Raw genomic sequence first — 62,346 nt, 5'->3', positions numbered from 1 at the left:
CAGTTCCCTCAATGTTACATCAACTACTGTGGTTCCTAACAGAACATGGGATTGAAGAAGTCAGAGAGGATCAACTGCAGGCGGAGAATTGCTCCATGGCAGCAATAAAATCCACCTGCAGCATTCGAGAACCAGAGAAGGCAGAGATTGAAAACGAGGACATAGAGGTCCTAGATGATGTCGGCAAGGAGCTAGCTGAGAAGAGTGAAAAGGCACTGAGAAAAATCCTCGTCCAGGAGGGGGATGAAGAACGTTTCTTTCTTCTCGGCTCAGGCTTAGCCGAAGAAGAAGAAAGAGAATTAGAAGCTTTTTTTTAGAGCAAACATTGAGGTATTTGCTTGGACACCTTACGAAATACCTGGCATTGACCCCGAGGTCACTTGCCACCAACTGAACGTCGACAGGTCGGCCAAACCTGTAAATCCAACGAGCAAGATGACCGACGTTGATGCACGTCAAAGCAGTAGAGGAAGAAGTAAACAGACTGCTGGAGACCCGGGCCATTCGAGAAAGTCAAATTACCCGACATGGCTATCAAATACAGTGGAAGAAGGAATAATAATCAAGGAGCAAGGAATGTTAACATCAGCCAACAACAGACATTTTTTAGAAGCAAAAAAGGTGACAAATGCAAAGAAAACAAAAATACAAAGATGAAGACCCTAAGAACTAGGGACTAAGGCAAGGATGTCGGACTAATCTACTTCAAACGGTTAACGATGGATCAGCATTGGCAGTCAGCTGGAAGAGCTTCTCTACCATTATCTCGGCAACAATTTCAAGAATAGACGTGGTTCTAAAACTATGCAGAAAACAGAAACGAAGGCAAGAATCTGGAAATACAACAAGAAAAACAAGAAAAGAAAAAACAGAGTCAAGAAGATGACAAAGTTCAAAGAATAAAGCCAAGTACACAGGCACTAAGTAAGTATGAGAAGAACAAGAAAGTAATGAACTAGACATGATGCTAGCAACAGAAAGCGGATATGACAAGAATAGTTCCAGGCATTTTTAGCAATAAGAAATCAAAAACTTGAAGACAGACGAGAACAGAAGGCCACAGATGGCAAATAAACAGATTCAAAGTAAATCAGAAGAGTTATGAAAGATTGAGCTTAATAAAAAAGTGAGAATTTATGAACCTACCAAATGAACGCCGATATAAAGATCGCCGAAGTCAAATAGGTGACTGGAAATCAGGAAACCCACCGGAGAGTGTGAACGGAGCAGTTGCAGAAAGCTTGAAAAGAGATCGATGAAGGATTGGGGATATTTTTTGAAAAGAGAAAAGTTTTAGCACAGAAAGCACATGAAAGAATACAAAATGAGAAGACAAAGGAAAAGAGAGAAAACTTTCTTGAAAACTCAAAAAAGGCGACAAAGGAATTGTACCTTGGGTGACGTACCTGTCAGGCAGCGTACGCAGAAACGACGCAAACCTGATAAGCGCGTACAAGCCAGTAAGGGATGAACGCATGAACCATAAACCTCGGCTATGAGATGTGATCTCAAGTAGCCTGGAAGGCATGAATCTTGATACTTGACACAAGTGGACAGTAAGGTCCAGGGAACTTTGAGGTTGGCGAGTTTGATCTCGGACAGAGGGGCACAGATGAACGAACAGTGTAGGTTCCATCACCTCAGAATGCCGAGGTAATAGAACCTAGGGGGCAGTTGTGGGGATGTATTTTTTGAGTACCAACACGTGGCAAGGTGACGCCGACGTGTCAGCCGAGGTGCCATGTGTCCTAGTCGTGACGCCAAGGTGATCTCGGCAAGGCCGAGGTTATCTCTGAAGATATTGGAATCCGAGATAAGCGGATAAAGGACAAGAGTCCTAGAATGAAGAGGGAACTCAACCTGGATATGGACAAGAGTCCTAGATTGGGAGAAGACTTCAGTTTGGGTAAAGATGAGACTCTTAGAGAGTTTATCCTAATCCCACTAGGAGTCCCAGATTAGTAGCCTCCGTTTGGGAAGTGGGTTGGCTTTTTGGCTTTTTAGTTTTTTTGATTATTTGAGCCTGGGCTCAAAAGCTTGGTTTGGGAATGACTTTTTAGCTTTTTGGCTTTTTTGACTTTTTTTGTGAGAGAAGAGTGTAATGATTATGGATTGGATGTGATGTTCTGTCTTTTGTGGCTCAAAGAGCTAAAAGAGCCCAAATGAGCCCTTCCCAAACGAAGTCCATTAGGGCCAAGCTCCTATTGGGACTAGGATTGTATTGACTATAAAAGAGAGGCACCCCCATGGGTCTAAGGTATGTTTTTGATACTCAAGCTTGTGAGTTTAGCACTTGATTATCTTTGAGAAATATACTGACTTGATCGTCGGAGTGCCCCCGGATGGACGAACCACCGCCAGAGTCTTCTCTTTCTGTTGTAGGTCAGCCAAGTGCCATCTATTCTACCGGTGCTCTCTAGCTGGTTACTAAGCGGGTAGTGTGGTCAGAAAATCACCCACACAATAAGTATAACATTATTCAAGAAAAAAAATGTATCAACTATAAAATCTGAAAATTAAAAGCAAATCTTATAGAAATTTTGAAATATGAAATCATAGAAATTACAAAACATAAATGCATAAGTAATATTATAACCATATATATCCTCTAGAAGAAGAAGAAACTTATAATGAAAAATTGTTATTGGCTATATTGCGAATAAATATGCATATTTTCTCAATGGTCTCTATTCTCTATATTTATGCACTTGATAAATATATATTTTATACCATTGAACCGCGACCGAAGAGATTGGAGATTTATTTTATAAAAACACACTTAGATTAAATAAGAATGCAATAAATTTTTAGAAATTAACATAATAGTTAGATGTAACAACCCAAATTTTTAATTATTCTTTAAAATTTACACTAATATTATTTTATCACAGTTGAAAAAATATACGATTTATTTTATATTATTATGTGTAATTGTGTAAAGTAATATAATTATCATTGTGTAAAGTAACATAATTACCAAGAAATTTAGAAGTCAAAGTGTAATTATGAGAAGTGAATTTGCCACCTCTAATTTGGAGAAGACATCTGGCCAGCCAAATGTCTCTCCAGCGTTAGTTATTCACCTATATATAGATGTGGTGTTGATTCATAAAGAATAAACAAAAATAAATAAATGAATGAAACAGAATTCGAGTGGAGTTGAGAAGAAAGAGAGAGGGAGTCAGCGGGAGAGGGAGGGTTGGGTGGATGGTCGGGTGGAGGTCTGAGGGAATGACAAAGAGATTTATAAATTATATTAATATTTTGATTATGTTGATTATTTTCTAAGCTCTCTTCATTTAAATTGAAATTCATGGATATATTTTTAATAATTATTTGACAATGATTTTATAAATAATTATTTTCAGTAAGTACCACTACGGGAGTCCCATACTTTGGGGACTTAAATAATCATTGGTCCCTATTTGGCCACTTTATGGTCCTCTATTTGTCATGGATCCATTGACTCATGTTCTAGGTCTCGTTTGGGAACAGGCTAACTTTTTGGCTATTTGGCTAAAATATGAGCTAAAAAAATAGTATATTTGGGATGCCTTTTTGGCTTCTTATAAAAAGATATGTAAAAAGTAAAGAGAAAATAGAATCTTTGACTTTTTAGTATGGATTGTTGGCTTTTTGGCTAAACCGGTCGCTGCCCAAACAAGGCCTAATTGTCACTCCAGTGACCCGTGCTCTGTTATGTTCTGTACCGTGGTTATGATTATTTTGTATTATATGTCAAATAATTTCCGTATTATATATTCTGTATTTTAATATCAAGCCTTGTTTAGCCAATAATTATCCATGGTGATTTTTGTACCCTTATGCATTTAGTATAATATTTATCACTCTGTTATGTGCTTATAGTTGTTTATCACTTTCAGGTGACATGCCAGGGTCATCGCGTGAGGTATGCACAAAGTATCTTGTAGACATAATTCAGCTCTAACAATTTAATAAAATAGAAACTCCAATGGTTATTTTGGTACTCTCACATAAACAATTTTTTTCGCTCACGTTTAGTAATTTGTTTAAGAATTAGCCGGAGATAACTTCAGTTACTGGCTATCACGATGCTTAACCCTTGGGTATGAGGAGCGGGTCGTGACAAGTGGTATCAGAGTCAGGTTTTTAAAATTATTTTTACCAAAGCATTGGAGCATAAGACACATGAACAAATAGGATGAGGGAAACGTTGAGCTAGATTACAGGTTGTATTTAAATTAAATATTTGTGTAGCAACAATCATTGTATATATAATTATGGTATTTCAGTAAATTTTGTAATTAATATGAGTTATTTGTTACTCTATATATAATTGTATATATCTTTCATGTATATGTTGAATAATTTGAAGAAAAAAAAATACAAAAAGGTATATTAAATCTTTAAATTGAAAAAAAAAATCATTTAACTTTTTGGAAGTGTGTTCAAATCTCTAAACTTTCAAAATTTATATATATATATATAAAATAAAATAAAATAAAATAAAAACTTTATAAAAATACTGATTTTGAAACTATTTCCCATCAATGAAAAGTTCATCTCAAATTTCTTCAACTCTTGCATATGATTTTATCATTGTGTTCTCATTTTATTTTTATTTATTTATTTATTTATCAAAAATAAAACTAATGAAAAGTTTTTAAAATCACCAATTGCTTCTCATTTTGATCCAAAAAAAAGTTTTGACAAATAAACAGTGATTTGTTTTGATAAAGTTTTTTTTTGAGATAATATTTTATATCAGATTAATCATCAAAGATATATTTATCAGAGTGTGCAACAAATAACTTACACATATGAAAAATTTCGAGAACGAAATTTTTTAAAGGAGGAAAGATTGTAACAATCTAAATTTTTAATTATTCTTTAAAATTTATACTAATATTATTTAATCACAGTTAAAAAAATATACTATTTATTTTATATTGTTATGTGTAATTGTGTAAAATAATATAATTATCATTATGTAGAGTAATATAATTATCAAGAAATTTAAGAATCAAAGTATAATTATGGGAAGTGGATTTGCCACCTCTAATTTGGAGAAGACGGCGAGCCAAATGTTCTCATGCGTTAGTTATCCACCTATATATATAGGTGTGGTGTTGATTCATGAAGAATAAACAAAAATAAATAAATGAATGAAACAGAAAACGAGTGGAAAGGAGAAGAAAGAGAGAGTGAGTGAGCAGGAGAGCGAGGGTTGAGTGGATGGTCAGGTAGAGGTACGAGGGAATGATCAAGAGGCCAATACGTCGAATAAAGTGAGTTATATTATACTTTGAATTATTAATTTAATGTTATTTTTTTTTAAAAGTCATAAATTATAAAAAAATTAGATTTTTTTTTTTTAATGTGTAGATGGCACACTTTTGAATTTTGAAATGGGTTAATGTATTTTTCTTTTAAATTTTATAAATCATTAGATAGTTATATTTTTATTGTTGAAAAAGTGTTACCCAATAACATTTTTATTAATTTTTAATAATAAATAAAAATTAATCAAGAAATTTAGTACGTGGGTTTGGAAATAAATACAAATAAAAATAATTTTAATTTTTTTAAATATAATTTTAAAAGCTTACTATATTGAATTTTGAAAGAAGCATTATTATAAATTTTAAAAAAGATTTCTATATTAGTTGTAGCATAAATAATGTGACAATTTGAAAGGTTTTATAAATTTTAAATTCTATTGAATTGTTTATCATATTTAAGACACAAAATTTTAAATTTTGAAATAAAAAATATATTTATTTTTAAAAATTATAAATTATGGAATAATTATTATTATTTTTTATGATTATAATTAGATTTTAGTGAATTACTTTCATATTAATGGTATACAAATTTAAATTTTGAAATAATTAAACATATGTTCCTTAGAAGTTATAATTTATAGAATAACTAAAATTTAATTGTTATGATCAAATTAGAGTTAACCAATAAACTTTTTTTAAAAATAAAAATAATTAGATTTTAGCAAATTCCTTCCATGTAATGGCACATAAATTTAAATTTTGAAATAATTGAACATACTTTCCTTTCAAAAATCGTAATTTATAGTATAATTAGAGTTTTATTATTATAATTAAATGAAAGTTTAACCACTAGAATGTTTTTTATTATTTAAAAATCAAAAAATTATAAAATTTAGTTTGAAATTTTAGAATTCCCATAAGCCTTGTTATTAAAAACACCATTTTATTTATATAATATATAATATGTATATAGATAGATAGATGCGGGCATGGAGACCAAAGCCAAAAAAAAAAAAAAAAAGAATAGTACGCAAGCACTTAATAAATGAAGGGTTTCAAAATGCTAGAAGACTGTTTAAAAAAAAAAATGCTAGAAGACGCAACAAGACGGACAAGGGAAAAAAAAATAAACGAAATGAAAACTAGACAATATAAAAGATCACTTTCCAACACTAGAAGCCCAAATCATTCCTTGACAGCATACATTCAATTAAAAAAAAAAAAAAAATACTACTGAAAATGAACCTAAAGAGATGGCAAATGAAAATGCAATTTAGAAGTGCTCAATAAAATACTACACTTCAAGGAAAATATATGCTTTGCCCCTTGCGCATGAAAACCACACATTCTGCTTCCAAATTACCTGCATGTGAAATGTCAAGCCTAAATAATCAGGTATTAGTTTGAACTGATCAAACATTCTTGTATAAAATATGGAAGCGAAGAAACGAAGAGAGTACTGAAACAAAAGACAATTGAATACAAGCAAATTTGCTTAACGCTGTGTTTGGTTGGAGATTTGGAAAAAAAAAAAAAAAAAAAATATGTAAAACTAAATAAAATATAAACATATTTTATTCACATTTTATATATATTTTCTTTTTCTATTTTCAAATCCACTAACCAAACACAACGTTAAAAGAACAAATATGAGTACCCAATTAATCAATAGAAATTTGCCAAACAAAGAATGGTCAAGGTTCACTCTATAATCTTTCCCAACCAAAAATAAAATAAAATATATGGAATCAATTTAGACCATTTTTCACTTAATCGTTTTCTTCGATAAGCCATGGTTAATGTGATACTTGAACAACTGAACCGCCATTTTGCCCTAGCAAAGATAATAAGTTTGCCAAGTTTGCCTCATCCCCCGCCAAACTCATGAAGCAAACATGGACTATAAGATTTTAGACACGACTACTTCTTGTAATTAAAGATGATCATCAGAGCACCTTGTGGAAGTAAACCTAATTTTATATATTTTTAAAATGTACGCATGCAAGAAACCAAATGAATTGTCTTAGGCTATGTTTGGTATATGGATTTGGGAAGGAATTTGAAAAAGAAAAAAAAGAGAGTGAAACTAAGTGAAATATAAATATATTTTATTTACATTTCACTATATTTTTCCTTTTCCCTTTCCCTTTCCAATTTCAAATCCCTCCTCATATCCTTGAACCAAAAGTAGCCGTCCTTTTTCCTTTCTTTTTCTAAATCCCTCCCCACATCCATGAATCAAACACAACCTTAGGGAATCAAAAGAAAAGACATCATCAAATAATGAATAAAGATAAACATATCCTTGGTAGAATGCACAATTGTCAACCTACTAAAAGGAATAATTATATGGCAGATTGCACAATAAAACTGCATCTCACCCCTTTTGTCTTCCCCCAATTCTCCCCTAGTAAAGCTCCTTCACAATTCTTTTATTTGAGGGAAGTGTTAAAAAGATTATCAGAGTGGCCCTCAATGTTAAACCGTACTTCCCCCAATTGGAAAATTATACTCTTTAAGAACTTGGAACATTTTGGCACATGGAATTGGAACGAGACTGGGAACGTAGTACACCACATTCTCTAAAATGTGATACGGTAGGGTATACTTGTTTAGATTATACTATTCAGCTTGCTTATTTTTGGTTTTCTAAAAACACTTTTTAAAAAATTCTACTTTCTTATTTTTCATTTTTTTTTTGTTTTTACTGATTTTTTTAATATTTTAAGTAATTTTTTTAAAAAAAATTTTAGACACACCTAATATAAATACACATAAAAAGTATAATTTTTGTGAAAAAAAATCTTTTAAAAATTCACTAAATACAAAATATATATATATATATATATATACGAAAATTCAGTATATTTTTCGTATTTTTATATATTTATTAATTTTTTAAAATATTTGTTTACTAATTTTTTACTTTTTAGATACATCTAAATAAGGTGCATCTAAAAAAGTAAAAAAAAAAATGCTTAAAATTTTAAAAATATTCACTAAAAACAAAAAAATAAGAAAAACAAAAAACTTATTTTTCAAAAAACTCAAACCAAACACACACATTAGAATTTGACGTGTATAAGCCCATAAAGGCCATGAATCACTATGAACAACCCAAGCCCATCACTTAGAGCCCAATACATAACCCAGCTGGGGAGGTCCAGGACAGCTGGAATCCAACATGGCATAAAGAGCCAATGACATTTAGACACATGGCAGGTGAAGGACGAGCCACATCAACAGACAAAGATCTGCAAAGTTATTGCCACTGCACATCACCATTAATGCAGCCCATCACAGCATTTATTACGACAACACCTTTCCGTCGGAACAGGACCCCCTTACCCTGAACAAGGTAAGTTACAGCATAGACTTTCGGCGAGGAAGTCAGGTCGGAAGAGACAGCGAAATGATTACCAAAGGATATAAGCAAACGTTGAAGACAAGAAGAAGATTAAGCTTTTCTATCTCTAATCTCTCCCTCTACACTCAACTTCTCTTCCTGACTTGCTCGTCGGAGGGTTCACTGGGGGATTACCCCGTTTCCCGTTGAACTTGTTTGCAGGTAATCCGGTGGGCTTGATCATTTGGACCTGGGCTTGAGGAGCTTGGACCAGTCCGATCCATTCACTGGAACAAACTGTATCATCAGTTGGCGCCGTCTGTGGGAATTGATTCTTATCCGGACGCCAGTTGTGCTCATTGTTGCCGGAGACCCTGTCCTAACAACATTTTCCTCAAACCCATCCAAGTGTATGGTCACGACTAGATCCATGGCTTCTCACCATAATGTTGCTGACCATCAAATCGACCCTCCCAATCCAAACAACCCACCACAGTATATCATTAAGCTTACCAACAGCATTAAACGTATGGCCGAACAAAACCAGGCCCTGATAAATGTTTTACTCCAAAGAAACATTCCGATGCCTCCTCCACCACCTCCAAATATTCCACCCCACCAAGAAAGAGCCCCGAGCCATACTGTTCCGCAACCCTATCCACCCAACTTGGAAGGTTTGCAACCTCCTCCCCCGCATATAAATCTACCACCTCCACCCCCACACCCTTCGGTCGTGGCACCAGCCCCTGAAGGAGAAGCCAGCAACGTCCAGCCCCCATTGACTGACCATGGTGACCACATTCCCCTCTAGGATGCTGAACTCCGAGCAATGAAGCTCCAACTCCAAGGGGTCATGCAGAACATTCAGCATGAACCCTCTACCACGGCAAGCTTACCCTTTGTTGCCTCCATCCGGGACAAACCTCTGCCTGCCAAGTTCAAGATGCCCACCATTGACTCTTTTGACGATACGACGGACCCAATCAACCATCTAGAGACTTACCGTACCCTCATGATCATCCATGCCTTCCCTGACGAGATCATGTGTCGGGCTTTCCTCGTGACACTGAAGGGGTCAGCTCGATTGTGGTTCAGCCAGTTACCAACAGACTCTGTCTCCACTTTTCAACATCTCAGCGACTCCTTCATTAGCCATTTCATTGGAGCCCAGCGCTAACGCCGCCCTGCAACCCAACTCCTCAACATCCGTCAGACCGAAGGGGAGTCGCTGCGCAGTTTCGTTACCCGCTTCAACACCGAAGCCCTGTAAGTAGCGAAAAACGATGACAAGGTCATCCTCACGGCTTTCATGGCCGGGCTACGATCGTCCGATTTCCTCTTCTCCCTCTCCAAAAACCCCCCGACCTCCATGGCAGCCCTACTCTCCAAAGCCCAGAAATACATGAATACTGAAGATTCACTAGCCGCTCGGCAGGATCCAATACCTAAAAACCCGACCCCAGAGAAAAGAGAAAAGACTCAGAACCCAGAAACACCTAGTATAACAGCCAAACACCCCACTGTACCGACCGACCTCCTCACGCTGACCGGTTGGCACTAGCCCGACCGCCCGGTCGGTTCGAGCGGTACACGCCCCTTAATTCTCCCATGGAACAAGTCCTCCACCAGATCCAACGGGATTAGTCCCTCAAATGGCCCCTACCCTAACGGACCCCTTATAATTGAACAGACCAGTCTAAATATTGTCGTTTCCACCAAGACCATGGCCATAACACTGATGACTGCATCAACCTCAAGGATCAGGTCGAGACCATAATTCGTCAAGGGCGTCTCAGCTGGTCCACAGACACCCGCCTACAGCAGAGGCAAAGAACCGAGCCCCTCAAAAACAATTGCCGGCGTACCCCACCCCAGCAGCTAGTCCAACCTAACCAAGGCCATGATCGCCCCCCACAATAGCCTCGGCCGCCAGGTAATCCCCCTCTGCCAGTTGGTGAAATCTGAGTCATTTCAGGTGGCCTTGCTTGTGACGGACCATCTTGCTCCGCTCAGAGGGCAGAACTCAGGAAGATAAGGCAAGGCTCGGACAAAGCAGTTGCCACGGTAGACCGACCCTCCAAACAGCCCAAGCAATGGACAGAGCCCATCACCTTCACGGACGCCAACTGTACAGGCATCCGTTATCCTCATGATGACCCTCTCGTCATTTCTGCCCTCCTCTCCAACTATAAGGTCAAACGGGTTCTCATCGACAACAGCAGTTCTTCAGACATCATATTCCTCAACTGCTTCCGCCAGCTCAAGATTAGAGAGGAAAGTTTTCCTCCAAACCCCTTTGGTCGGTTTCACTAGTGACCGGGTGACCTCCATCGGCTTCATCGATCTCCCCCTCACCATTGGCGAATACCCACGGCAGACTACCAAGTTGCTCACTTTCCTTGTGGTCGACTGTCCCTCTGCCTACAACATCATCCTTGGTCACACCGCCCTCAACGCTCTCCAAGCTATCACTTCAACCTACCACCTCGCCATAAAGTTCTCTACCGACCTGGGCGTCGGGACAGTAAAGGGAGAGCAGACCGTAGCTAGGGAATGTTATGTCATCTCACTTAAGGAAGTCAAGCTGAAGGAGGCCATGATCATTGAAGGACTTGACGTCCGAGATGAGGACGAGCTGGTTAGAGGAGAACCGGTTGTGGAGCTCGTTGAGGTTCCCATCGATCACACCAACCCAATGAAAACTGCCAAGATCGGCAGCCAACTATCCCTCCAAGCCAAGGCCGACCTTACCGCATTTCTGATCGAGCATAATGATGTATTTGCCTGGACCCATTCAGACATGCCGGGCATTAACCCCTTTTTCATAACTCACTGCCTCAGCATCGAACCCCATTTTCGACCTTACCGCCAGAAGCAGCGCATCTTCCATCTAGAGCGCAATACACTTATAGCCGCAGAGGTTGACAAGCTCCTTGAGGCCCAATTCATCAAAAATGTGGATTACCCTAAATGGTTGTCAAACGTGGTCCTAGTCCGCAAGAACAATGGCAAATGACGACTCTGTGTCGATTACTCTGACCTAAATCGAGCTTGCCCCAAAGACAGCTATCCTCTTCCTTGCATAGATCTGCTGGTCGACGCCACGGCCGGTCATCAAATGCTCAGCTTCATGGATGCTTTCTCTGGATACAACCAAATCCTGATGCACCCGTCCGATCGGGAACATACATCCTTCATTACCGACCGAGGTACCTACCACTACCGCGTGATGCCATTCAGACTGAAGAATGCTAGGGCCACCTACCAACGGTTGGTCAATGCCGCTTTCCATCATCAGATAGGTCACAATATGGAAGTATATGTCGACGACATGCTAGTCAAAAGCAAACTCTATTGATTATCTGTCCGACCTGCGAGAGACCTTCGCCACCCTACGCAAGTACCAAATGAAGCTCAACCCAGAGAAGTGCGCCTTCGGCGTAGGATCTGGAAAGTTTCTGGGTTTTATGGTCAGTCAGCGGGGCATTGAAGCTAACCCTGAAAGGATCAAGGCCTTGATTGAGATGCAGTCACCCAGAACGGTTAAGGAGGTTCAAAGGCTCACTGGCCGAGTTGCGGCCCTCAACCGCTTTATTTCCCCCGCAACAGATAAGTGCCTACCATTCTTCAAAGTTCTTCGGCAAACTTTTGAATGGACAACTGAATCTAAAGAGGCTTTTCAGCAGTTGAAACAGTTCATGGCCAATCCCCCCTCATTTCACAAGCAACTACAGACGAGCCCCTCTTCCTCTATTTAGCCGTCTCAAGCACCGCAGTTAGTGCAGCTCTTATCAGGGAAGACGACTCTGTCCAACGACCGGTCTACTACATCAGTCGGGCTCTTAGGGGAGCAGAGCAGAATTACCTGCTGTTAGAAAATTGTCCTTGGCCTTGGTCACTGCCTTCAGACGGCTCCGTCCTTACTTCCAGGCCCATTCCATAGTGGTTCTCACCGACCAACTCTTGAAGAAGGTCATGTAACAACCAGAACTTTCCGGCAGACTCATGTAGTGGTCAGTGGAACTGAGTCAGTTTGACATCTCCTACCGGCCTCGAACAACAATTAAGGGACATGCTGTCACGGATTTCATCATGGAATTCACTAATCCTACCTCAACCGCTGCGCCTCCACCCCCACCAACCCCTACCGAGCCAGAAGACCCACATTCATGGACTCTCAACGTCGACGGATCATCCCGCAGGGAAGGTAGTGGGGTTGGCCTCATTCTCACCGCCCCTGAGGGTGGCTATTTCAAATGTGCTCTCCGTTTATTGTTTAATGCCAGTAACAATGAGACCGAATATGAGGCATTGATAACAGGACTCCGCCTTGCCAAGGACATTGGAGTCAGCCACATCCGGGTGTTCAGCGACTCCCAGCTCATTGTCGGCCAAATTACGGGAGAATTCGATGCCAAGGACGACACAATGCGGGCTTACAGGGATATGGCCCTCCCTCTTGTTCGCCTCTTCAATACCTTCCACATCAAGCACATACCTTGGGCGAAAAACTCCAAGGCAGATGGCTCAGTTGGCCTCTGCAGACCAGTCCGACCTCAGCCACGGTGTCCGCCTCGAATACCTAGCCCACCCGGCCATCTCACCCGACCTACAAGAAGTGCAGTTCCTCCAAAACGAACCTATCCCTTGGGCGTCCGACATCTTCCTATTTTTGACAATGGGAGAACTCCCAGATGACCAACAGCAGGCCGCAAAAGTCAGGGCCCGGTCGTCCAATTACATCCTGGTCAGTGGCGTCTTGTACAAACATGATTTTTCACGCCCATACCTGCAATGCCTCAATTCGGCTCAAGCAACTTATGTAATGCGGGAAATCTATGAGGAAATTTGTGGTAATCATTCGGGCAGTAAGTCTCTAGCCTACAAAATACTCCGTACTGGTTATTTCTGGCCAACTCTCAATCAAGATGCGACTGATTTCGTGCTCAAATGTGATAAGTGTCAGCGTTTTGCCAACATCTCTCATGCTCCTCCTATAGAGTTGATCACACTTTGCAGCCCTTATCCGTTCGCCAAATGGGGGATTGACTTGGTAGGTCCACTGCCCACCGGCCGAGGCCAGACCAAGTTCGCGATTATCGCCATTGATTACTTCACCAAGTGGGTAGAGGCAGAACCCCTTGCCACCATCACCGAGCGGAACACAACCAAGTTCATCTGGCAGTCGATCGTTTGTAGGTTTGGCATCCCTCAGGCCATCGTCTCCGACAACGGCAAACAATTTGACAACGCCAAGTACAGGAAGTTCTGTGCCGACCTCTAGATTCAACTATGTTTCTCTTCCCCAGTCATCCCCAGGCCAATGGCCAAGTCGAGGTCACCAACTGTTCTCTCTTAAAGATTATCAAAACTAAGCTAGAAGCTGCTAAGGGACTTTGGGCTGAGGAACTACCGAATGTATTATGGCCTTACCGAACTACAGCTCAGACCCCCACTAGAGAAACCCCTTTCCGCTTAACATACGGCGCTGAGGATGTTATTCCAGTAGAAATCGGTCTGCCTACTCCCAGAGTTTTACATCCGGATCCAGCACTAACCGAAGAGCTCCGTCGGGCAGACCTGGACCTAATTAAAGAACTCAGAGAGACCACCGCTGTCAGACTGGCCTCATACCAACAGAAAATGAGAACACACTACAACCGCAAAGTCCGACCAATGGAGTTCGCTGTAGGGGACCTTGTCTTGAGAAAAGCAACTTTTGCCACCAAAAATTCAACTAAGGGTAAACTGGCAACCAAATGGGAGGGACCTTACATTGTGAAAGCCCGACTACGTCTGGGCACCTACCGACTTCAGGAAATGGAAGGTCGAGACCTCCCCCACCCATGGAACGCCGAACACCTGAAACGTTACTTTCAATAAGCTCCTACTTTTGTATTGCTCAGTTATTGTATTTTCTTTTCGACAAATTTACACATTCTTGATATCCCCTCACGCAATGTAACTTTTTGATTAACTGGGTTACATTTTCCCTGCCAACAATTATATATCTCAGTTATCTATATGGTGTCTTAATGACGTTTTGATTGCAGCACTCCTAAAAAGCCTCGTCCAGACTGAGCACTAAAAGCCTCAGCCAAACCGAGCACAAAAAGCCTCAGCTAGACTGAGCACTAAAACGCTTCGTCCAGACCGAGCATCAAAAAGCCTCAGCCAGACTGAGCACTAAAAGCCTCAACCAGATTGAACACGAAAAGTTTCAGCCAGACTGAGCACTAAAAGCCTCATCTAGACTGAGCATAAGCACTCGGCCAGACCAAGCCTCAGCCAGCCTAAGCATAACAAGTCTCAGCCGGACCGAGCGCCACAATTTCAGGTTCAGACTGAGTTCCTTACAACGTCAGTGAATCATAGCTTAGCCCAAATTAAGCACGCATGCAAGGCTCGGTCAAAGCCATCTATGCAAACTTCATGCTTGTGGAATTAGTAGACACACTTAGTCACAATTCCAGGTCCAAGTCTTTGCACCACTCTTTGCTTAGTCAAATTCTAAAGACGTTCTTACACGTTTTCTTTACAAATCAGGTTATTTTCTTCTCAATCAAACTCTTACAAGTTAGCCTGTTTCCTTACAAGCCAAGCCTCACTCCAATAAACCACTAATCTACTTCAGCAGTGTGGCAAACACAAACTTATAATTTTATTACATTTTAAATTTCACTCTGCATTGAGGAGTTCCTAACTTTACCCTGCATCGAGTTTTTATTACAACTTCAATTTCACTCTACACTGAGGAGTTCTTAAATTTAGTTCTTATTACAAGTTTAACTCCACTTTGCACTTCACAATGAGTTATACACACGCCTCGCCCACGCCTCAATCATTTTAGTTGCACAAGCACAGACAATCAAATGAAAACATAATCGCAATTTTATTTATTCAGAAATTTTTACATGAGTTCATTACAGCCATTCAAAACAAAAAACAAAACAAACACAAACACACAAGGTCAGTGCAAGGCTTTCTTCTTCTTCTTCTTCAAACTACTCCTCTTCACTGGACACAAGGTCTTCTTCTTCAATACCCTCATCAAGGGGGGTCTGGGCCACATCGCCGTCATCGATTTTCACACTACTCAGGTCCAAGTCTGGGAACAGCTCCTCAGCTTTACGCTTGAACATTTTCCAACCACTGTCCCAGAACTCAGCCATTTCATGCTTATAAAAGTCTGACCGCTGGAAGCTCTCAATCACTTCTGCCTCAGTCCTTCCTCCAGCAGTCGTCCTCGATGAACCCGCCCCTCCAAACTCCTCCCTCGCCAAGCTACTGGCGACTGCGGCATCCACTGCCATCTGAAATTCAGCAGACCCCTTGAACTGGTCCACTGCTGCCACATACAGATCGGGGTAAGCCGCCCTTTTAGAGGCTGCCTTAGCCCTCTCTTCCGCCAACTCCTTATCTAGGGTCGCCCTTTCAGCAGTTGCCTTGGCTTTTTGTGCCTCCAACTCCTTCTGAAGGCTCTCCTTTTCAACAGTTGCCTTGGCTTTCTCTGCCTCCAACTCCTTCTGAAAGCTCTCATTTTCAGCACCCGCCTTGGCTCTCTCTGCTTCCAACTCCTTCTGAAGGCTCTCCTTCTCCTCCACTACCTTAGCACGCTCGCCCTCCAGCTCCTTCTGCAGACCGTCAATCTTCAGGTCTGCCTCATCCTTCTACTTGACCAGCTCTTCATTACTGCTCATCGCCTCATCATGTCGTTCGACAACGACCGCGCAGGCTTTTTGGGCCTCATCCAACCTCTTCTGCTCGCCAGCCAGTTAGAACTCGAGCGACACAACCTGGCGGCGTGTGTTCTCCAGCTCCACCTTGACCGTTTGCAGACCAGCGTGGGCACTCTCCCAACTTGCACTCTCCTTCTTCAACTTTGTAAGTTGAGCCCTGGCCTCATCTGTCTTGAGTTTTGCACCCCCCGCCTTTCTCAGCAGAGCCACTGCTAAGGTGGTTACCTCCATTTGAGCGGAGCATAACCCCCTCAGCAGCTCAGCCTCATTGAATCTGGTTGTTGAGCGCAAGGCTGCCTCTTCTACAATCCCCACAAGGCGGTCTGCCCCTGTCCTAGCTGGGCCTTCTTCTCCCTCCAGCCGCCCAGCCACTGCACGAGCGTGGTAGATCGCAGTAGTCAGACTGACTCCCCCTCCTTGGGGTGCAGGACCCCCCTGGGGCTGTTCTCCCCTCCTTAGCTCAGGGCCAGTCGCCCCACCTTCTACTTGCACTCCGGGGGTGGCCCCCGCTACCTCTGTGGCGATCCCCACCACTACTGGGACGACCTCCATCCCCTCTGAAGCGATGTCCACCACTTCTGGGACGACCACCCTTCTTGGGATCTCCTCCACTACCCCCATCTCTGCCTCCTTGGCCACACTGGTCTCTTCTGCCATCACTTCCCTCCTTCTCTTCAGGGCAGGCTCTTCTTCACTCCTCCTCACTCTCCTCTTCTTCTTCACTACGCCCCTCACCTCCATCTCCTTCAAAGCCCTCTCCTTCAAGGGATCTGTTGGGGGCTGTCGTGGCACAAATTCACTTAAGTTTTTTCCCCCCAAGGGTTTGGGGCGAGGTCGGATCCTCTCCCTCGCAACCGGTTGTGGCGATCGATCTGCCTGTGACTCTTTGAATTTTTAGGCTTTGGCCAAGATGGTCTGGTCCTCTACCTCTTGAGCCTTCCTCCTTGCCTCCAACTCCATTCGGTCGAGGTCCCCACTACTCGGTTGTGGACCCAACCCTGCCTCAAACAAAGTCGACGGCTGAACGAGCTCGTCCCATCTGGCCCCTTCCTTCTACCTCCATTCCTTTACCCTCTTTACCCTCTCATCTGCTGCTGCTCCCAGCTTTGCCTCCACAGACTTGGTGGGCACTTTCCAAATGGTGCGCACTCCAACCCCTCCACTGGCAGACACATAGACCCACCGTGGTCTCCACCCCTTGATCGACGACGGCAGCCCCGCCACCAGCCCTTTCCCTGCTGCAGCCTGCAGAGTGACCTAAGTCTCTTGCTACCCTGAGGCCTTGTAACATGCGAAGAATTCGTCTATTGTCATGGCCGCCCCTTCGTTCGCCTTCGGCCACGCATTTGCACAGGCCAGTAAGATCTTCCACGGATTGGGCATTAGTTGGCCCGGTGCTACCTCCAAACGATTCAGGACATCTACCACCACTTGCGGCAGGGGCAGCCTCAGTCCTCCCTTCAATGCTTCCTCATAAAGGGCAAACTCCCCTGGCCTGGCGTCGGATGGCCTCTCCGTCGACATTGGCAACAATAACTCTATTTCAGCAGGCACCTGGTATTTTTCACAAATAGCCTCCAAATCCACTACAGTAACCGTTGATCTATCTGCCTTTGTATGCCAATGATCTGGTTCTGCCTGGCTGATTGGCTTTGGAGCTGCCACCATAGTGGAACCATGGGATCGTACCACCGACTCCCCCACCCTCTCCATCCTATATTGTTGTGCTAACTCCACTGCATCATCATCACCAAGTGGATCCACCCTGACATTCGCAGCTCCTTCTTGGGCCATTTCTATGATATGTCTGCGAATCGCTTCGGATGTAGGTGCAAGGAAATTGAAAAAGTGTTGCAGAGGTGTATCGTGAGCAACAAAGGAATTCACACTTGGAATATTTTGATTTTTCGTAAACAAGTAGGTGAATTGAATAATGCCAAAAGCCCACGGTTTGCCTATATTCCAAGGATCCCAATTAATTTTCGTCAGTTTGAAACTTTTCAAATCATCTGCCAAAACTGTCTTTTCAACACCCATAATGACCTATTGTTTCATTTCTGATCTAACGCCTAATCTCCCCCCCTCGGGATGTTGCCACGTGTACGACCACGACCCACTGTCTCCTCCCCTTATCTTGTCTTTTCCACTTCAAATCACCACGTGACACGCAGCCTCTCGAGCCCTACGCCCCTCCACCTCACCCTTCGCGGTCGACCCTCCTCGTGGTTGACCCTCCCACTCGGTCACCCTTCGTGGTCGACCCTCCTCGTGGTCGACCCTCCCACTCGGTCAACCTCCACGATTGGCCCCCCTTCGCGGTCGACCCTCCTAGACCAACCTTTGCGGTCGGCCCTCCTCGTGGTCGACCTTTCCACTCGGTCACCCTGCACAGTCAGATCACCTCCCGGTCGGTTCACCCTCTCGGTCACCCCTGCCAATCGACCTCCATCCTGCCAATCCCTAACACCCTCATCTTCTTCATTAGTATTCCCTTTGTTGGACTAAAGCTGCACTTGGGAATGGGAGACTACTGATGTGTATAAGCCCATAAAGGCCATGAATCACTATGAACAACCCAAGCCCATCACTTGGAGCCCAATACATAACCCAACTGGTGAGGTACAGGACAGCTGGAATCCAATATGGCATAAAGAGCCAATGACATTCAGACACATGGCAGGTGAAGGACGAGCCACATCAGCAGACAAAGACCTACAAAGTTATTACCACGGCACATCACCATTAATACAGCCCATCACAGTATTTATTACGACAACACCTCTCTGTCGGAACAGGACCCCTTACCCGGAACAAGGTAAGCTACAGCATAGACTTTCGATGAGGAGGTCAGGTCGGAAGGGATAGCGAAATGATTACCAAAGGATATAAGCAAAAGTTGAAGACAAGAAGAAGGTTAAGCTTTTCTATCTCTAATCTCTCCCTCTACACTCTACTTCTCTTCCTAACTTGCTCGTCGAAGGGTTCACTGGGGCACTACCCCGTTCCCCGTTGAACTTGTTTGCAGGTTATCCGGTGAGCTTGATCATTTGGACCTAAGCTTGAGGAGCTTGGACCAGTCCGATCCATTCACTGAAACAAACTGTATCATCAGAATTTAAGATACTTTTAGAGCAATTTTCTTTTAAAAATTAGACATCTTTCAAGATGCACCTTTTCTTTTTGCAATTAATCATGTTATGACACATTACTATAAATATTATGACTCATTTTTTTTCATGTTTTGTAACACCAAAACTCTAGTCTCCGTAGATTTCAATTTATTACATTTGATTTCTTTCCCTCCTATGAAAACTTTTCACTTTGGATCACCTAATTCACCATTTTGGAACAAACGTGTATCATGTTTCAAAATGTGCATTCCAAAACGTAAATCAATAGGGTATTAGTGTTTTACGGTAACACTAGCTCTACCTTCCATATGTAACAGTCTAAATGGTTATCAGACATGTAATCATGCAAGTTATGTAAACAAGGATAAAACAAAATACTTACAATATATGAATAATCCAAGTTATCACATATAGAATAGTTTGCCCCAAATTTACGGGGAGGAAAAAAATTTGTCAACATCCAAGGGCCACATTTTCTGTTCTAAATTGCTAGTCATACTTCTCTCACTGCTTCAAACTAAATACTTTTGACATTCTTTTCTTTCTTATAACACGTAGAATGTAAACTATATTGTTTTCTATCAGGTATTGGCTCTCATTGCGCATGACTGGATCATCGTAGCCTACTTATATAATCTTTACAACAATTGAAGCGGCTGTTTTGTTCTACCAAAAGCATATTCCCTTGTCTATTTCAACATCTGTAATTTTCTTGAACTATCAGTCCTATACCGACATGTATGTTACATGAACTCGGGTATGAGTATCGGATGTAGGTATGTATCTAAATGTCAGACTTATCAAACCATAAATTTAAGGGTACGCAAATTTAACAAAAAAATGTCATATTTTTATATTTTCAATCAAGTATATGAGATGAAATGGTACTAATATTTTCAATCAAGTATATGCAACTTACAGTGTCAAAAAGATATATATATATATATATATACATATAATAATAGTGTTATATACAATTATTTAAGAAGTGTCCATTGAGACGTATCTGACATATATTACATATCCTTGTCCGAGTGTCGGGTGTCTGACATGGGTATTTGATTTATTTTGAAGAGTCCATGTAACATAGATAATGAAACCCAAAGGATGTGTGGCAATGTGAAGTTATGCAACTGTGACTGAAATAGTAACAAATTCGATAGAGAACACCAAATTATTCAAGTTCTTCAGCTAATGTCTGCTCCAGTCCAACAGAAAATTGAACTGAACTAAACTAAAAATAAAATATTAAATTGCTTAGTGTTGCATCTAATTCCTGCCTTGATTTCTTTTTCTTTTTGATTTTTAAGGAAGAAATTGAATGCCCCTTGTATTATCACGTTTTAATCAATTGAAATGGGATTCATGATAATGGCTTACGCTACAGATGTGTAAAGAAGACTACAAATAACAACAGTGTCCAAAATTCAATGAAGAAATAACCAACACTTCACTATTACAATCTAGCACAAAAAAGACTACAGATGTGTAAAGAAGACTACAAAATGACCACCAAAGGCCCATATTCCAGGTTTCCCTAAGTCCCCAGCATATGGGCAACTACTTAACTTAGATGCAGTTTCCATGTCAAATGCTACTATAAAAAGGAGAAAAAAAAAAGGTCCACTGGAAGTCCCTACAAAGGCCGCCTTTACCACCTATTAAATTGATTGGGCCTCGTTTGGGAACATATTTTTTTAGTAACTTTTTGACTTTTTGATTAAAATATGATGTAAAAAAAACTAGTATGTTTGGGATGACTTTTTGATTTTTTACGAAAAAATGTGCAACAAGTAAAAAGAAAATGGAGTTTTTAACTTTTTGGTACAAGTTATTGGCTTTTTTATTTTTTTAATAACTCTTTGGCTAAAAAAGCCACTTACCAAACGAGGGCTGTAACCTTGGTTTTTTTGATTTTTTTTGTCTACACCATAAGTGCACCAAATATCAAATTGCTTCAGCATAAAAATTCAAAGAAACCAGAGTTTTCAACTCACTCCTTGATCACGTCGTTTAGTGGTATCTAGTTGGCAGTATTATTAGCTCAGTTGTTGAGGTATTGAGTTCAATTCCCTTAGGGTGGATGACATTGTGATGGTTGTGATTGTTGAACTTGTTGTATGCTTGTATCTCTGCGTTAGTAGACTTTCTTACATAGTTGAATGTTCAATTTGATGTAATTCTCATAATATTTGTAAACTATCACCTACTAAGTAAAAAAGAAAAATCCTAGATTGTGTGGAATTTTTCTTATAAAATCAACCTTTTTCCTAACCTTCCCTTCATGTTCTTTTTTAGGAGATTATTTACAATACTAAGAGGATTATCTTTGGACAATCATAGTCCAAAACAACTAACCCAACAAAGAAACCCCATAATGGAAAAGAAACGACCAACCCAATGACCAATCAACCTAAGAAAAAGTCCCATAAGGAGAATAAATGAACAATATACAACGAAGAGCTCCATAACAGAGAAGAAATTATCAATCTTTGCATTAGCAAGGATTGAAGTGTAGCCCAGTTGGCTTCCCATCATGTTCTCACCATCATTGCTTATTTAGTTAACCAATAACCCTCCATAGACAAACCATTCAATGTGATATATATTATCTTCGGAATCACGAGTTGGAAGTAGGTCACTCATCAAGTATTTCTTCCCCAAATTATCATGCTTTTAAGGCTAAAACATAAACATTGAACATTTGGGTCACCTTAGATCACTAAAACAGGGGAAAAAATTCACAGTTAATACCTCTTTAACACATAACACAATTATAGTCTAGAAATACTGCACTTTTGGAATTCTTATCAACAAAAGATCGGTAAATTGCACAGATACCAGAATTATATTGATCATCAATCTAAGAACGAGTAAAAATTTCGAGAGAGAGAGAGAGAGAGGATTTGACTTACGCATCATTTGGCTACCATCCTAGCAATGAAGTCCTCATACCGGATCTTCCCATCGGATCCGACATCCACCTCTCGGATCCACTCATCGAACTCAGCCGGGTCAAGCTTCTCCCCAATACTGGTGAGAATGTGCCTGAGATCCGAAACGACGACGAAGCCAGTCCCGTCCTTGTCGAGGACCTTGAAGGCGTCGCGAAGCTGGCGATCGAAGGGCTCGGGCTTGAGGTGCTTGGACATGAGGTCGAGGAATCGAGGAAAATAGAACGGCGAGTTTAGGTTTTCCTCGGAGACGATGGATTTGAGCTGAGCTTGGGTAGGGTTTCCGCCGAGAGATCGCATCAGGATTCCAAGCTCCGTCGGAGCGATCTTGCCGTCGCCGTCAGTGTCGAAGAGAGTGAATGCCTCTTTCATGGAAGAGACTTGGTCGTCGCTCAGATCCTTCCCCATTGTTGCTGCTTTGCTTTCTCTCTCCTCAACCTCTCTTTCTCTCTCTATATGTATCGGTTTCTCTCTGTATATTTTCCTTCTGTGAATCAGAGCATGTATTTTTTATTTTATTTTTTTTGAAAGTAAAAATATCACGTGTTTTAACAGATTTTATTCAAACATCAATCGATGGGATGAACGACCAGATATATGTCTGATCGATAGATTAGTCCGGACTTGTTCGGAACAGGTTAATTTAGTAATTTTTTTACAATTTAATTAAAATATAAATTAAAAAAATTAATATATTTAGAATAATTTTTTAGTTTTTTATGAAAAGATGTGTAAAAAGTAGAGAGAAAAGAGAATTTTTGACTTTTTTGTATGAGTTATTGATTTTTTGGTTAATTTAGTAACTTTTTGACTTTTTAACTAAAATAGAGGGTTCCCAAACGAGGCCTCAGTATAATTTTTGCATAAATTTTTATTAGAAGATGATTATTTGGGTAGCAATTGCCTAGACATTTAGCCGGTCGTGTGAGGATAAAAATTATTTATAACTTCAATGATTGTGAACAGTGAAATGATAAAAAGTTTAAAACGTCCTTAATTTAAGTCAAGTTTGGCATCCTCTAAAAAATTCAAAAAGTCAAAAAGTCACTATCCTATTTAAGTCATATCATCTTATTTAAGTCACATCACCTCTCTAACACATCACTTCAAACTCAACCCAAATTCAACCCATATTTCATAAAAAGTAAAAAAGTACACTTATTTAATCTTCCCAAACTTAGCCTTAATGAAAGATTTATTATTTTTTTAATTTGACACTCATTTGATAAAACGATTGAACAAGTAAAAAATATATTTTTTTTGTCAAATTTAAAATTGATGAAACAATAGACGAGAAGCTGGAGATGGTCGGAAAGGAGTAAAATGAATGAAAATGCGTTTGATTTGTATTTCATAATAATCTAGGGCCTAAAGAGTAAATATAGGAAAATGGGTTTGATTATAATTAACAATAGTTTAGGGGCCATTTCAATTATTTGCTATTTTCAGCAGAGTGCTGCGGCCCAGGTTTTTACAAGGCACGAATAGTTCGGCCCATAGGGCCCAATCACATTTTGATACGACCCAAAATATTTGTTATTTTTATATGAACTAATTCAATTTATTTAATATTTTTGTAAGGCGTTAAACAAAGGTCAAGTTTGGACAGATATGTGTTTGGAATTAGATTAATAGTCTAATAAAATTATTAATCTGATATTTAATTAACAAATTAAAGTACAGATTAACAATCTATCCGGATATGGTATCTCACATATGATGGACTATTCAATCCCACGTAGAAGGTGTGATATAAATTGGGGGACTAAGTTAAAATCTGAACTAACTTATCAAATGACCATAATAGATATATTATGGTCAATATATTGAATGTCTCATGTCTTGTCATATCCTGTCTATTCTAATCCCCTTAAACAAATATCGGATTTGATAATATTTTGTTAATCTCTTCTTATAATTCTAACTCAATCCAAACATAGGATGTGATACACAATCCAAAGGGATTCGTAGTTATAGGACTATTAGTCATGGGAATGCTAATCCAACCTAATCCAGTCTGCCCAAACAACACATGGCCAAAAGGTGCTTGCAGTTGAGTTATATATCATTCACCATCCAAACAAATGGGATTTAGGTTGGGAAAATTTCATTTAGAGTCAATCCATCTTCGATTTGCAAAATCAACTGAAGAAGTTGAGCGGATTGATGTGTGGATGTAAAAGTTAACAAATTGAACAAATTCTATTTTACCAAAAAAAAAAAAAAAAAGAGCTTAATTTCATACAATTGTGTCGAGTTTTATGGATTGAATCTTGTATATCTGTCACTTGATCGAAACCTAATTTTTTGAAATTACTAAACCCACATCCATCTATCCTATTACATCGAAACATTCATTTAAAATCGAGTTGAGCAGGTTGGCTAGATGTTTACTAAATTCTATATTAAGTGGATGTTTGGCATCTCTTAAAAAAGTCAAAAAGTCACTAAAAAAACAAAAAAGTCAACATTATTCACATGTTTGGGCAGGAAAAAAAATTACTGAATAGACAAATGGCAAAATTACGAATTTTTCCTTTTGAATTCAACAACCAAAAGTGCATGTCAATGCTGTCATATGTACTTTCTATCTACATTTTATCAAATGCATTGACGTGGCTAAGAGTAAGTCACGAATTCCCAAAATTTATTTTTTTTTGAAATGCACTGAATGTACATAGTATGTGCCATGAAGGGTATAAGAGTAATTTTGATATTTGATACAATATTTTATTATACATTTTTTGTAAAAAGTTTAAAGTTATCCCAAACATATTTCTTTTTTCTTTATACTTTTTTAGCCAATAAATAAAAAAATATACTTATATAGATTATTCTAAACAATTTAATATTGAATGAGCCCCCTCTAAAAAACAAAAGAAAAAATAGCAGTGGGCTAGACTTTCTCTATATAGTGAGTGTTTGGAAAGTGAGTTTTTTTTGTGGTTTGAGTATTTTAGTAAGGTAGTTTAGTTTGTGTGTTTGGAAAGATGGGATGAATTTTTTTGGGATTATTGTATTGAAAAATGTGTTTGAAATGATAGTGAAATGTAAATTGACCAAATTGCCCCTATTGCTATTTACTTGCAAATATTTGTTAATGGCCACGTGGCCACCATTTATATCACATTACAAATTGAAAGCAGATTTGACACGTGGCCACATTTAGGTCAAGTTTGGAAAGTTTCAAAAAAGTCAAAAAGTTACTTAAAAAGTTAAAAAGCTATTACTATTCACCAAAAGTCGACAATTACGGCTGTATAACTACCAATTCTAATTTTTTTTTCTAAAAACCAATTTTTACAATTTTTTATTACACATTTTTCCATAAAAGTCAAAAAGTTAACCAAAACATTCATATTTTCAACCTCGAGTTTTTAGTCTAAAAAGACAAAAGTATACTTATTTAGGACACCCTAAACAACCCCTTAGCAATCTGTCAAAACACATGGTGCAAACAATTGTTACCAAAATAAATAAAAATGAATTAATTAATGAAGTTGTTGTTAGTTTGCCATATTAAAATTAATTAAAATTTTCATTTAATTGAAAATTGCATCTATTTTTCCAGAAAATAAAAACAATTTGTTTCTCAACATTTATTTTAATTTTCACATATAAAAATTAATTAAAATTTTGTTTGGTTTAGTGAATTTGCGCAAAATAAAAATAAAAATAAATCACTTTCTATCTCCTATACATCATTCAATCACTTTTTCTCAGTCATTTCTCCTTCTCAATCACTTTTTCGTTCACACACATCTATGCAACTACAATAAAATTATTTTCACAACTTCTGTACTCCAAAATTAGTTCGAAAATATTCAACCAAACAAACAAATTAAATTTCTAAACTCTTTCCCCATAATTAATTTTCAAAATTTATCTGTGCAAACCAAACCAAACAATTCTTAAGTATTTATTCGAATATTTTTTTGTTCCAAAATATTTGTATCTGCTTAAAAATGAATGAAAAAAATACTACAAATTTTCTATTTTGATTTATCTTTCAAAATCATTAGTACTACGAAATATACAATGGGTTTAATTGATTTTTTTAAAAAAAAAATACAATTTCAGAAAAGGGAAATGGTGATTTTCAGATAATTTAGTTAAGTAAGAAAAGAAAATTTTACAAAAATAGACAAATGTGGTTACCAAATGAAGAGTAGTTTACTTATAGAAGCAGTTAATAAAAAGAGAGATTAGATAAATGAAGAGTAGTTTACACAAGCAATCTACATGTAAATAGTAAATGATAAGATTCAAAAAAAAATTTCGTTTGCAACACACTTGCATTGTCGGTACATGAATTACAAATTTAAATAATTTGTTACAGTCACATTACAATGCGGAAATACAAATTACAAATTACACAAACACATAAATTAGATAACAAGCATTTCACAATAGTCCTTGACTCCATATGTGAAACAAATGGTCACAGATGCGCACGCGAACTCTTGCCATATCTACATCCGTATCCCCAATCATGAGGCTATCATCCATATTTTGTCCTCATTCTGCGGCGAGCATGTCATCTGGAACAGAGGAACAACTGACATGTTCGTTGTGTGTATTAGCAGCTATCTCGTGCCTACGGATGAAATTGTGTAAGGCCATTGACGCACCAACCAATGGCACCTGCACCGTCGCAAAATCATAGTCGGACATATTGTTCAGGAATTTTCAGCGCGATTTCCACACCCCAAATGTTATTTCCACCACGCTCCTCAATGATGTGTGTGCCTCGTGAAACAATTCTCTTGGATTATCGGGTCGTCCACGATCCCGGAACTGTGCTTGGTGATACCAAGACCCTTTGTATGGTGCAAAATACCCCTTCTTGTTTGGATAACCCGCACCCACAAGGTAATATTTACCTACATTTGGTCAATCAATTTAAGATTTTGAACAAAATTAATAATGAGTACTTCATTTAAAATGTATTGCCTTCCTGGGGGTGTGGGAACAGTGCATGTTCGTTCTCAATTATTTCGTTGAAGATGCGACTGTCATGCATGCTTCCTTCCCAACCACAAGATATGAAAATGAAGCACATGTCGAAGTCGCATACTGTTAGTATGTTTTGGGTTGGATATCCTTTGCGACTGTAATATGTGCCGGCATCATGGGCAGGCAACACGACTTCTACATGAGTATCGTCCAACGCTCCAATACAATGCTGCACCAATAACGTACATTACACGAGGTTTACATATATCACTTAAAATGAAAATTAATCGATAACGGCAACTAATATGCTAACCTTGAAAGGCACATATTTCCTTCTGGATCGCAAATATGGATGCTTATTATTTTGATCTCTGGTGGGCTTGTAATGCACTTCTGTGAACAACTTCATCGTTTCCAACACTACATGGAAATGTCGCGACACAGTGTCTCTCGAGTGTTGGAATCGTTCCTGAAGTTTTCGGTTACTGCAGCCGTCCAACGTATGGATGAACATCGCAACACTTTCTTCATTGTGTAATCCATGGGGTCTTGTAGGTACCTGTAAACTGAAGTCACTTTGCTATGTGTCACACAATGCTTGAAACATATACAGCGGCATATGCAAATTTTGTTCACGTTTGCCTACGTGCCCATCAAATTTTTTTTGAATCCAGGCACGATTGGTTAGAATAGAAGTTCGGCATGGGATCTTCTCCATGTACTTCAGGTAATATTCCATTGCATGCTGCGCAGCGTCACCGATTACGCTTTTTTGTAGGTCTTCTTCTTCCTCAGCGAGTTCGATGATTACATCATCATAATTTTTATAGTTCCTACTTTGACATTTCCACATTATTTGTTAATGAATCCTACAATGCACACAACACACAAATCAATTATCCAGTTGTAAACTAAGCACATTTGGACCATTAAAGTTCAACTATAAAATTGGAACACATCAACTATCCATTACATTACATTCAACCATTAAAGTGAACTATGCCAAAAAAGTAAAGGTTACACCATGATCCCATATTGTGCAAGACAAAAGTACGTACCGTTTAGAAAAGTGAAGTAACAGTAACTACAGTGCTGTGCAACCACACAAAAAAACAAAACAACTAAAAAAAGAGACCCACAGAACTAGTCCAAAAAAACCAGACTACATCAAAACCAAACAGGTCCCTTTTTTGCATGAAAGACCAAACCAAGTACTCACAGGCCTTTTAAAACCTGCAATGCCGCAAGCCAATCGACTACATTCTCATCATTTGGTATGCACATCAATATTTCCCAATAATTCACGTTCTCTAATGCAGTGCAGGAGAAATGGAACATGAGGGTACTGATGAAGTCCGGGATAGACATAAGTTGTTGCATACATGGCTCAATGCCATACTTCTGCGATGTACCAGTTCCGTACTTGACCGTCAGGTGCTTCTATGCTTTAACCGCCTTAGACAGATGGTTAAAACTATCCGCAAGCACCGATGCTCCACTAGAGACCTTTTTCGACTTTCCACTTGTGCTACCTCCAGTTTTTCTCTTTGTCCCGAGGTCTGCTTCTTCAAGGTGGATGGTGGGGGAGTTTGGAGGTGAGTTAACGATCGGTCTGTATGGCTTGGTAAATTGTGCCAACCCAGGAGAGTTCACTGAGTCGGATTCACCTTCGCCAACATCCACAGCCTTCTCCCCCGGCGTCCAATGGTGTTTGCCAGTCGCAGTTGCACCGGTGAATACTTCGTGCATCAAATCTTCATGCTCCAATGGTTTTGTCTTGAATTTGTAAGCGATCTTGTTTGTCTGCAAGTGAAAATCAAAGTACAATTTAATTTTTCCGTCACAGTGACATGGGACATTCAACGAACAAGTGACTTTCGCTTACATGTGTGTACAAAATTAAAGGGGCTAGTTTGACATAAGTTAAATGTAGTTTCTTTTTTATGTTGTACAATGTTCAAATTTGTAGTTATTTTGGATTGAAAGGGTTTGGAGTTAACGTAACGTACATATGTGCAAAGTTTATGACAAATAATGAGTAATAACAAGTACAAGTTGCCAAAAAATCACTTAGAGGACTTATTACGTAAAATAAAATATATGTTCGTGCATACTGATTTAAGATTGTCCTACCACTCTTCCGATGTTGTGAACAACTCGGTTTCCCTATCAAACCCAATGCCAGTCACACCCTTACTGCTATCTGAGAGGGTAATTTTTGGGAAAAATTGGGCCGAGCTGCGAGTTGGGCTTTGAGGCCCAAAACGCGAAGGACTAAGTAAAAAGGCCGTAAAGGATACTCCGGCCCAGGAGAGCAAGGTTACTCCGGCCTTGGGGAGACAAAGTTACTCCGGCCCGAGGAGGTGAAATTACTTCGGCTCACAAATGATAAAGTTACTCCGGTTAGAAGATTGTAAATGTACTTCGGTCTGGGAGCAACTTGAAGTTAGACCGGCCTTGAAGTTATATCGACCTTAGAGGTATACCGGTTTGGGAGTTATACCGGTCGAGAGTCGTTGGTTCGGTCCAAACACACCATAGGTTGAACAGATGAGAAACCGATATAAGGGAGAGTAAAGGGAAGGGCTGAACTAAGGATAGTTCGGCCTACTTTACTTCGGTCAAATGGTAGTTCGGCCATGGAGAAAACCATCCCACTTGGTTTAAGCAGTGGGGGAGGGTGTAAAAGGATAAGCATTATCCTTAGGAGTATGAATCCTAGGAGGACTTTGCATGGAGAAATACAAGTCTTACTAGGATTGTGCCACGGGAAACTTATAAAAGCCCACAAACATCACCTTGGAGGAGGTAATTGAACATAATTCTTTCTGAGAGCATAAAACTTTGTCTATTTGTCAAGCTTACTGACTTAGGCATCGGAGAGGTTTCCGGCACACACCCGCCGGCTAGCTCACGTTTGTGTTTTCAGGTAACAAAGCGACGTCGTACGGAGGAGCGTGGACTGGGTCAACAAGATTATACGAGGAGAATTATTTCCTCCCCGTACAATTGGCGCCGTCTGTGGGAAGAACAGACAAGAACAAAAACCTCTTGACTAAGATTCTCCTTTCTCTCAAATCAATGGCACACATTGAAGAACTACCGCAGTCCGCCGTCGACGGACTAACTCCAGACGGGGGCGCAAGGCGTGAAGGATTACCCTCTGTCCCTCCCATGGCAGATCTGGAGCCCCAACAACATAACTCCAGGAGGAGTGGCAGGGGAAGGCGGAATAGCAGCCCTCGTCACTCTCAAAGTCCTGACAGGCAAAGGAGGAAGATTGATCCTCAAACCCTGGAAGATCGCGTAAAGGAACAAGATGAACTAATTCGGAAGATGGCGGCGGACATGGAAGCATTAAAACGCCAGATGAAGACTAAAGATGTGGCGACAGGAGAGGGGCGCAAGCACAAGACGCCCCCTCGCCACTCGAAGAATCGTAGTAGGAATACTACACCCTCCCAAGGAGAGAGCAGAAGCCTCAGGACAGGCGACACTCACTCCTTATCTTCAAGGACTCGTCACTCCAGGTCTGAGAGGACGAGATCCGAAAGATCATACACTGAAGGAAGCACGTATTGGCCTTCACATTCACACCAAACCAGATCTAGACAAACGGAGCTGCCCAGGTCATCCGACTTACGAACCGTACTCGAAGAAAAAGCACGATGCAAGGAGGACGCCAGGGCAAGGGATCCACACCGAGTTTCGGCCTTACAACGGTTGGCTCCTCGGACGCATGGAAGCGTCGAGGTTGGAATGCCAATACCGCGACCGGCCTACGAACCAACGGACAAGGCATTGGCAAGACTACAGACTTTGCCGTTTGTTCCAGCAATCGAAAACGCGCCCCTACCATCTGGCTTCCTTCACCCGAAATTCACTACCTATGAAGGGAAGACGGACCCGTATTCACACTTGAGCCACTTTCGCCAAGTCATGGCTGTGTACAGGCGAAACGAGGCCTTAATGTGCATACTCTTCCCGTCAAGTCTTGGCGACCTAGGCTTGACTTGGTTCGAAAAGCTCCCAGAGGGCAGCATAGCCTCCTGGGCCCAATTGGCAGAAGCGTTCGTAACAAGGTTTCGAACAAACACTAAAACACCGGTGGAGATAGACCAGTTACTCTCCATCGACATGGGTGAAAAAGAGACCCTCAAATCTTACAACAGTCGCTACTGGGAGACATTCAACCAGATTGGAGACTGCCCCACCAATCTAGCCATTGCGCAATATAAAAGAGGCCTACCAGTAGGGAACAGACTAAGGGATTCGATTACCATGACGCCACCCCTCACCATGGAGGCCCTGATGGAAAGAGTGCATCAGCACATCAGGGTAGAAGAGGATGGCGCACGTGCAAAAGCAAAATCTAGTGCAACCACGGTACCAGAAAAGAAGGCCTCAGCAAAGGTCAATACAGTAGATAGGCAGAACAAAAACGGGCGTGGCAGACGAGATAACGGAGAAGACCCAGACAAAAGATGGTTGAGAATCCGTACTGCCATAACAACGGTGTTCAAAAAACCAATATATCGGATTCTGAGCGAAATAAAAGACGAGCCTTTTGTCAAGTGGCCAGCCAAGCTAGGGGAAGGTCAGAAAAATTACGATGACAGATCACGGTGCACCTTCCACAAAGAAAAGGGGCACCTAACGGAGAATTGCACGCCACTGAGACAGCACTTGGAAGAATTGGTGGCAGCAGGCCACTTGGACGAATACATTGAAGGAGGGACGCAACCAGCCCCCCAAGATCATAATAATCATCCCAACAGAATGCCAATTGACGCCCCACCACAAGGCATCATCAATGTAATACATGGAGTCTTTGAACCTGAGCGTGTATGCGAGCTCAGGGGATCGATAAAGAAGGCTGAGCACTTTAGGGAAGTGTTAAGTGCCCAACCTGCCGCCAAGAAGGGGAAGACAGAGGCAACAAATGTCATGTCCTTTTCAGATAAGGACTTGGATCGAATATACTGTCCTCACAATGATGCACTGGTCATCACTCTCCGAGTCAAGGATTTTGACGTCAAGCGGATTCTGATTGACCAGGGTAGTTCATGTGAGATCATGTACTACGACACATTCAAACAACTGAAGCTGCAAGACAAAGACTTGGCACCTGCAGTTTCTCCCCTGATTAGATTCAACTCCATGCCAGAGTGGCCTGTCGGCAAAATAATCCTTCCAGTCAGAGCAGGGAGTGTAACAAAACAAGTGGAGTTCTGGGTATTGAAGGTCCCCTCCACATACAACATCATCTTGGGCAGAACATGGCTGCATGCCATGCGTTCGGTAGCGTCATCTTACCATCAGGTAATGCAGTTCCCCAACGACACCGGCATAATTGAAGAAGTCTATGGCGATCAGATCGTGTCAAAACAATGCTTCGCCACAGCGAATGGAAACCGAGCTGCCAAAGGATATGTTCATTCGGTGGAAGAACCAGAAAGTAATGAACTATTCGCGGACGTCGGCAAAGAGGCTGATCAGAAAGCGGTAGAGGACTTGGTGGAGGTAAAAATAGATGAGAAGAACCCGGATAAGTTCTTCTTGCTTGGCTCATCGTTGTCCAGCACTGAAAGATTAGAGGTCTTGGAATTCTTGACCTCTAATATCGAAGTGTTTGCCTGGACGCCCTACGACATGCCAGGTATTGACCCAAACTTCATCAGTCACCAACTCAATGTCCACCCATCCGCCAGACCAGTCATCCAACGCACACGCAGATCGGCACTCCACCACGCCGAAATAGTGGCAGAAGAGGTAGGCAACCTACTGGAGGCAGGAGTAATAAGAGAAGTGCACTACCCAAGATGGATCTCCAACACAGTTGTAGTGCCAAAAAAGAATGGTAAATGGCGTATCTGCGTCGACTACAAAACAGTCAACAAGGCGTGCCCGAAAGATAGCTTTCCTCTACCAAAGATAGATCAACTGGTGGACTTAACGGCAGGGCATAACCGACTTAGCTTTCTGGATGCATACAGAGGCTACCACCAGATCGCCATGCACAAACCAGACCAGGAGGTCACATCCTTCACAACACCAAGGGGGTTATATTGCTACAAGGTCATGCCCTTTGGCCTGAAGAACGCAGGGGCGACATTCCAAAGAATGGTCACCAAGATGTTTGAACCATTGTTAGGCAGAACAATGGAGGCTTACATCGACGACATGGTGGTCAAAAGCAAGGATGAGAATGACCATCTTAAAGATCTAGGCGAGATGTTCCAGATCCTGAAGAAACACAAGCTGCGCCTCAATGCGTCCAAATGTGCATTCGGAGTTGGATCTGGCAAATTCTTGGGCTTCCTGGTGACCAACCGAGGTATAGAAGCAGACCCCACTCAGATCAAAGCAATCCAGGAGTTGGAGAGACCAAACTCAGTCAAAAAAGTACAACATCTCACTGGTATGGCGGCTGCACTCAACCGGTTCATAAGCAGGTCGTCAGACAGACTACGACCATTCTTCCAAGCTTTAAAAGCCAAGTTTGAGTGGGATGAAGAATGCGACCGAGCTCTGGAAAGCTTGAAGGAGTACATGTCTTCCCCACCACTACTTGTTACACCAGTACCTGGTGAAGAACTCTTTTTGTACCTGGCAGTCTCTCAGCACGCAGTAAGCGCAGTGTTGGTTCGTGCAGAAGGAATACAACACCTGCCCATCTTTTATGTCAGCAAGACATTGTTGGGAGCCGAAACAAGGTACTTGCCCTTGGAGAAACTAGCATTAGCATTAATGATGGCATCCAGAAAATTGGCGCACTACTTTCACGCCCACACCATAGTCGTCCTCACAGCCTTTCCACTAAAAGCTCTGTTCGAAAGGGCAAACTTTAGTAGGCGAATTTTGAAGTGGGCAGTAGAATTGGGACAATTCGACATCAAATTCCAACCCAAAACCGCAATAAAAGCCCAATCTTTGGCAGACTTCGTCGCAGAGTTTACTCTTGGAAGTCATCATATCTGCCCAGTCGACCTAACTGACACAACCGAACTAGGGACGGAAGTTGACTCCGGAATAGCGCAACCCCTAGTAGAAGGTAGTCAATCAAGCACCAAGGCAGACCATACTAAGGACAATAAGGAAGAGACAAACAAAGGCTCACCAACAGTTCAAACAGAGGACGAAGGACAGACAGCCAACATGGACCTTGAAGAAAACACCATTCTTAACCTCACGACATCATCTGATCCTTCCACTTGCTGGAAACTGTTCGTTGGAGAGATGTGGAAGCTCTTTGTGGATGGAGCATCCAACCGACATGGAGCAGGGCTTGGCATAGTCCTCATCTCTCCAGACGGCCTGGTTATAGAGCAAGCAATCAACCTTGGCTTCCCAGCATCCAACAATGAAGCGGAGTATGAGGCGCTTCTCGCAGGACTCAAGTCAGCACACTTCATGAAAGCAACCGAACTAATGGTATACAGTGACTCTCTGCTGGTTGTAAACCAAATTTCTGGCGAATATGAAGCAAAGGACGACAGAATGGCCAAATACCAAGAGTTAGTCAGAACGGAGATCAAAAAGTTTGATGTAGTAAGGATAGAACAAATTGGCAGGGAGGAAAACTGCCGAGCGGACGAACTAGCAGGCCTGGCCTCAATGGCAGATACATCAATCCCTCATCCATTACTCATCGACTTCTTACCAAGACCAAGCATAGAAGACCCCGAAGCAGAAGAAGTATGTTGCGCAGAATTAGGCCCTTCTTGGATGGATCTCATCATCCTGTTCCTGAAAGACGGCATCCTACCAGAAGAGAAAAAAGAAGCCAACAAAATAAGGGCAAAGTCGCAGCGATTTTGGCTATCTCCATCTTCAGCATTATACAAAAAGTCATTCTCTGGACCTTACCTCAAATGCGTTCATCCCAGCAAAGTAGAAGCATTCTTGTTCGAAATACACGAAGGGGTGTGTGGAAGTCATCAAGGGGGAAGGTCGCTCGCTTACAGGGCTATTTCGCAAGGATATTGGTGGCCATATATGCAAGCAGACTCAGAAAAATATGTGAAGAAGTGTGAGAAATGCCAAAAATTCGCGCACCAAATACATCAACCAGCAAGAGAACTCCTACCATTAACTAACCCATGGCCTTTTGCAATGTGGGGCTTGGACATAGTAGGACCACTTCCAACAGCGCCCGGGGGAAGAAAATTCTTTCTCGCAGCAACAGACTACTTCACAAAGTGGGTGGAAGCAGAAGCATTGGCATCAATCAAAGAAAAAGACGTGAAGAAGTTTGTTTGGCAGAATATCATCACTCGGTTTGGCATACCAAAAGCACTGATCTCAGACAATGGAACTCAGTTCGACGGCAGAATCTTTAGAAGCTTTTGTGAAGAATACAAGATAGAGTTCTATAATTCCACACTGGCATATCCTCAAGCAAATGGGCAGGCTGAAGCATCAAATAAAGTCGTCTTGGATGGACTAAAGAAAAGGCTAGAGAAAGCAAAAGGCAAGTGGGCAGATGAACTTCCTCACGTCTTATGGGCTTACCGCACCACGCCTCAGCGATCAACTGGAGAAACACCATTCTCCTTGGCCTATGGAATGGAAGCAGTGATCCCACTAGAAGTTGGCCTCCCCACAATTCGAAGCGAAAATTTTGATCCAAACTTAAATGGAGAAGCCATAGCCTTAGAACTCGACCTTGCAGAAGAAAGAAGAGAAAGAGCACTAGTCCACATCGCCTCATACCAACAAGAGTTAATCAGAAAATACAGCAAAAAGGTTCATCCACGACAATTCAAGATTGGGGATTGGGTACTACGCAAAGTAATGGGAAACACCTTAATCCCAGGAGACGGCAAGTTAGGCCCAAATTGGGAAGGTCCTTATAAGGTGGTTGGGTTAGCAGGCAAAGGGGCATACCACCTAGAAGACAAAGATGGCACGGCAATCCCTAGGCCATGGAATACGGCCAATCTCAAGTTATTTTACTTTTAGCTCTTCTTTTTCAAACATATGTACTTTTTTCTTCCTTCAATAAAATGAGAAATTCTTTTTAGCACAAATCATTCTTTGTAAAAGTTAGCTTTAAAGACTAAGTATATTGCAAGCATTCTATTCTAAGTTAGCTGGAAAAACTAACTCAGAGGTTGGCTGGATTAAACCAACACCCTTCCTAAGCCCAGGATAAGGATCTAGGCTGCAGGACATTTGGTCGGAATAACCAAATACTATAAGTTAGCTGGAAAAACTAACTTCAATAGTTGGCTGGAATAAACCAACACTTATAACTCTTCAGCCGAAGTAAGTGCATGGCTGAAGAGTAGTTGGCTGGAATAAACCAACACTTATTACTCTTCAGCCGAAGTAAGTGCATGGCTGAAGAGTGGTTGGCTAGAATAAACCAACACTTGTTACTCTTCAGTCGAAGTAAGTGTATGGCTGAAGAATGGTTGGCTGGAATAAACCAACACTTGTTACTCTTCAGCCGAAGTAAGTGTATGGCTGAAGAGTGGTTGGCTGGAATAAACCAACACTTGTTACTCTTCAGCCGAAGTAAGTGTATGGCTGAAGAGTGGTTGGCTGGAATAAACCAACACTTGATACTCCTCAGCCGAAGTAAGCATATCGGCTAAGGAGTGGTTGGCTGGTAAGCATAATTTAAACAAGTAAAACCGAAATAGAAGTTGGAGAATTATAGAAGACATTTCAAGCGTAAGTATACACATCAACCGGAATAAGAATCCCACAAAAGAAGATTTTCATTAAAGATCAAAACAGGTACAATGGAGGGGCCGCAGCCCGGTTACAAAGACAAACAAAAGTAACAAAAAGAGAAAAAGTATAAAGTCAAGAAAAAAGATCTTCGATTTCGGCGTCAAAGGCAACATCGGCATCAACCTGAAGACCGGTTTCAGGCGCAAAGACGTTTTCAGTCGGAAGAGTGGTTTCGGCCGGAACCACGGTTTCACTTGGTTGATCAATAGTTAGATCCTCCACCATGGGCTCCGACTGAACTACCTGGTCTACATTCACAACTGGGGTATCCTCAGGGGCAGAGTCTTCATCTGAGCCTGAATCCTCAAGGAATTGCTGCTGCATCGCATTGGCGTATTCCATCAGGGAGTTCGGTATAAAGTAGGCTGGAGGGTCGAAAACCTCGGTCTGAGGATCATGACCGAGCTTCTCAACGGCTCCCCTCCAGCCGCACTTAAAGAAAAGCTCCTTGGCAGCATTGCATTGTTGGGCGTAAGCATCCTCTGCCCTCTTGAAGCCTTGTTTATCAGCTTCCTTTGCCCTCTCCTTTATTTCGGCATCATTCTTTCTTTCAAGTTTTAACAGCTCGCGCAAGTACTTGTCTTTCAGAGCAATGGTAGTCTTTTGTTTTTCAGCTTCGGCCGAACTAACCATTCCGGTCAGTCGGCCGACTTCACCTCGGAGTTCGGCCAGTTCCTTTCTGGCCTCTTCCAGTTCGGACGATTTCGCCTCTGCCTCGGCCGCTGCTTGCCTAGTTACTTTCCTAAGCTCCAGTACTTTCCTATGGGTGATTTGGTTTTTCTGAATGGCCTGACAAAGCAACAACTTCCCTTTAGCCGAAGTAAAAGTTGAAAAGAAAAAGAAAAATAAACAGAAAAACGACCGAAGTTACTAACCAGAATCATGGATTTAGTCGCAGACCGGATGGACTTCAGCTCGGTGGTTAACTGTTTGTTGTGATGCTCCATGTCTTTGGGCAGACACACACTCTTGGCCAGATTGATGGCCAACAGGTGGTCTTTTTCAGCAACAACCGAATCTGTATCTCGAATGTCTCGGTCGTTGAAAGTAAGTTTTGGTGCCCAGCTGCCGATGGTTCGGTCGGAAGACTCCGGTTGGGGCTTGGTGGTAAGCTCGGCTGAATAGCAGGTTCTTCTTCATCAACCAAAACTTGTTCGGTTTCGGCAGTTCGGGCACGTTTGGTTCGACGGGAAGAGGATGGCGGTTGAGAGGGAAGGGCCACAACAGCAGGCTGCGGTTGACTGGGTGGCGTTACTTCGGGCCTGGTTGTTTCGGTTAAGAGAGCCCTGACTCTGTTCTTCTTTGCCATTTCTTCTTCGGCTGTGAGCGGGATTAGTCTGATCTCAGGCAAGGATGGGTCTGGCTCGGGGGCGTCTTCTAAAAGGAAGTCAGTTACTCTGGCCTTCCGGCGACCACTATATCGGTAGGTCGGTTCGAAATTCAACAACTTAGCCCAACTACGTTCAGGGTATCGTAGTGCAGCTCGTAAGGTTCCAAGGTTTGGATAGCTGTATAAGGAATGAAGGTGGGCAAAATCTGCGAGAAAAGACAACTGTTAGTCCGGTTGAAACATGAACACGCCGAAGTAAAAAATGCAAGGAGGAAGACCGAAATTAAGTTACCAGGCTCTCCTTTCTTCCAATTTATAGGTCGGCCAGGAATTTGGGCTTGAAAATCCTCAAAGTTCCCAGAGACCCAGAAAAAATCATCGTCATTTAAGTCTTTGTCCGGTGTATATTTAATTATCTTCTCTCGGCGGCGGCGTATCCTAAGGTAGTAAACCCACCCATCGTCCTTTGAGCCGATTGAATATTGATGAAAGATTTCGGCCAGCCCAAGGTTTAGCCCGGCCTGACGGTTCAGTTCGGCTATCCCCATAATTATGCGGTATGAGTTGGTGGATAATTGGGTTGGACATATTCTAGTCTGCCTAAGAAACTCGCAGATCAACGGTTGAATCGGAAACCGTAGTCCGGTTTCTATGATGGATAAAAGGGTAAAGGGAACGAAGCCTTCTTTGTCCCAGGGAATGATGTCTTTTTCGGCCAGAACCAGTTGAACGTTGTCAGGTATATGGTAGTCTTTCCTAAATTCGGCTAAACCGCCCGGAGTGTTTACTAGGTGCCTATACTTCCCCATTTATGGTATAATTTACAAATAAGTTATATCGGTGCAAAAATGGTGCTCGGTAGCTCGGTTGAGCGCACGCAGGAGTGCCTGGGTAACCTAAGTCTGCAAAGTGAAAAAAAAACAGAGGGGGTTAAAGCACTGATCAACGGTCCATGCTACAATTTAAAAGCAAGGTATAAAAGCCCTACTTCGGCCTCAAAGAACTGGTTCTTTCATCAAAAGGTTTGGTAGCTCGGTTTGAACAGTTTGCTCGGTAGACCGGTTTAACGTCTAGGGGCAGCTTTCTGAGTTCGGTCTAAAAAACTAAGAAAGCTGGTTTAGCCCCAAAGCCTAAATCGGTTGCAGTGTGAAGAAAGTTGCTTCAGTTGAACCCCTTGGGGCGGCTTTTTGAGTTCGGTTTAGGAACCAAGAAAGCCGGTTTGACCCCAAAAACTTAGTTCGGTCGACAACCGAGGTTCCTAGTTTGCTATATTCAAAACTCGGTGATCTTATTTCGGCTTAAGAAAGTCAGGCTCTGGTAACCCTTTGAAACTTTTAAGTTCTAGTTCGGTTATTGACTACAGAGATCTACGTATTTGGGGCAAACAGGATCCTAGTTCGGTTGCTATGTGATTTTGGATCTAAGACTGGTTTTTCTACATAACAGTTCATACACGTACAAGTTCTATAGTTTTTTCATGAAAATACAGAAGCAAACCAGAAATGGACAAAATGTTTGCAAAAAACATACGAAACAAGATATACAGGTGCATAAAACAAAACATGAAGGGAAAGTGGATTTGCTTACCAGGTTAAAGAAGAAGGGACTGAAGTTGAAAATCTGTTGCAGTAAAAGGAAGAACACGAGCTGCAGGAGAGCAGAGAGAGAAGATGAAGGAATAGCAAAAGTGAAAAGACCTAGCCTCAGGGATGGTTTTTGCCCAAAATTTGGGCGGGACTGTTCAAAATTCACGAAGTACGAAAGACGGCGTGACGGCCGTCCTCAGCCTATCAGAATCTGCCGCGTGTCATTGGAAGGGGAAGCGTTACAGTCGCTGTGATTGAAGAGACGTTTTGACCGGACATAGTGAAGCCCGAAGTAAAATTAGCTCGGTTGGAGAGCCCGAGGGTTTTTCGCTCGGCTGGAGAGGCTAAAGGGTTTTTAGCTCGGCTGGAAAGGCTTAATAAACTCTAGCTCGGCCAGTAGACTGATAATCCCAATCATGTTGCGCAGATGGAATTAAGGGGCAATTGAGAGGGTAATTTTTGGGAAAAATTGGGCCGAGCTGCGAGTTGGGCTTTGAGGCCCAAAACACGAAGGGCTAAGTAAAAAGGCCGTAAAGGATACTCCGGCCCAGGAGAGCAAGGTTACTCGGGCCTTGGGGAGACAAAGTTACTCCGGCCCGAGGAGGTGAAATTACTTCGGCTCACAAATGATAAAGTTACTCCGGTTAGAAGATTGTAAATGTACTTCGGTCTGGGAGCAACTTGAAGTTAGACCGGCCTTGAAGTTATATCGACCTTAGAGGTATACCGGTTTGGGAGTTATACCGGTCGAGAGTCGTTGGTTCGGTCCAAACACACCATAGGTTGAACAGATGAGAAACCGATATAAGGGAGAGTAAAGGGAAGGGCTGAACTAAGGATAGTTCGGCCTACTTTACTTCGGTCAAATGGTAGTTCGGCCATGGAGAAAACTATCCCACTTGGTTTAAGCAATGGGGGAGGGTGTAAAAGGATAAGCATTATCCTTAGGAGTATGAATCCTAGGAGGACTTTGCATGGAGAAATACAAGTCCTACTAGGATTGTGCCACAAGAAACTTATAAAAGCCCACAAACATCACCTTGGAGGAGGTAATTGAACATAATTCTTTCTGAGAGCATAAAACTTTGTCTATTTGTCAAGCTTACTGACTTAGGCATCGGAGAGGTTTCCGGCACACACCCGCCGGCTAGCTCACGTTTGTGTTTTCAGGTAACAAAGCGACGTCGTACGGAGGAGCGTGGACTGGGTCAACAGGATTATACGAGGAGAATTATTACGTAAAATAAAATATATGTTCGTGCATACTGATTTAAGATTGTCCTACCACTCTTCCGATGTTGTGAACAACTCGGTTTCCCTATCAAACCCAATGCCAGTCACACCCTTACTGCTATCCATTAACTTGTTCCAAGCCGGCCATTCCTTTTTCAAACTGTTGTACTTGTTCTTAAGCTGTGTAATGCCATGACGTCTACCCGTGCGCTTAGCAAATATCAGTGCAATTTTATTATACCCTATTTTGGTTATGGTTGTACCTACCTGACGGCCCGCTAATATTGCGTCCCTAACACACTGTAGAAAGATTTATGTTGTTGCACTGTCCGAGTTCACCTTATGTGCATGATCTAAGCCATCAACAATGCTTTCGGTACCTGATGAGCTAACCCCTTTATTCTTAGATGGGGTGCGAGGGGACGATCGTGTTGCAACCATTACACTAATGTGAGAGGACGTATTGTACACATTAGAACGCAGTTGATGAATACATTTCAGACAATAAACTATGAACAATATGTAAAAGACAACTTCCACATTTTTATAAAAAGTAGTACGATAATTACTAACAACATGAACGATGACAATGCATTTACTTGTTCAAAATAGTACTCCTTCAAAACAGTACTTATGTACATTTAGGTAATGCTTTACGGGGTTTACATTCACAATAATAAGATGATGACCATGATGCACAACACACAAATCACCGTTTTCATTACACGTAAAGTATTGAAAATGTTCACGACATCAGCCCGTAACTGCATGATATCGGTTGACCCATAGTCATGGTCGGGGATCTATCTTCCTGATTCGTCACACCAACCAATCCAATTAACACATTGCTGATGAGTAAAAACCATAAAACATTTATTAGTTATGGGAATTACAGTGTGCATATAACTGGAGTGACAAATAATCATTTGTTATAACTCACCATGGGCCGGGGGCAAACATAATATGTACGGCCAGGATTTTTGTAAGATCTGGATACCTTCACAAAACAATGGCCATAGCCACAAGCACACATGTGCTGTGGCCATGTCGACGTGGCAGTGGAAAAAGAGGAAGCCATATTACTACATGTAGAGCAAGCACATGACTACAACAGCACCACATATTGGGGTTATAATTGCAATACACGTATGTGCGTTGAAATGTAACAGTTAATTTATAACAGCATAACAGATTGAAGGAATATCAATCTACATTTATAACATCCCATTTTTGTTAACAGCATAACAGATTGAGTAAATTATTAATTAAGCTAACTTGAAAAGCTTTGGGCAATTCAAATGCGCTGTACAGTTCACACTTGTCCATGGGAATTATATTTTTTTTGTGTCGATCAGTTTCAAACATTTGTGTGCACTGGAAAAAACCCAAATGAACGTTGAATTTTTTTTTTTAAATCAATTAATTACTAATTCATCAAATCTATGTAAACTGGTGAAGGATACCAATGAGGCTCATATACAGGTAAAGGTCTCAAAGTGAAGATAGTAATACAAAAATATTCCAATACACAACAACATTCCAATACAAATTCCAATACATCACAGAATTCCAATACAAATTCATAATGTAGCATAACAGATAAATTCCAATACACCAATTGTTACGACGCAATTATAAAATCTTGGAGAAATTGGAAAACATTCCGGAGGAAAAAAAAAAAAACACAAAAAGAATTAGAAAATGAATAAGGAGGGAAAAAATAGTATGGCACATTTAGCATACACCAAGAACCAATTTTGCAAGCAAATCCTAATAATCACATTGTAATTATAAGTCAGATTAGAAAATAAAAAAATAAATGAAGAGTATAAATCCAGAAACAATAGACAAAACGTCCCAAACATATAAATCTAGAAACATGAACTCTAAATCTATGACTGCCTTAAAATCAAAAAACAAAAGAAACCTAAACAGCACTAAAGAAAAAAAAATTTAAAATCTTATGGGCGATCAACGGAAACTCATTTGCTCAATCTTCAATTCTAGAACAAATTTCCCAACTCTCTGAAGCATTTTCGCATCCGTCGATCAATTAGGCCCCACAAAGAATTGCTTAAATGAAAGCAGATTTATTTATTTTTTCCAAATTAATAATTCATCAAATGTAAATTAGAAATTTTATTAAATTTTGATGAAAGCCAAAGAAAATAAAAAATAATTTTGTCCAAGTTTTTTTTAATCTACACTGAAAATCAAATTAGGAAAAAAAAAATTTGGATGAAGACTGAGAGATGGTTTGTGCCAATTAATTTTTTTTGTTTTAGTTGTTATTTAGATGGCAGAAAGGGAAAAAAAATAGTGAAGAAAATCTCAAGAAAACCCAAAATGAAGGAAGACGAAAAAGAGGAAAAATGGTTTGCTGAGCAATGTATTTTTTGTTGCACAGGACCAGGTGAAGATAAGTAGGAAGATCGGTGACTGAACGACCAATGAAGAAAAAAAAATTGCAGGGGAGTACATCATCATCAGTGTAGATCGGTGAAGAAAAATTTCAGAAAATGGTGTTTCGCAACCGTACCTTTGTATGTCCTCGACGATCGGCTACTTGGCCTTCCGTAACAGCGCCGCCGGAGTGAGCCGCCGGAGAGAGGTAGTTGACTCTGTTGTTAAATTGTCCAGGTAGAGCTTTGGTGAGAGATATGAGAGATGAATTTCATGTTTCGAAACAAGTAGAGCAATGGAGGGTAAATACGTCATTTTACCCACAAAATGCCATACAACTGGACTGCGCTTCTTCACTCAGCTACAGTGCGAGGCTTTGAAATTTTTTTCGCTGGTGAATAAAATAGGCACCAACCCAGCGTGTTTGGTTTTGTTTTTCTGAAAACAGTTTTCAGAAAATTCTACTTTTTATTTTTCGTATTTTTTTTATTTTTAATGAATTTTTTTAATATTTTAAGCATTTTTTTTTAATTTTTAGATATACCTAACATAAATATACCTAAAAAGTAAAAAAATTTGTGCAAAAAACCTTTTAAAAATTCATTAAATACCAAAAATACAAAAAAAATACGAGAATTCAGTACATTTTTTATATTTTTATGTATTTAATAATTTTTTAAAATATTTTTTCACAAATTTTTACTTTTTAGATATATTTAAGTAAAGTGCATCTAAAAAACAAAAAAAAAATGTTTAAAATTTTAAAAACATTCACTAAAAACAAAAAAATACGAAAAAAATTAAAAAACTCAATTTTCAAAAAACTTAATCTAGAAAACTCAAACCAAACGCTAAATAAATTCGTCAAATCTAATGGTCAAGCCTAAGAGCTCGTTTGAGAAGTTGAGGGCTGGACTTTTTTGGCTAAAATAGTCACAAAAATTTAAAAGAGATTTTTTAGCCCAATAAGAGAAAACATTACATCTAACCTATAATCATTACATTCTTTTTTTTATAAAATGTCAAAAAAGTCAAAAAAAAAAAAATCCCAAACGAGGTTTTTTTAGTCTCAGGCTAAAATAGCCAAAAAGTCAAAAAGCCAACCCACTTCTCAAACGAATCCTAAATTAAATTTTCAGGCTTACTATCCGTTTGTTTGGGCGAAAAATATCTTCTGGTGTTTGTTAGAATAGAAAATAAAAATTAAGAAAATAAATTTTTTATGGTAAATGAAAAATAAGTTTATTTAGGTAAAAAATATTTTTTTATTTTTAAAAGGCAAAAATTTTTTCCAGACTAAATTTTTATTATTGTCACCACATCACCACCACTACTCTCACCTATACCACCATACCACTATCACCACGACCATTGCTACCATCACCGCCACCATCATTGTCGATGTCACCCTACTATCATACCCCCAACTCCACCTCCACCTCCACCTCCACCTCCACCAAATATACAAAAATATTTTTTTTAGATAAAATTTTCGTAAAAAATATTTACCCCCTAAACAAACGGCTATGTCAAAACCCACCGATATAGATAATTTGGGCCAGTCTTGAATCATTCATCCGAAGCCCATAAATATAAATGGGCCTAAAAAGTTTCCAGTTCAACCCTACTGGCCTAAAATGAAACCTTAAGCCTTATAAATTGTGGGCCGGACTTTGGGCCCATCTGTAGCCCTAGTTTAACACTTGGACAAAACTTGTTAAGACCAAAAACTGAAAAAAAAATATTCTTAATCTCTCAATTTTAGAGATGATAATCTTATGTTTTAAAAAAGGGTTAATTTCATTATTATTCCCTAAACTATTGCAAAATTTTCTATTTCATCCTTAAAATATTAATTTCATTTTTTAGTTATTTATGATAATCTCAACAGAAATCAGAAATTCTGTAATTTAAAATTACAACCAATTATATCTAATCTTACTTAAGCCATTGATTTAACTGATCTAATAGTTACAACAGTGCTTTCAAGAATGAAACTGATGGGAGTTTCTATTTTCACATACCACATGATTTTAATTCACATATTTAATTTTTAAATTTTTTTATTCAAAAGATAATTTTTAAGTCAATGAGAACCAATGAGTTTAGGTTTTTTTATTTGGAAATTGACTTTGGAACTAAAGATACAGCCTAACCAAATAGTTTTATTTAAAAGTTAATTTCTAAAACAAATAACTTTATTTGGAAGTTAATTTCTGAATAAAATAGACGTGCATACAGAGAAAAACTCAGTTGAAATAAAAGCTCCCTTAAATGATACTGAATGTCAACATTTCATTTGTAAAACAAAATATTCTTATGGCATGTTTGATTGGAAGGATTAGAGTATGAGATTGGGATTATTAATCCGCGGGCCCAATTAACCTATATTTATTTTGACATTTTGTTTTAGGATTATCAATCCAATAGATAATTAATCTAACAAATTTGTAGGATTATTAGTAATGGGATATGGGTGTGATTGTGAATACCACACTAATTTGATTGGATTATTAATACCTCACTATTAAGGTTAATTTTATTTCCACACACTACTTCCTCTCTTTTCACACACTTAATAATTTTTTTTGTATTACATTTTTGTCTTAAAATTAAATTACCAAAATATCCCTTTCTCAAAACTCTAACTCTAACTCTAACTCTTTCAAACCATCAGTTTCCACCATCACCATCCATGGTGGCCACCTCTTCCCTCCTCCACTCTTCCCGTCACCTCTTCTCCACCACTGCGACCTCCCTTTGCCTGAGAAAAAGATTGGCGCACCACTGCGATCTCCCTCCACCTTCATTGCCCGCCACTGTGATCTTCCTTCTCCTTTGTCTCTCCCCGCCGCCAAACCCAAATCATTTGTCATTATCATCATTAACATGTTGGTGCTTTCTTCATCCATCCTCAACCAGAAAGGTGTTTCTTATCTTTAGCCTCCCTCTCTTCATTGATCCACCAGTAATGTTACATATCCAGAATTCATGTACATAAAAAATATTAAAAATACAAATCCCATTTACATTTCACTCATTTTTTTTTCTTTCCTGAAAGTGATGTTTCTTATATGGAAATCAATGTTAAAGAGTGGCAGCAGAGCAAATCTAGTGTTCTCAGTGATGAAGAAATTGTCTGTCTTGGACCAATGCGAGCATATATTCATGAGCACGACCTTAAATTTAGTAAATTAATTAATTGCATGTTTTGTACTGGACACTTCTTCAAAATCTTTCTTTTTTTATGATGATCTTAATTTGTGTGTGATGACTCAAACATTTGTTGTAAAAGGATATTTTGTTCAATTACAATTAACATGCGAAGAAAAAATAAAGTAAAAATGATAAAATAAATAAAATAAAAAAATAGAATGAAATGGAAAAACTTTAGTCGACAAATCCCCTCCGTGTCTTGCACCCTTTTTTTTTTAAAACAGCCAAAAAAAATCTTTATTGATGAAAATCAAACAATACAAATATAAAGATGAACATCAATAAAGACCGAGATCGATTTCGGCGATGGAGGTCGTGGAAGTGGCGCCTTCGAGTGGAGTGAGGGGTCAGGGTAGCGACTGGAAGTGAAAGGGAGGGAAAGAGGTACCGCCCCCACTGGCAACAACAATGGTGGCTTGTTAGGGTTAGGGTTTGGAGGATGATGATGGTAAGGGTATTTTTGATATGATAGGATGTGTATTGAGTGAAAGTTGATAACTTAAATTTATTTAGTGTGTGTATTGAGAAAAGATGTGAAAAGAGAAGAAGTAGTGTGTGAAAATAGAATTTCTCCACTATTAATCTTGTAGAATCAAACATGGCCTTAAAGATATATTTATTTACAAAAAGGAAAATGATTTGTCCTCCTAAAAAAGCCCTCCCTAATCCCCCTAATGCCCAAAACGACGTCGTTTTGGGTATTTTATTTTATTTTTTTTGCTTTGGTTTGAAATTTAGAGAGATTAGGGGGCCAAAAATTAAGGGGATGTAGCATGACCCTTACAAAAATAAGCATAATGAAGATAGGGCCGTGCTACATCTCCCTAATTTGGGGAGCCCTAATTCCCTGAAAATTGAGACCAAGGCCAAAAAAAAAAAAAAAAAAAAAATAATAATAATTTTTTTAAAATGACGTCGTTTTGAGAATTAAAGAGATTAGGAGAGATTTTTTTAAGATTCCAAATCATTTCCCAATGAAGATATTAGCAAATGAAGGTATCTTTTGACAACGCCAACTTGCAACCATATAGAGCCCGCCCTACGAGGCTAGAGTGAGTTCAGCGGTTTGCCTCCATTCTAATTATGCTAGAAAAATTGATCAAAGTTATTTTGATGGCATTTTTGATAGTCAATCACATTGACGTGTACATTAATTTAATTCTATACATATAGGCTGACTTACTTATATAATAATATTTGTATTGAGTTTTCATATAAATTTTAAGAGTAAAATAATGTGTCAATAGTATTTTTGTAACTATAAGTCACTTTGATGAATCTTTACTTTAAAATGATAAAATAAATATTTAGACCTCGTTTGGGAACATGTTATTTTAATAACTTTTTAATTTTTTGGTTAAAATATGAGATAAAAAAATTAATATGTTTGTGATGATTTTTTGACTTTTTACGAAAAGATATGTAAAAAGTAGAGAGAAAAAAAAATATTTGACTTTTTGGTATACGTTGTTGATTTTTTAATTTTTTTAGTAACTTTTTAACTTTTAAACTAAAATAACTACTTGACAAACGAGGCCTTATTACATCTTTCTATATTGATTTTAAGCTTCTAAACATTATATTTCCTTTCAACGTTACTATGAGCATGGAAAAACTGGATTATTGAAATCACTAATCCTTTACATGTGTTTGCAATTATAAATGTGAATAAAATTCTTACGTCTATAGATATGAATGATTGTGAGGAATCAATGATTTGATTGGTCAAGTTTTTAATAGGCGAGTATATTTTTCTATTTTCTTTCTTAATCAATAAGATTGGAAAAGACATGCCAGCCAAACTAAAATGAAATGCTATGACAAAAAAGGCCCACATGCCCACTCATACTGGCCCAGTCATGTTAATGGTTAGCCCAGGCAAAAGTTATGTTCCGTAAAGAAAATGATGGAAGAGGGAGAACTCTCAAGGCTCGTGACCATTACAGATTTTATTTTGATAATTTAAATTGTTTATTTTGTTGGATCTTTTTTTTATGTATATCCTTCACAATAAATATTAGGTTACTTGAATAATTCTAATTTATTCAATTTGTTGTATTTGTGCCTAAAAAAATGGATGACAATTGTGTTTTTAAAAATAAACTATTTATTTTTTTAGCACAAAAGCGTTAAATTAGATAAATTACGATTATCAGATCAATCTATTTTTTGTGTGAATGATATGTACAAAATACCTTATAAAATGAACAGTTTGAATGATCGAAACGGGACTTTGATTGGCTCCATGAGCCCGAACAACACCCTTCAATTTAGATAATGGACTTAAGGAAAGCCCAATCCAAATTATATAAACACATCCATAATGATGAGTAATTCTATTTCCACATTCCAAATTTAAATAAACCCTAGGCACCTGACCCTTATAGTTACACCACCACATCTGCCATAAATATGGGATCTTTCAGTAAAGAGGATAAGGAGGATAATGTCGAAGATGAAATTGGAAAAGACGGTGCCGCAGAAAGAGTAGTGGAGGTCACCGCCGCCAGGGAAGTGGTGGAGATTGCGGCTTAGGAATTAGGAATTTGGATGAGGAAGATAAGGTTAGTTTGATAATTTTATTTTTGGACAAAATTGTAATAATAAAAAAAAGATTTATTGTGTGCGCACAAAGAGTATATAGTGTGTGGAAATAAAATTACCTATAAGGATGTATAAATAGAATTTGTGAAATTACAAGAACGACATGGAGTATTTTGATTAAAAATGAAGGGACCACAAAATGCTTATTCCATATAAATTTTTTATACAAATATTTTGTTTGTATTACTCATTCCAAAATGAAAAACTAGGAGATTATTTTTGAAAATATTTTCGTTGGCATAGTTCACTCAATGGCCTACCAGCCACTCATTTACTTCCAACTTTCTCATGTAAAAGCAAGATGCTTTTCCAATCTCCACAAGAGTTATTAATATGGTGTGGATGTGAAAGAAGAAGAGAGAATGTATTTGTATGATAGATATATAGTTGCTTTACAATTGATATTAAAGAGGCTCTATGTGATGGAACATGTTAAAACTACAGGAGAAAGAAGAAGATTGCATTAATACTTTGTAACTAGAGGTAGTTTATTCCAAAAGTATCAAATAATTCTTCAAATATAAGCCTTAATGGTGCTTCTGAAAAGCCTAGCAAAGCTTGTATGGAGCCATTGGAATACCATAATCATTGTCTTAATGGTGCTGGGCTAGCACACTAATTATTTGTATTCATTCATACTTTTTAGATCTAATAATAATAGTGAAAAATAATGATTGAAAGAAAGCTAGGAATTTTACAATTATGCCTTAACTTTTTTTCATACAATATTCTTCTTCACATCTAGTGATCAAATGAGCTTATCTAGTAAAGTGTCTTCCAAAGATCAAAGCCCTTTATGGAACCAGAAGGTCCAACCAAAAAGGATGCATAAAGGCATCTATGGCTATGTTAAAGACTCAAAAAAGAGGAATGTATATAGGCCCTTCAATACTCCTCTTTCAAGTTACCCTAATCTTTTAGGGCAAAATTCTCCCTATGCAAACAAGCCAAAATGTTCGTAAATACTCGAGTTTGGCTCGTTTAGGCTTAGTTTGTTTACTAAATAAACGAGGTTGAGCTTAATCATTAGGCTCGTTTATTAATCGAATTGAGCTCAAATAGCCTCAAGCTCGGCTCGATAAAACTCGTAAATATAAAAATAAACAAATTAATATTTACTTTTAATAATATGTCAAATAAATTTTATTATTTTATTTTATTTTATTTTTTATTTGTATTTGATGTTTGTATAAATTTACATATTTAATTAATGAAATTTATTATTAATATAAATATTTTGTATATTTGCTCATAATTTTTTAAAATTTTTTATCTTAATAAATAAATAATTTAATTTAATTTTTTAAAGTTTGAGCTCAAGCTGAAACTTGATTTGTCTATATAATCAAGTTGGCTCAAGCGGAGCTCGGCTAATTTTTAACAAACAATCTTAAACACTTAAAAAATCCACTTAACTCATTTGTAGTCTCACCCTCCAATTTTGGATTCGCAGGGTGGTGGCGGTGACATTCCTCTGGCAGTGAATTCGAGTTATAGAAATAATTTATTTATTTATTTATTCATTTTTGCAATGTATTCAAAAATATAATATATATATATTTTTAAAATGATTTAAAACTATGTTTCGTCCTTTTTAGATCTATCTGGCTTTAACAAAAATCTTGTGCCCGGGCTCACTTATTTTTTTATCCGAAATTTCACTCCTGTTTGCCAAAATAAATATTTGGAGATTAATTTTTGTCACGTAGATAATCATTCCAAAATGTTTAAAAAAACAAAAAAAAGACTTCAACAATTACGTTGAATACCAATGTTGTTGTCTTTTTTGTAGTATCCTTTGTATATATCATCTACGAAATTAATTAAGTCCATTCAATATTTATATTCAATGCAATTGCGTTCGTTATTAAAAAAATAAATAATATATTTTTAAAAACACTTTTGGCACCTATTTTTTTCAGAGATGCGATAAATTAATTAAGTTATGATAATTTTCTTTTTTAAATGATATACACAAAATAAAATATTTAAATTGCCAAAATAAAATCAGTGATAGATCTCATAAGGCCGAACAACACTCACTAATTCAAATCAATAATGTTAGGTGGCTTGAATTTTCTTGGTTCGAATGTCAAAACCATGTCGTTTTAGATATAAAACAATGCCGTTTTGACACATTCAAGTTATTCAGACTTCACCATGCATTTTTCGATTCAAATTATGGACGGAAGAAAGTCAGGGAAATTTTATATATTAGAAGTTATAATGCATGCAGCTTTTAGATAGATGCCAAAGGAGAGTTTGGAGGTGGTGATCATGGGTCGCTTTTGGCCATATCATCTTCAACATTTTCTCTCTTTAGTTTAGGGCTTCAAATGCTTAGCTGTTGCTAAAAGAGAAGATATCTCTCTCTACAGAAAAGGATTGTTGTAAAGTGGACTTTGGGAATTTCATCCAAAACAGAAAAAGTGACAGATGCCTTGTTCTCTCTGCAAAGGGATTGAAAAAGTTACCAAAAGAAAACAGTCTTCAAAACAGCATCCTCTGTATCTTTCAAAACAAAAAGAATATCTGATCAAAAAAACAAAAACAAAAAGAATATATATATATATTAAATATGCATGTTATTATAATTTATACACACACAATGGAATACATGTTCTTGTCAAATGGTAAACATTTAAAAAAAGCAAATATTATATCTATTTAAACTTTTTTAAACGCCCAGAATATATTTACAAAATCGGATATAATTTGTGTTCAATTTTATGTATTTAGAAAATTTATATTCATTCTCCTACAAAAATTAATATATGTATATATTTTAGGTGTGTGTATTTCGATTCTCAATTTTGAATTGGCTGAGCTTTTATGTGTTCGAGTAAAGTCGACTTCAATTTGGGTCGGATTGTCAAAATGGTGTCTAAGTCTTTCCCGAGCTAAGCTTAGCTAGTTTTTTTTTCTAGATGACCCAACATGCAAGTCAAAACCTTTGGCCCAAGCCCCATTGAATGGGCTTGGACCAGACGAGCTAATGATTTAGACTCACAAGACAGCACGGGTCAATCAAACGATTTTAAACCCTAATTTCTTTTTGGATAAGTAAGTAAATTTACAACCAAAAAAAGAAGGATCTACAATGAACTTCAACACATATCTTTGTAGGAAGTACAAAAATAAACAGAACCAAACTACTCCCACTAAAAGACACAAAACTAAGCCTACAAAAGGCATAAAGCAACTATCACAACAATGATTTCCTTTGAATTTTCTTCTATTTTTCTCTTGGAAAATTCTACCATACATGAAAGTGATTTTTATGTACGGTATATGAAAAAATATGGACCATTAGATTTAGATAAGATAAATGTTAGCCATTGGATGAATACATAGTAAAATAAGGTGAAAAAAATAAAGTGATTTTTTAAAAAGTAAGGTGGTTTTACAAAAAGTAAAGTAATTTTGGTTAATTTTGAAATTAAAAAAAAATGATGGCAACTTACAATTTGCTACAAACATACTTACTACTTGGTATTCACTCATTTACTATTTGTTATTAATAAACTTACTATTTAAAATATTACATGCTAAAAGGTCACCTTCTTTTTTTTTGGGTACATCGGAATTAAAAGACAACCAAAAGGAACTACGTCCTAACTACCTCCTCAGAGAGGTGAACAATATCTGCAATTAGCATGTTACGGATTTCCGCTGGTGGGTCAATAACAATTAGTAACTCAGCTGGTTGATTTTCTCCTAGCTTTGCCAAAGCATTTGCACATATGTTGGCTTCCCTTTTGATATGTTGGATTGAGCAGTCGTAGCCTCTTATGATAATACGAGCATCCTCCACAATGCCCTGAAAGGGGCATCGCTCTCTCAGATCTTCACTTAACAGTTGCACCACTTGCTCCGCATCTGTTTCAATGACCACTTGATTTAGCCCACCTTGGAGAATGATTGTGAGCCCTTTGTAGACAGCCTAAAGCTCCGCTTCAAGGCTGGTGTATATCTCTAGTCTTCCATAATAGCCACTAATCCATGAGCCTGTCTCATCCCGAAAAAGTCCGCCAAAACCGCCACCTCCTCCATTACGTCGAGTGCTACCATCTGTGTTTAGTTTGATTGTTCTTGCACTTGGACAAGACCAAACAGTTAGACTTTTATATTTCAGCGGTGTTGTAATATCTAAACTGAAAGCTTGAAAAATTTCCTTAGCGTAACAAAATATACTTTCCACACTCTGATGCAAGTTTATATGTTTATTTTCAAAAACCATTTTGTTCCTATTCTTCCAAATAGTCCATAAGGTAACAAGAAACAGGTGAGGAGATTTGTTTCTCCTTTTTACATTCCGGATGATCCATCCGGGCCAAGATAAATTGAGCATGTTGGAGTACCATTCCGGACTGAATATTTGACACCAAACCTGCACAGCATTGGGACAAAACCGTAATAGGTGATCCATGTCCTCCAAGTTTTCACAACATGGGCATTTCGGGTCATTAGTAAGGCCCCTCAATTTTCTCATATAATTTGTGAGGAGTTTCTCATGGAGAACAAGCCACACAACGCTCTTAAGTTTCTGAGGGACCTTAAGCTTCCATATCCAACCCCAATCCCTTTCTTGACTATGGTGATCAACGATTATTTCATAAGCACTTGATGTAGAGAATTCTCCATCTGGGGCTTTAACCCATCTAGGAGTATCCTCCACACCCCTATTTCGAGGGGGTTGTATTTTCAGAATTTCCACAACCACATGCCTTGGCAAAAGGTTATTTATATGAATCAAATCCCATTCACCATTACCATCCAGAAGGTAATCCACAGTGGTATTCCCAGAATTTGGGAGTGGATAAGTGGGAGTGTTCAAATCCTGATCAAGGACTCCTTCCCCACACCACCAATCTTTCCAAACTCTAACTTTGGACCCTCTTCTAAGGTTCCATCTCACCCTTTTAACAAGAAGCTCCCTTGAGTTAAGGATGCCTTTCCATATATGAGAAATATTCTTGCCTTTTTTCTTGTGCAAGAAGGGTTGCTGCCTGAGATATTTGTTTTTGAGCACAACCACCCATAAGCAATTGTCCTCCTTTAGCACTTTCCAACCCAGTTTGGACAGAAGAGCTAGGTTCTGATCTCTAGCCCTTCGAAGCCCAAGACCCCCATCCTTTTTCATCCTACAAACTTGGTCCCAGTTTACAAGATGAACTTTCTTTTTCTCTAAGGTGTCACCCCAAAGAAAATTCCGATTTATTTTGTTAATCTCATCATAGATTTTCCGTGGGATCTCCGTAGTTTGCATGGCATATGCTGGAATAGCACTAGTCACAGATTGAATTAAGGTGGCCCTCCCTGCCATGGACAGAAGGCTAGATTTCCACCCAGCTAACTTGGTCTTGAGTTTTTCCAGAATATAGTTAAAATTTTCTTTGCTCACTCTAGTGTGGAGAAGAGGGATCCCAAGGTATCTTCCTAAGTTTTGAGTTAGGGGGATACCGCACATGTTACTCAGACTTCTAGCTCTTCTCCTTTCAATGTTAGGGGAAACAAACATATGAGATTTATTTAAGTTAATCTTTAAACCAGATATAGCACTAAACTCATCCAAAATTTTCAAAATGGTGGAACAGTTTTTATCATTAGCTTTAGCAGACAAAATCAAATCATCCGCAAAAAATAAATGAGATAAATTAGGACCATTCTTAATCAAGGACAGACCAATCCACTCTTTCTAATGCGCCTTTTGATTAATCATAACTGAGAGCCTCTCCATGCATAGAACAAAAAGGTAAGGGGATAGAGGGTCCCCTTGTCTTAAACCCTTAGCCGGTTGGAACTCATCAAGAGGTTCACCATTCCATAAAATAGCAGTATCCACACTAGTAACGCAACTCATGATCAAATCCACCATCTTCTCCTCAAAATGGAACTCTTTTAAAGTTTGTTTAAGAAAATTCCAGGATATATCATCATAAGCCTTTTCAAGATCTACTTTAAAAATCATGTAACCCACCTTCCCTTTTTTCTTCCTCAAAGTGTGTAATGCTTCCTGAGTAATGATAATGTTATCATGGGTGGATCTACCAGGGATGAAGCTACTTTGATTCGGGCTAATGATATTCTCAAGGAAAGGCCTGATGCGGTTGACAAGGATTTTTGAAATAATTTTATAGCTTACATTACACAGACTGATTGGTCTGAACTGTTTCACAGTCTCAGGGTTAGTAACTTTAGGAATGAGAGCTATAAAGGTTCTATTAATCTTCGGGGGAATGTAACAACAAGAAAAACAATTTTGAATAAAGTCAATTACACTCTTGCCCACAATATCCCAAAAAGTGTGATAGAAAATGGCTTGGTACCCATCGGGACCAGGGGCCTTGAAAGCTTTGATGTTTTTAACCGCCCTCCAAATCTCAACATCAGAAACAACCCTACTCATCTCAATTTGATCATCAGGGCTTATATGTTTAGTCAAATTATTCCAGTGATCCAGGTAGATAGTGTGACTATAATTAAAAAGCTTGTGAAAATGAGCAGACACAAGGATTTTTAATTCAAGAGGATCATCCACCCAAACTCCCTCATCATTTCTCAAAACTAAAATTTTTGTCTTCCTTCTCTTCATAATGGTGGACAGATGGAAAAACTTTGTATTACGTTCACCCTGAGTTATCCAATTAATGCGAGATTTTTGAAACCACAACAAATCTTCCTGATACAGCACTTTATTAAACTTCTCAATGAGCTCATTTTCCAAATGATGTAGATTATGACAATAATTTTTTGCTTGAGAAATTTGGATTCCATTGATTCTTCCAAGCAGCCAACGTTTTCTTCTAAAAGTATTACCAAAAACATTTTTGTTCCAATCCATTGCTGTAATTGTCATGCGATCCAAATTTCTCAACAAATTCTGTTGGTTATGAATAGGCCAGTTATTTTCAACCAACGTGCAGAATCCCTCATGGGTGATCCAAGCCACTTGGAATTTAAACGAAATATGCAGAGGGTTAAAAAGTCACGTACCTTGAGTGTGAACTATGAGGGGAGAATGATCCGAATATGTGTGAGGCAAGTTTCGAACATACCCCTCTGGAAATAGAGTTCTCCATTCTGTGTTACAGAGGGCCCTATCCAATCTCACCATAGTATTAGCCCACCCTTTCCTGTCGTTGGTCCAAGTAAGCCTAGGACCCACATATCCTAGGTCCATAAGATGGCAGTTGTTTACTCTATCATTAAATTTCTGGCTCCTTCTTTGGCTTTGGCTTGAGTTCAGGCTTTGATTAACAAAGTATCTCCTTTTTTCTATTGAACTTGAGTAATCATTAAAATCCCCTGCTACCAGCCATGGTTCTTGAATATTCTGTGCCATTGATTCCAAATCAATCCAGAGTTCATCTCTCATCTTGGGATTTGGGCTTGCATAAATGGCCGAAAGAACCCAGTTCGGGTAATCTTGGTGAGCAATTGTAGCAGTAATCATCTGGAAACACGCTTCATTTACATGAACATTGACTTGGTTAGGATTCCATAATAACCATATGCCTCCACTTCTACCAATGGGATCTACATGTGTTGAAGCAGTATACCCCAAATTATTGAAGAACATGCCCATCTTATTTAATTCCACCTTGGTCTCCAAGAGAATAAGCATATCAGGTTTATGCATTTGGACCAACTTACGCAAATTCCGTCGGAATCGGTCATTATCTGCACCCCTACAGTTCCATAGCAGCAAATCCATTGACGACAGTGGAAGGGTGGACCAGTTCGCTACCTCAGGTAGACCCAGAATGCTTCTCACATTTTTCTGGTCTTCCTCCAAAGCTTTTGCTGGTTTCACAAGCACCATGTGTCTCACATTGTGCGAGTCTATCTCCCACCATAGTTGGATCAGGAGTTTCACTTCGTCGAGCCACCAATCTATTCCGACGTGGTGATATACTTCTTTCCCGAGTTCTAAAAATAGCAGCGTTTTGCAGTGGTCCACACGGTGCTCTATCATCCGAGTGGTCTCGGCAACTTCTTCTATCAGGCCTATCTTCCAGAGACTTGCTTGGAGCCAGTGATTTCCCTTCTCTTGCTCTTGAACAATTTGCTAAGGGTTTATCAACTGGAAAACTCGGAGAGCTATGGGGGCTATTTAGTGGCTTGGAACCAGAGTTAGAATTAGGGTTTCCTTGACTTATGTTTTCACCCACTCTAGCTTGTGGGCCTAATTTGGGAGTACTGGACTGATTGGCCTGCTGGAGCTCCTCTTTTCCACTTGGCCCATGTGCCAAACCCATCTCTGTATCTTGCCTCCTATCCTCCACAGCATGTGCTAGCTCCACATCCATTACTGGTGAGGTCTGCACTAATGTGTCCAGTGGTTCCCTATTTTGGGCACTCTCTGTATCACCAGTAGCCATATTAGTGCCCATGTCTAGATCCACATGATTTCCCTGGGCTTTACTACTCTTCTGGCCTTCACTATTTTCGCCATGATCTTTGTCCAGTTGTAATACTTCAAATCTGTTGGTCTTTTGGTAGTGGGCCTTTTGCTTCTGCTTCCCTTGTTGAAATTTCCTTCTACTGGGTGCTATAGTCCACGACCCATAACCTAGTTTCTCGTCCAAATTAAAACCTACCTCATTCTTTTGCCCAGTGGGCTTTGATGTTCCTGATCCATTACCAGAATTTGGATAGGTAACGGTCACATCTTGCATCGTCTTCTCCGGCTGTATCACCGGATATTTAGTGCACTTTTCTTTCCGATGGCCAACTCGTCCACAAGAAAAACACAACGTATGTAAATGTTCATATTCCACCACATAGTGGTAGCGTCCAATAGTGATATGCGAAATAAGTGGCTTGCGCAAGTCTAACTAAACACAGACCCTTGCATATTTCCCTCGTACTGCCATGGCAGTGTTAATATCAACCTTCAATGGAGTACCGAGCACCTTCGAGATGTGGTAGAGAACCTTATCATCATAATACTTAATGGGGAGATTAGGGAAACGAACCCAGATTGCCGTTGTGTCCTCCTCTGCCTCATCAGATTTGAAATCAGGTTGCCATTTACGAACAGTCACATATCGATCTATCACTACCCACGGTCCTCCAGTGAAAACCTTCGTTTAATCTTCCATCATTTCAAATTTCACTATGAAGAACCCATTTCCAATATCCAATGTTTCAAAATCGGCTTGAAAATTCCACACCTTCCTCATTCTGTTTACAAACAAATTATAGCCAATATTCTTTCCCAAAAGTCGTACAATGAGACTTTTCTTCCATGGTTCTCTCACTTTTTTAAGGAGACCAGAACGTAGTTTGACCACCGGGTTCGATGTTGTCCCTTTCTCCTCCAGAAATTCCTCGGTTTCTTTCTCATTTTCCATTTCTTCATCGGAAGAGAGATAGGCTGCTTCACAGTTAAAGTTGCGTTCTTTCTCAGTTTCATTGAATCTGGATCGCAGCAGGGCTTGTTTGAAGGATTTAGGTGTGCCCATGGCCTTTTCTGGTTCCCTATTCTGGGTACTATCTTCCTCCACCATTTGTTCATCGATCTTTTCTAGGAGCTCCTCCTTAGATGATTCTGTAGCTTTCACTTTTTTCTTACTCCGGTCAAGATGATCTTGCTCCTCTGTTGATGTTTCATGAGTGCCCATATCTCTACCAACGGTCATCTTAGAGAGAAAAATTCCAAAAGAAGTTTCAGCTTTCAAACTAAAGCTAGAGTTAAAAAAAGGTCACCTTCAATTCTTGAAAAGTGTGCCATCTTTTACATTTTAAATATATAAAACTAATGACACCATATTTAACTATCTTCTCTCTCTATTTTGTCTTGAAATGATTTGTAAAAAGTAAAACATGATATTTAAATATTAATTTGTTAAAATTTAATTTTTTTTTAAAATAGTCATTATTGTGAAACGTTAATTTAAAATAGTTATATTATTATTATTATTATTACCTACAACACCTCAAAATAATAATTACTATTTAAGGACATGTTTGGTAACGTTTATATTTGTTATTTTCTATTTAAATGTAATTCCATTAACTATTAACTTAAGTCTATTGAAGTTGGTGTCTTATTGATTGATAAGTCATATTTAATTAAGTTGTAAGTATGGTATAGTTTGATTGAGTAGTGGTGGTACTACATATACCAATTAGTAAACTAACTAGTGTACCAACTAGTGTTATTATATTATTACTGACCCCACATACTACACAAATTACGAATACCCAAAACTTCTAAAATTATGCCACACCACTTGTTAGTATACTAGTTAGTACACTAATTAGTACATATAACATTGTTCTTTTTCTAAATATATTTAGGAATATATCTCATTTATCAATATTTATTACTAACAATAAATGAATATATTTACAAAAATTATTATTCTTTACCTACTACAACATGAACACCATTTATTAAAAACAATAAACGAATACATCTAAATTAGTTAATTAAGAAAAAAATAGAAAACCTCTCAATTCATTTGCACACATTATGAACAATAGTGTTTTTCTCTATAATTTTTTTGCAGAGGATAAGTGAAAGAGGGTGATTTTGATTTTCACAAATTCAATACATGCTCTAGGTAAGAATCTATCTATGTCTCTATCAATGTTTTATTTTAACACAATGTGATATTTTTAATTTATAATTTTTATGATTTTGTTGGAATAATATTTCACCTAATTAAAGGGGAAAAAAAACCCATTGAATAGTAAGTGGAGTCTCATTGTGTAGTAAGTGAAATCTCATTAAGTAGTAAATAGAGTTTAATTGAGTAGTAAGTGAAACAATATTAACTAGTAAGTGTAGTTAATTGAATAGTAAGTGAAATTAGATGAAATAGTCAGTCAAGTATGATGGAGTAGAAAACATAGTCTCATTAAGTAGTAAGTAGGGTTTAATATAGTAGTAAACAAAATCTAATAAAGTACTAAGTGGGGTTTAATATAGTAGTAAGTCATGTTTGATTAAATTGTAAGTCAAATTTGATGAAGTAGTAAACGGAGTATCAATGAGTAGTAAGCTGAGTAACATTGACTAGTAAGTAGAGTCTAATAAAATAATAAGTAGAGTCTTATTAAGTTGTAAGTCAAATTTAATTAAGAAATAAATTAAGTAAAATGAAGTGGTGTCTTATTGAGCACTAAGCTAAGTCAATTATTATATTTTTACATTTTATTTAAAATTCATGGGTCTCGTTTAATAATTTAAAATTTATATTTCTAATGATTACTAACCATTCATGGTGGCCGTACTTACAATTTGTTCTTATTCTAGTTACTATTCTACTGAAGAATCAATAGTAACTGAGGTTTATTGAGTAGCAGTCATATTTGATTGAGTTGTAAGTCAAATTTGTTGGAGTAGCAAGTACACAATTAACGAGTAGTAAGTAGAGTATCAACAAGTAGTAAATGGAGTCTCATTAAGTACTAAGTCAGGTTTACTTAGTAGGAAATAGAGTCTCATTAAGTAGTAAGTGAGATAATAGTAAGTTGAGTATCATTAAGTAGTAAGCGAAGTTTGATTGGGTAGTAATTAAGTTGAGTATTATTAATGTTTAATTGAATAGTAAGTAGAGTATAATAAAATAGTAAGTAGATGCTCATTGAATAGTAAATGGAGTTTAATTCACTACAACAAAATTAGATTTTTACTGGCTTCATATCAACGACATACAGTAAATGTAAGTTGTGGTTTCTCACTTTTACGACTTGCTTTTTTTGCATGTCGTAAATAATTTCCCAACCACGACGTGTCTATTGCATAGGTCATGAATGTTAATAACGATGATTTTTTTACGGCTTGCAATGCTAGCCGTAAATAATTTGCATATCGCATGCTGTCAATACATCAACTATACACGACACGCGTACACTAGCTATTAAAAATATTGAACATTTCACGGTGCACAAAAAGCTAGCCGTTAAAAATTTCACTTTCCACGATGCATAGAAAGCCAACCGTTTAAAATATTATACTTTCCATGACACGCAATTGCTTTCGTGAAAGGTACGATCGGAAAAAAAAAATTAGTGCCAAAATGAAAATTTCGAGTGTCAAACACCCAAAAAAAAAAAAAACATCAAGTTACATCCTTGATTGTTTCTAACTTTAGCAATCCCTTCTGAACCAGCCCATACCCTCCATTGGCTCTGCCATTCCTTTGGATTTTGCGATGAAAACTTCAAAGCTTTAGGTTTTAGAAAAGGAAAATCGGATTGACAATTTTCTCAAGAAAATAAGCGAAAGGGGAGAGGAAATGACAGGGGTGAAGAAAAAGATGTGGGGATTAGAGGGAAGGTATTATTATGGAAGAAGAGAAGGTGGGAAAGTGGAAGGAATAGTGGTGGTGTTCACATGGATGTCGAGTCAACAGAGGCATTTGAATAACTACGTCCAGCTCTACTCCTCTCTTGGCTGGAATTCCCTCTCTCGGACTGCGTCGCGGTCTAATTTGTTGAGTCGTGGAACGATAGGGCAAGCTAACATTTCTTTTCGGGCTAGTTTGATTGCGAAGCTTAATGATTCACCCTATTACATTGGATTGGATAAGGTTTCCGAAGATTCTTATGATTTGTTGAAGAATCCCAATGGTATCATTCAGCTCAGATTATCAAAAAATAGGGTATGTTATTGTTTTTCTTTGATTAATTTTCATTGTATTGGTTTTGGGTTTGATTTGATTGTTTTTGTGGTTATAGCTATCACTGGATTTGATTGAGAAGTGGTTTTTGCAAAATTTCAATGATTCTATACTTGGAGGCGGATGAGGAAGTAGGGGTTTGGGTATCAGTGGAATTGCGACATACCAACCGTTCGATGGAATGTTGGAACTAAACGAG

The 62,346-nt window shown here is 39.0% G+C and overlaps 1 protein-coding gene across 2 annotated transcripts; it reads right to left on the bottom strand.

Annotated features, from left to right (window-relative positions):
• Window positions 1–6,410: 6,410 nt before the first annotated feature.
• Window positions 6,411–23,093, bottom strand: LOC114313092 (putative calcium-binding protein CML13). 2 transcript variants are annotated; one of them, XM_028259434.2, is made up of 2 exons: window positions 22,399–23,093; window positions 6,411–6,630 (listed from the first exon to the last, which is right to left on the bottom strand). In XM_028259434.2, the coding sequence occupies exon 1, from the start codon at window positions 22,843–22,845 to the stop codon at window positions 22,402–22,404; it is 444 nt and encodes a 147-aa protein (XP_028115235.2). In that variant the 5' UTR covers window positions 22,846–23,093; the 3' UTR covers window positions 6,411–6,630; window positions 22,399–22,401. The 2 variants fall into 2 exon arrangements, with proteins under 2 accessions (XP_028115235.2, XP_028115236.2); XM_028259435.2 differs by having other exon boundaries at window positions 6,411–6,650; window positions 22,399–23,001.
• Between the last annotated feature and the right edge of the window lie 39,253 nt (window positions 23,094–62,346).

The sequence above is a fragment of the Camellia sinensis genome, chromosome 8, assembly GCF_055761805.1.
Source record: "Camellia sinensis isolate YWXY chromosome 8, ASM5576180v1, whole genome shotgun sequence".
NCBI lineage: Eukaryota > Viridiplantae > Streptophyta > Magnoliopsida > Ericales > Theaceae > Camellia > Camellia sinensis.
Note: the sequence above shows the minus strand (reverse complement) of the source record. Positions and strands in the feature narration are given on the sequence as shown.

What these genes read in the sequence shown, in the direction of transcription:
- LOC114313092 (XM_028259434.2), bottom strand. Translation starts at nt 22,845, where the DNA reads ATGGGGAAGGATCTGAGCGACGACCAAGTCTCTTCCATGAAAGAGGCA.